This window comes from Quercus robur, chromosome 4 (genome assembly GCF_932294415.1).
Source record: "Quercus robur chromosome 4, dhQueRobu3.1, whole genome shotgun sequence".
Taxonomy (NCBI): Eukaryota; Viridiplantae; Streptophyta; class Magnoliopsida; order Fagales; family Fagaceae; genus Quercus; species Quercus robur.
In genome coordinates, this window is record NC_065537.1 from 50,486,125 (window position 1) to 50,558,213 (window position 72,089).

At 35.1% G+C, this 72,089-nt stretch overlaps 3 protein-coding genes and 2 long non-coding RNA genes across 5 annotated transcripts; 3 read left to right on the top strand and 2 right to left on the bottom strand.

Moving 5' to 3' along the window:
* Positions 1-26,451: 26,451 nt before the first annotated feature.
* On the top strand, positions 26,452-27,853 carry LOC126722117 (uncharacterized). Its single transcript, XM_050425270.1, has 3 exons — positions 26,452-26,655; positions 26,753-26,803; positions 27,008-27,853. Exons 1-3 carry the CDS (start codon positions 26,452-26,454, stop codon positions 27,851-27,853), a joined length of 1,101 nt encoding a protein of 366 aa, XP_050281227.1.
* A 3,968-nt stretch (positions 27,854-31,821) lies between these two features.
* Positions 31,822-35,280, top strand: LOC126722859 (serine/threonine-protein kinase D6PKL1-like). Its single transcript, XM_050426005.1, has 2 exons — positions 31,822-32,586; positions 34,213-35,280. The coding sequence occupies exons 1-2, from the start codon at positions 31,967-31,969 to the stop codon at positions 35,012-35,014; spliced, it is 1,422 nt and encodes a 473-aa protein (XP_050281962.1). The 5' UTR covers positions 31,822-31,966; the 3' UTR covers positions 35,015-35,280.
* A 16,454-nt stretch (positions 35,281-51,734) lies between these two features.
* Positions 51,735-54,274, top strand: LOC126722860 (60S acidic ribosomal protein P2-1-like). Its single transcript, XM_050426006.1, has 4 exons — positions 51,735-51,895; positions 51,979-52,091; positions 53,123-53,358; positions 54,063-54,274. The coding sequence occupies exons 2-4, from the start codon at positions 52,004-52,006 to the stop codon at positions 54,087-54,089; spliced, it is 351 nt and encodes a 116-aa protein (XP_050281963.1). The 5' UTR covers positions 51,735-51,895; positions 51,979-52,003; the 3' UTR covers positions 54,090-54,274.
* A 233-nt stretch (positions 54,275-54,507) lies between these two features.
* Positions 54,508-55,832, bottom strand: LOC126722861 (uncharacterized). The gene is made up of 2 exons (XR_007654048.1): positions 55,582-55,832; positions 54,508-55,510 (listed from the first exon to the last, which is right to left on the bottom strand). It is a non-coding gene; the product is annotated as an uncharacterized LOC126722861 (long non-coding RNA).
* A 2,137-nt stretch (positions 55,833-57,969) lies between these two features.
* Positions 57,970-64,428, bottom strand: LOC126722862 (uncharacterized). The gene is made up of 2 exons (XR_007654049.1): positions 64,306-64,428; positions 57,970-58,109 (listed from the first exon to the last, which is right to left on the bottom strand). It is a non-coding gene; the product is annotated as an uncharacterized LOC126722862 (long non-coding RNA).
* Between the last annotated feature and the right edge of the window lie 7,661 nt (positions 64,429-72,089).

The following is a 72,089-nucleotide window of genomic DNA, read 5'->3' on the forward strand; positions in this document are numbered from 1 at the left end:
CCTTCCTCTTCCCAAACTTTTGCTATTTATAGCTAAGGTTAGTGGGGAGATTATGATTACAGCCACCACTAGTGCTATTGAAGGTCCAATATTATTTGATTTAAGTGGGTGTTTAGGTGAGAGTGGGAGGCAACAATTATGGCCTTGGAACTTGGTTCCAACTTAGTCGATTGTGCTCGGTAATGCAGTTTCCCGAGCATTTCATGATTTTCCCGGAAACTGTTCATACGCTTGTTCGGGAAAGCTTATGCCGAACACTTCTCAGAATTCAAGGCCTAAAACTTGTTTTTACACTCAGGCAGTTTCAAGAAGGGCTTAGGGCAATAGGGCTGTTCTGTTGGGCCTGGGCCCAGGGCCCATATGGGTCTTGGGATCTCGGTGCCATACATTAGCCCCCCCTTGATTCATACCCGGTTGTCGGGAAGAATCAAGGAGCTGGCCGAGCTTTTTGACCTCGGAGATCTTATGGCCTTGGACTCGTGGTTATTGTTTCTCATTAATGCTCATCTCAAAAGATGTGCCGTTTTGCGGCGTCAGGTACAGTTGTCATTATTGCCTGACGGTTCGTGAATCGAAGCGGCGCGCGTATCGATTACGTTTGGTATTCGTAGGGCCGTTCGTAAATCGTGCCCATTTATTGCTTGATTAAACGTTTCTTTGCCCCCCTTCTTGACTCTATAAATAGTTTCCCTCAGAACGTTCTCTCATTTTTCCTCCACCTCTGATTTTTCGCGCTTACTCTCTACCGACCAACTCTCTGTGCGCTTACTCACTGGCCCAGTGTTCCTTTCCTCCTTAGAACCCAAAGTAAGTTTTCTTCCCCTTCCTATTCCTTCAGCTTTATTTCTTCAAGTTCCCTTTCATAGCATTAAGCGTTATAGATGGGTTACCCTTATCTTCTAAAGTCCCCGGCTGCCTTGGCCACCTTTAGGAGCACATTTAGTATTCCCGATGACGTGGAAGTGGCTTACTGCCATGAGAGTGATCTTGCTCTGCACCGAGGATTAGGTACAGTCTTCTTTCCTCTGATGTCAATTTTAGAAGGCGAGGTTAGGTTCCCCGTGGATCCCCTTTTGATAGATACACTTAGGTACTACGGGCTGTGTCCCGACCAGCTTCCCCCCAACTTTTACCGGGTAGTTAGCTGCGTCAGTAGGTTGAACCATACCTTTGATTTACAATTAAATTACCATGACATTAACCATATGTATAGCCTCTGTGGGAACAAAGCTACCAACTATTACCTAAAGACAAGAGATAATCGGGTACTGTTGATATCATGCCTACCCGATTCGAACAGGAACTCCGTCGGGGAGTTCGTTAGGGTGCACGGCAATTGGTTTGCCGGGGACGTCCCTTGCCCCCATTCACAGCATGAAGTGGGTTTGTACCAATCCCTTGATCTAATTGTTTTCCTCCACTTTTCCTTTTCTTTTTATTAAAGTAAATCTTTATTATCAGATATTGATATGACACTTGCTCTTTTGCAGACAGCAAAGTGTTTGTTCCGAACATCAGAATCGTTCATGCCAAGGATTTGAACTTCATCCTTCGTTTCGAGATATACGTGCATTAGGACGGACAACTCTGGGCTTCGCACCTGATCCTCGGAGTAGAGCCAGTTTACTCCACCTGGAAGAACTTTAAGCAGGCACTTCTAGTTGATAGCCCCCTGCTGTCATACATAGACGTCCGGTACGCAAACTTCTTACCGCCGAAACTTACAACCGGGGAGGCGAGGGAGTTTGGACGGCGTTTCACCTGCTCGGACGAGCTAGCCCCTTTGTGAGACGAGTCCGCGGAACGTGTGTCTCGGCGCCTTAGAGAGTTAGCCCACGAAGCTATCCAACTAGAGGACCCTGTTCAAGAGCAGCCACAGCCCGAGAATCTGCCTGCCGAGCCCCAGCAACCAGTGATTGAAGCGGCTGCCTTGTCGGCTGAAGTTATCCAACCCGGCGGAAGGATGGTGTCAAGGAAGGTCATGACCATTGACCGCTTCGTGCCTGGTGCACGGCAGCCCAACCAGCCCCCACCTTCTCAGGGTCGGAGCCAGGTGCCTCAGCCTCCACCCTCTTCTCAAGCTGGACGGGCCCGTAAGAAACAAAAGGTCACCGATCAACCATCCACGGGCCCGGGAGATGCTGCCGTCCAGACTCCTCCCCAGCCAACAGAGGGGATCGTTATCCGTGAGCCGCAGACCAAGGTTGGTACGGGGGTTGCGTCCTCCTCCCAAATGGCTCCAACGTGGAAGCCCAAGTTCTTATTGGACGGCAAGCCTTTGCCTTCGACCGCCTATGTGCGGATGTGGGAGAAAGGCGAGGGTGGCCGTATTGCCCAAACCCTGGCCGAGGGTTTTCTTCTTCCCGAGGATGTGCACGCCTTTGAGGGGGGATCTGAGGAGTCTATGGGGTGCCGGTTAGAGTGGCACGCTATCGCGGTAATTCTTTAGTTATCTATTTCTTCCCATACATTCACTTCTGCTTCCTTACTAACTTTTGTGCTTGCTAGGCTGCTTAACTGGCTCACATAATGGCTAGCCGGGCACAGGATCTTGCCGAGGAAGTTGAGCGCGAAAAGGGGGCGCGGGAGTCAGCGGCCAAAACAGCGAAGAAAAAACTAAAGACAGTTGAGTTCGCCAAGAAGAAGGCCGCTGCCGCGGAGAAAAACAAGGCGTTGGCAGAAAAGAGGTGTGTGGAGCTCTTGACTAAGTAGAACGAAACGGAAGTCAAGCTAGCTGAAGCCATCAGCCTCAATACTTCCAATGCCGAGGAACTGGCCGACCTTAGGGCAGCCCTGGCGGCCTGCGAGCAGAAGTGGTACAACGAAGGCTTTGCTGATGCCGAGAAATCTGCAGAGCTGGTAGTGGCCCAGGCTCGAAACCTGGGTTTTAAGGCCGGGTGGTTCGCCGCTCTCCAAGCACTGAGAGTTCCCGAGGATTCCCACCTGAGAGACCCCGGCCAAATTCCCTTTCCGAGCCCCGTTGCTGCCGTGCAAGATCCCCCGGCTGCTGTTGAGGAGGAGGAAACGGCAAGCATGAGGGAGCTGGTTGAACAAATTGACGCTCATGCCGAGCTGGAGGACATGGAAGCCACCAGCATCCCGACTGTACAGGACCTTCTCGGCGAAGACTCACGCTGCCCCCTGACCGACCAGCCAGAAGTGACGGATCCGACCCGACCCTCCAGCTGATTTTCTGCAGCCTCTCACTTTATTTATTTTTATCGTATTTTCAGTTTTCTTAATGGTTTATTTGCCTATGTCATCGGGATGTGGTGAACGAACAATTTCCTTTACTTGTTTGATCGGTAAACAGCTTCCCTTTTTTTTTCTTTTTTTTTTTTAACTTTGGTTTTAATTTGTTGAATGAATTTCTATTTATTTGCATGTTTCGCTTGGACTATGCCAGTGTTTTGGCCGTAAATGGAATGATACCCCAAAACCTATTGCGCGGTGCTTTGGAGAATCCGAGAGTGTCAATGAATTTAACGTTTGTAAAGGGTTAGGGTTCCCGTATGTTCGGCGATTTTGATCCTACCGAGGATGATTTTTTTGTCCTTTATCCTTTTATTCCTTTGTGACAATAAGGCTTCCACCCGCTCGGCGAATTTAGCCTAACTGAGGGCCAGGTTTCTGTCATTTAGTGTTTTTAGTGATAAGGTTTCCACCTGCTCGGCGATTTTAAACGAGCCGAGGGCCAAGTTTCTGTCCTTAGAGTTTTTAGTGATAAAGTTTCCACCTGCTCGGCGATTTTAATCGAGCCAAGGGCCAGGTTTCTGTCCTTAGAGATTTTAATGATAAGGTTTCCACCTGCTCGGCGACTTTAATCGAGTCGAGGGCCAGGTTTCTATCCTTAGAGATTTTAATGATAAGGTTTCCACTTGCTCGGCGATTTTAATCGAGCCAAGGGCCAGGTTTCCGTCCTTAGAGATTTTATTTGCAATTCTATTGGTGTGCAGTTATGGAATCAAAAACAGCATATACAAGCAACTTCATTATAATCTTGATTTTAACAAAATACAAGTTCTGGCTTACACGGATGGTCACGCGTAGAACTTCTTTAAGTTGTTGGCGTTCCACGGCCGGGGAAGCGGCCTCTCGTCAAGGTCTTCCAAGTAGTAGGCCCCTGCATCGGCGATGGCGGTAACTCTGTACGGTCCTTCCCAGGTTTGAGCAAGCTTCCCTGTAGCTATGTCTCACATGTTTCCCACGACCTTTCTTAGTACCAATTCTCCGGCACTGAATTTCCTCCCCTTTACATCTCGGTTGTATCTTTGGGCTAGTTTCTGCTGATACTCGGCGAGCCGTATGGTTGCGGCCTCCCTGCATTCTTCTAGCCAGTCCAAACGCTCCATCATCAGGTCGGCGTTCTGGGCGGGGTCAAACCCCGCGACTCGTGCACTGCATAAGCTCACCTCGGTTGGTATCACAGCCTCCGCCCCGTATGTCAAAGAGAAAGGGGTCTCACCCGTGGATCTTCTAGGGGACATACGGTAAGCCCATAATACATTGGGTAGCTCTTCTGCTCATCTTCCTTTTGCCCCGTCCAACCTCCTCTTGAGCCTGTTCAAAATAGTCTTGTTCACTGCCTCAGCTTGGCCGTTGCTTTGTGGATAAGCCGGGGTTGAATACTTGTTCCTGATGCTGAGTTCGCTGCAGAAGGCCCGAAAAGCTTTGCTATCGAACTGTAGCCCATTGTCTGTTACTAGCGAATTTGGCACCCCAAACCTTGTGACTATGTTTTTCCATACAAACTTTTTCACGTCAGTATCCCGGATGTTTGCCAAGGCCTTGGCTTCAGCCCATTTTGTGAAGTAATCTATAGCCACTAATACAAAACGGTGGTTTCCTGTTGCTCGGGAAAATGGTCCAAGGATGTCAAGCCCCCATTGCGCGAACGGCCACGGGCTGTTGACGGGGTTCAGACGACCTGCTGGCTGATGGATCAAAGGGGCGTGCTTTTGACACTGTTCGCACCTCCGAACATATTCGGCGGCATCCTTATGCATCTGTGGCCACTAAAACCCCTGGGTCATCGCTCTGTGCGCTAAAGATCGTCCCCCAACATGGCCGCCACACACTCCCTCATGTAGCTCAGTTAGAAGCTCGCAAACTTTCTCGAGATGTAAGCATAAAAGGTAAGGGCCTACGAAGGACCTTCGGTACAACTTGTGATCCGAAGACAGCCAGTACCGGGGAGTTACCCGACGAATCTTTTTGGCCTTGTCTTTATCATCCGGAACTTTATCCTCGGCAAGGAAATCTATGATTGAGTTCATCCAGCAGGGATTGGCCACCGCTACCTTGGCAACCTCCACTCTGGCTAGGTTGTGAATACTCTTCACACTGATGCTTGGCTCCCTTATAAGCTCTATTGTGACTAGCCGTGGCGTATCCTCGGTAGCCGATGAGGCTAACGTGGCAAGTGAGTCGGCGTGTTTGTTTTGTGACCGACCTACCTAGGACACCTTTACCGTTCTGAATTGAACGATAATTTGCTTGGCCGCACTTAGATAAGCTTTCATTCGAGAGTCCCGAGCCTCGAAGTCTCCTGTGATTTGATAAACAACTAGTTGAGAGTCCGAATAAATCTCAACATCTTTTGCACCTAGATGCAATACGGCCCTCAAACCGGCCAATAGGGCCTCATATTCGGCTTCGTTGTTTGAGGCTTTGAATCCCAATTTGAAGGAGTGTTCCAATCATATGCCCTCAGGGGTGATTATGACAACACCAGCCCCGGCCCCCATAGCATTTGAAGCACCGTCCACAAATACCTTCTACGGACGAATTTCTGCATTACAGATTACCTTGCCGTCATTCTTGGGTGTGAATTCTGCGATGAAATCTGCAAGAACCTGTCCTTTCACTGAGCTTCTCGGTCGGTACCTTATGTCAAACGATCCCAACCGAGTCCCCCATTTGGCAATTCGGCCCGTGAAGTCTGATCCCTTTAACAGTGACTGTAATGGATACTCGGTGAGGACGAACACCGTATGAGCCTAGAAGTAGTGTGGCAACTTCCTAGTGTCGTGCACTAGGGCTAAAACCAACTTCTCTAGGGGCAGGTACCTCATCTCGACATCTACTAAGGTTTTGCTTATGTAATACACTGAAATCTGTACTCCTTGGTCCCTTAGTAACACAGCACTTACTGCATGGTCGGTGACTGAGAGGTACATAAACAAATCCTCCTCGGGCTCCGGGGCCGTCAACCTCGGCGCCTTTGCCAAGTATTCCTTCAGCTCTCAAAAAGCCTCATCACATCCCTCGTCCCAATGAAAGCCCTTCCACTTCTTCAGAAGTTGATAAAACGACCGGCAACAATCAGCGAATTTGGAGATGAATCGGTTTAGGGTGGCTAACATCCCGGTAAACACTTGCACTTCCTTGGGATTGCTTGGTGGTTTGAGACGGTTCACGGCCTCTATTTGGTCGGGGTTAGCCTCTATTCCTCGAGTTGAGATCAGATAACCCAGGAACTTGCCAGCCCCCACACCGAAAGTGCACTTCTTGGCATTCAGGCGCAATTTATGCCGCCGTAGTATCTCGAATACTCCCCAGAGGTGTTCCGTATGCTGTGACTCTTTTCTGCTTTTTACCACCATGTCGTCAATATATACTTCAACCATGCATCCAATTTTTTCTCGGAACATTCTCGTCATCATCCGTTGGTACATGGCTCCGGCGTTCTTCAATCCAAACGGCATGACCTCGTAGTGATAGTTTGCATTCGGGGATATAAATGCTGTCTTTTCTCGATCCTTGGGCGCCAAGGCAATCTGGTGGTAACCCTGGAAAGCATCCAGGAAGCTCATCCTTGGGTGCCTATACGTGGCCTCTACTAGTTGGTCAATCTTGGGCATTGGGAATGGGTCCTTGGGACACGCCCTGTTCAAGTCTGTGAAGTCCACACAAACTCTCCATTTATCGTTCTTCTTCTTCACTACAACTGTATTTGCTAGCCACCTCGGGAAAAATATTTCTCTTATCACTCCGGCTTCCTTCAGCCGCTGGACCTCCAGGTTTACTACGTCGACATGTTCCTTTGACGCTCTTCTCGGTTTTTGCTTCTTCGGGGGAAATGATGGGTCCACGTTGAGTTTGTGGACAATGAACTCGGGATCTACGCCGGGTACTTCATACGGGTTCCAGGCAAAAACGTCTACGTTCTGCAAAAGGAACAACAACATCTCTACCTTTTCTCGGTCATTCATGCTTGTACCTATCTGGAAATACCTGTCAGTATCTGGAAGAATTCTAACCTTCAATACCTCATCGGCCACGTCCGCCCCCGTTTCCCCTCGGGGCTTCTATAATTGCTATGAAGTTTCTTTCTCAGTCTGTTTAGCTTGTCCGAGCTGTTCACTTTTCCACCTGACCGCGGCGACAAGACACTGCCTCGCCACTTGTTGGTTCCCCCTCACCTCGGCAACTCCATATTCAGTGGGAAATTTTACTTTCATGTGGAGGGTGGACAGAACAGCCTTCATTGCGTGAATCCACGGCCTCCCCAGGATTGCGATATACGGTAAGAATGATCGGACTACTATAAAGGTAACTATAACTCCCTTGCCTTCCATGTCCACTGGGAGAGAGATTTGTCCCTCGGGAATTACGACTCTCTTGTCAAATGAGACCAATAGCGTGTCATATTTCGCCAAATCCTGGGTCTTCAATCCAAGCCCTTTGAATAGGTCCAGGTACATGACGTTAGCCCCGCTTCCTTGGTCGATCATCACCCTCTTCACCAGGAACCCGCCTATCTAGGCTGTCACCACCAATGCATCGTCATGAGGTTGGACCGTCCCTTCCAAATCATCTTCTCCGAACGAGATGGTCAGCCGTTCAACTCTCTTCTTCTTCTCGGCTGAATCTCTTTCCGTGCAAGCCACTGTCAATACCCTTTTTGTTGCTGCCGTTTCTCTTGGTGCAGCGTGGATGACTTCGATCACCTCCAGTGGAGGCGGGAGGGGGTTCCTTTTCTGTTGGACGCCTTGGCCGGCTTCTCGGTCAGTGGAGTCTACTACAAACTCTTTCAGGTACCCTGCCTTTACTAGCTACCCGAGGTGATATTTTAGTACCCGACACTGCTCGATGGTGTGTCCTTTGTCTCTGTGGTATGTGCAGTATAGGTTTTGGTTCCTCCGAGATGGGTCGCCCCCCATTTTGTTTGGCCACCTGAAGAACGACTCGTTCTTGATCCGATCTAAGATTTTGTGCACGAGCTCTTTGAACGCCACATTAACTCCTTTGATTTGCACCTCTGGTTCCTACATTCTGAAGTCTTTTTTGGGTCTTGTCGGCATAACGCCTTGCCGAGATCTCCTGAGTAACAGAGCTTTCCCTCTGCTCTACAGCCGATCATCCTCCAAGCGTTTGTACTCCTCTATGCGTCTCATAAGTTGCCTCATATCCTCGGGAGGTCTTTTCGTCAATGACTCCTGTAATTCAGAGTCTTCTGGGAGCCCCATCCTGAAGATGCTTGCCACAATTTTCTCATTTTCTCCACCAATCTCGTTGTAGAGTTCTCAGTACCGGCTGGCATAACTCCGAAGGGTTTCTCCGACCCTCATCTTTATGGAAAGTAGCGCGTCTACCGGCTGCTACACTCGGCTGCATGTCACGAATCTACTGCTGAACTCTTGAATCAGCTCGACGAAACTACGTATGGAGCCTTTCCGTAACCCATTGAACCATTTCAGGGCCGTTGAGCCGAGACTGGAGGGGAATACTTTACACATCAATGCATCATTGTGTGCATGCAAGGACATCATGTGGATGTAATGACTGACATGCTCCACGGGGTCTATCTTCCCTTCGTAGGAATGGAATGGCAGTCGTGTAAATCTGCTCGGCATAGGGGCCCGTTCAATCTCATCGGAGAACGGCGACCGGGCAGCCATTCGTAAGGCTCGGCTCATGGCGTCCATGGCAGCATTGTGGGGCTGCCGTTCCCCCGGTGATTCCAACCCTCGGTCATCGTATCCATGCGACCGTGAACGGTCCCGCTGATGACGTGTCTCTAGGGAGTGCCGGTGTGACTCTTGAGAGCGTGATCGATTTTGGAATCGTTGCGTACCAGACCGGCTGGAGCCCTCCTCGCCCCAATTTCTCCTTTGCCGGGGGTTGGGATTCCTTTCTTGGCGTCGACCCCTTGCTTCCAGCTCTAGATCCATTACCAGTCTGCGCAACCGCTCCAGTTCTTGGTCTCTATCATCATATTTCCTATGCGCCGAGACACCCGAAACCGTTCGGTAGGTCTGATCCGACCCCTCTCCCAATCCGGACCTTTCCTCTCCTCTGGGTTGCTCCCTATCCTCCCGCCGTTTCTGCCTTCTCTCCCTCCATGTCGATCCCCGAGAAGATCCTATGGAACTACTCAGCCCACGTCCTCCTGAACGCTCCTCGGACATTTCCCTTGTTTGAGTCTCAGTTGAACCACAACTTCGTAGGAGAGCCCCACGGTGGGCGCCAATTGTGGGAACCAAAGATGAGACTATTGGGCTTTAACTCACTTGGGCTCACAATTTATTTGTAGTGGGCTTCAAGATTTCCTATTCTGGGTCGTTCTCGGCAGATAGACTCAAAGCAACACTGAATCTCTCTTCTTCCTTGACTGTTTTCTCTCTATTTTTCTGAACCCCTTCCTCTTCCCAAACTTCTGCTATTTATAGCTAAGGTTAGTGGGGAGATTATGATTATAGCCACCGCTAGTGCTATTGAAGGTCCAATATTATCTTATTTAAGTGGGTGTTTAGGTGAGAGTGGGAGGCAACAATTATGGCCTTAGAACTTGGTTCCAGCTTAGTCGATTGTGCTCGGTAATGCAGTTTCCCGAGCATTTCATGATTTTCCCGGACACTGTTCATACGCTTGTTCGGGAAAGCTTATGCCGAACACTTCTCAGAATTCAAGGCCTAAAACTTGTTTTTACACTCAGGCAGTTTCAAGAAGGGCTTAGGGCAATGGGGCTGTTCCGTTGGGCCTGGGCCCAGGGCCCATATGGGTCTTAGGATCTCGGTGCCGTACAAACCCACTTAATGGACTATCCGTTTGGGCCTATTCATTCTTTAGAAACTCCTTATCTCACCATTAATTGAGTAACTCCAGCCCATCAGATTAATATCTAACAATTAATCTTGTAACACCTACTACATCAAAATAATGGACCTAATTAATCAGAATAAATTGGGTAGTAATTTCGTGAGGCCCATTTAGCCTATAAATAGACTCATTCAAACCCAATTCAAGTTATTGCAATATACAATACACACTCAAAAAAATAGAGAAATTATTGGCAAGGAAGGTTGTTCTTTCTGGTGGAGTTTTAGGCTTGAACACTTTGTGCAGAAGTTGTTCTAATTATACGACACTTGTTGGGCTGTTGTATCCTGGGGGAGACAAGTCAGAGAAGATCTGCACCGGTTACAAAGTTTAGCCAACCAAGAGCTTGAATCTTCTTAAAGAGAGCGAGTGTCGCGCCTCAGTCCAAATAGTATTGTGTACTTCCTTTCTTTACATCAATAATATTCAAAAGTATTATTCAGTTTCTTTTTGTGTGTTATTTCCATTATTATTGTGTTTGCACCAACAGTAAGGATTCAGACCTTGCACCCTATATGAGTGATATGATTTGTGGTGGCACCTTAAGCTTCCATATTCCCTTCCATAAACCTTCATCATATCGGGATTGGACACACTTGGCATATCTGTTCCTTCATCTTCAAGAAGTAACTTGTATCCGGATTTGACCGAATAAACTCCATCCCGATTTCTTGTCCAGAAAAAATCATCAATCCTCCTTGTAAAACTCAGCAGAATGGCTTTGATAATTCAAGCTTCAAAAGACAGAAACAGCCTATCAATTTCCGTGTTCATCCAGCATCAAAGTTCTTGATCAATTAGAATATCTATTGTGGCATTTGGTGTTATGTCCACAATAGGAGAGATAACTTTCCCATGGCTTGATTCGGGAAGCCAACGGTCTTGATAAATCTTGACAGATGAGCCATCACCAATCCTCCACCTCATTCCCTTTCTGATAACCTCACAACCCTTAAGAATGCTTTTCCATGCATAGGAGCCCTTATTCTCCTTAGCATAAAAAATTGTCCTATGTGGAAAGAATTTAGATTTAAAAAATTGAAAAAATAGGGAATCTTGATTAACTAGTAACCTCAATACTTGTTTAGCCAACAAAGTATCATTAAACTTTTGAAGTTCTTAGAAACCCATACCTCCTTCACGCTTTAGTCTACACAATTTACTCTACTTCATCCAATGAATTTTCCTCCTCTCACCTCGTTGGCCCCACCAAAACTTTCGTATCATAATCTCAATTTCATGGCAAAGTGATTGAGTTAGTTTGAAGCAACTCATCAAATATGCTGGAATGGCCTGAACTACAACTTTCAAGAGAACCTCCCTTCCAGCTTGTGACAGGAGCTTTTTCTTTCTATCCCTTGATTTTTGACCATACTCTCTCTTTAAAAGCAAACTGGCTTTTTTGCTCCACCCTACAAATGAAGGTAGATCTAAGTACTTTTCATACTGCTTGATCTCTGGAACTCCAAGCATATTTATAATGCTGGATTGAACATCTTGGAGGGTGGCCTTGCTGAAAACAAAGTTGTTTTGTCTCTATTAAGCTTTTGTCTCGAAGCTTCCTCATAGATTCTAATTAAGTAAACCTTGAATATGATGGCATTCTTGTGTAGTTGTCTTGCAAAACAAAAGACTATCGTTTGCAAAGAACAAATGTGTTAGCCCCATTGCAGAATAAATAAACATATATATAATATAATATTTTAAAATCAATCTATTGGGCCCTAACGGCATAAAATTCAGCCATATGGTCCATTCCCACTTTGCCGGCCCATTCCTTCCTTTCCAATTCCCACCCTTCAAAAACCTCTCCCTCTCATTCTCTCTTTTTCAGTTTTCCCCATCAGCCATTTGCTCTTCTTACACAAGGTGGCTCTCACCTCTCTTCTTCATCACCACCACCAACACCATCATGCAACCATGTGTCAACAACCTCGCCAGCCATTTCGACAACCTCAACACCAACTTCACAGCCACCACTACTATAAAAACAAAGCGTAGCACATGCTCAGGTTCTGAGATGTTAGGGTCATATTTTATTGTAATTGGCTAATCCTTTGACAAAATGCACTTTACTTGTAATTGAGTAGATCTAAGATGGGTTTAGTACTTTAAGAAACATGTGGTTTAAGTCAAATATTAAAGACATGAAGATTGGTCCAAGAAACAAGTGAAGAAAAGCTGTCCATTAAGTCTCGACAAATAGCTCGACAGATGCCTGCTATTGAGACTTAATGTGAAGCTCGATAAATAACTCGACAGCAGCTCGATCTATCGAGAATCAAAATTTCAGAATTTCTAGATCTGAAATTCGACCCAATCTTTTGTATTTGTTTGGGATTTTTTTTTCTCATAACTCTAAACATATATAAGGCTTATTTTAAGAGCTGTCACACACAGATACAAAGATCAAGAGACTTATTTTCTCTGTGTGAACCTACTGCGTTTGTACACCATAGGGTTTTATAACCGAGTGCTTCCAAATCTTCATTGTTGATGAAGTGAAGAACTTTGCAGCCAACAATATTTGTTCAAGCTGCTGGAGTTAGTCACGTATTTGGGATTCGTGCAAATGGTTAGTCACAAATTGGAGGTTTATGCATCAAATGGAAAGAAGGCTACCACAAGATCAAGTTCAATTAGGTATTGGAGCAAAGGTTCAATTGTAGGTTGGTATTTCGTGATAGGCTAGGGTAGTTGGTAAAATTCCTTATACTTGTAACCACTTGATTGTTGCTTAGTAGATTCTTGGGAGTGGTGACCTTAAAATCACTCGGTGGGGTTTTTGCTTTGCGAGGTTTTCCCCATTTGTCAACAAATCACCGTGTCTAATTTATTTTCTACTACACTTAGTATTTTTGTGATTTGTTGGTGCTTGCACATTTTGCATGCAAATTGAATCTAATTAATCAACTTGGGTAATTGAATAATTAACTAGAGTCAAGAAATCTTAACCCAACATGAAACAACAACATTGATAGCCATAACCATCACCAGCAGCATCGCTTCATCCTCCTCCAAGCCCCATGCTCCCTCCCACGACCCATGTTGGGACGCAATCCAACACGGGTTATCCAAAAATGCCACACTCGGCATCGGCAGTGGTGACATAGGGAGCGTGTACCTGTGGAGGTAGTGGTGGTGGTGATGGACAAGAAAGACTTGGTGAGCAGGAATAAAGATATATGGCAGGGCTAAGATTGAGAAAGACATATTGGACCACCCGTTTTTTGCCAACACTCCAAGGTGGTCTTTACCTTTTGACTGAGTTCTATCCCAAACTCCCAGTGGTGACTTCGCGAACGCTTTTGGTATATATCTACTACATTAACAACTTTATTGTTTAGATAGTTATGAAATATGTTGCAAAAGATATTGTTGCTCTAGATTTGTGATTAACAAATAAATCCTTCGTATAGTTGGTTGCTTGTAGAATACAAATTAAGTTGTTTTACTTTAATTGAGGATTTCATTTATTCCATTAATCAATTAAGCCAATAAGATGTTAGCGAACTTTTAATTAAATTTCTAAGCAATTTACTAATGCAAATTGATGATGCAAAAAATCATCAATTGGGTCACTCATCCAAATCCAAAGTTTTGGAAGGTCTTCTCGAATTTGCACGAAAAAGAAAGCTTATCAAAGTGACCTCCAAGTGTTCCCTCTTAGAGAAGCCTCATGTTCTTAAGTTAGTCTCAATTTATGTATTTTATATAAAAAGTACTATTTTAAGTCCAAGAACAGCCCGTGCAGTAAAATGGAGGCCTCCCTCTGCGCCATGTGTGAAGGTGAACTTTGACGGTGCTATCTTCTCCCAAGATGGACTAGCTGGCGCCGGAGTGATAATCCGAGATGAGCAAGGATTGGTTATGGCTGCTTTATCACAACAAATTCCATCACCTGCTTCAGTGGAGATGGTGGAGGTGTTAGTGGCTCGTCGAGCTCTGGTTTTTGCTAAGGAACTTGGGTTTGACAGGATGATCTTGGAGGGTGACTCTGAGACAGTTATCAAGGCTATTCTTGGTAACTATATGGACTGCTCTTATATGGGTCATGTACTGCAGGATATTAAGTTCTTGTTTTCTAGTTTTTCTTTTATTTCAGTCAAGCATATTCATAGGGAAGGGAATTGTGTTGCCCACAAACTTGCTAGACGGGCTATTAGAGATCCTTTTCTTGTCTGGATGGAGGCTGTTCCTCCAGATATTTTTGATGTTTATCAACTTGATCTTTTGAGGATGCATTAATAAATTATTAACCCAAGGGGGTTGTTTCTCAAAAAAAAAAAGTTCTTTTCTCATACCTTATCAAATGAGAAGGAATATCCTTTTTACAGTGGTCTGGTAGCTATTGTGTTCATAACTGTTTTTATTTAATTGTTGGTGTTTATTACTTTGAGTGTAACGGTCACTGTCTTGATAAGAGTTTAAGGCATTTGAGTAATGTTCGCCATTTTTCTTCGATGTGCTTGAACAGTTACATCTTTTTAGTTTGCGTTTACGTAGCAGCAAGTGTGCGTTTGTGTCTTTGGCTGGCCGGGTCTCACGGCAATTCATGACCCAGCCAAACACAGCAAAACGCAAATTTCTAGGTAAATTTGGGTCCTACGGTATTATTCACATATTTAAAAATTATTTTGCAACAGTGTTTTCAGTAATAAGTTTTCAATTTTCAGCAAATAAACGATATCTAAATAGACCCTTACTTGATGTCTTGCTGGCCGTCATTTTCCACTTATTATTTTTTCCTTACTCATCACAAACACATGGTTCATAGATATTTTTCACTGAATATTTTAAACACCAATTACAGTTAGTTTGAAGCGCAGCATACAGAAACAGAAGGATAGAAGAAAACACCATGATCAAGAACAGGTGAAGAAAGAGGGAGAGAAGGGAAAAAAGGGTTTACAATATGTTCAGAAAGGAAGCCTAGTTGAAGTTGTATTCATGTGAATAGAAATCCTTACTAAGAAGTACGTAAGAAGTCTCTAATAAAAAAGCAATCAAAATTTAAATAAGCATTCGTTATTTTACAATAAAAAAATGGTATAACCCAATTAAATGATTTATTGTGTTTGGCCATTCATCTCATTAAAGTTGCTAACTCAATACCATTACTCTCGCCCCCATAAATATGAAGAGAAATAGACTTCAAGATCGATACCGCAGACTTTTTTTTTTTTTTTTTTTTTTTTTTGAGAGAGTTTCAACTTATGGCGTCTACTCCTGATGATAGCTCTTTGTAATTAGACGAAGACACCAATCAGTTTTTGGTGTAGGCGGGGATTAAACCCTAGATTTCTTATTCAATTATCAGAGATTTTACCAGTTGAGCTAACTGGAACCCACAGATATTGCAGACTCTTTGTATGAATGGTTGGGTTTTGAGCCATGTAGTACAAGTGTAGTCCAAGGAGGTCGACATCACATATAATTTTCAAGCTTTCATTGAAATAAATTAATTTCACTTATATATGATACAAACATTTTCTAGAGTTTGGGATGAAAAAGGTAAGCCTGGCTCATTAAATTTTGGGGTTTTAAACGAAAACTTTAAAAGGATATTTTCTTACATTTAGACATTAATTAAATAATACAATTAATTTTTTTCATTTTTTTTACTTAAAATCTATTTTTCTTGTTTTTTTAAATGCAAAATTACTAATTAAGTTTTTAAATTCAAGTTCTACTAACATTTCATTTTCAATTGATATTATGACTAATCCACTTAATCATTCTTATGACATAATCGATCTTAAATACGATTATTAATTTTAATTTTGAAAAACTTTTCTAAGCAAATGCAACTATAACAAGTATTGTTACCCAAAATATAAAAAATTAAATTACCTACATAGAATAAAAGGGACCGGTACTATTTTATTATTAAAATAAAATAAAAATGACAAGTACAATGGGAAAAGTTCAAACTAATTCAAAAATTATTGTTTTTTAAAAAATAATTAAATTATTAAACAATTGTAACAAATAACCAAAATGGATTGATATAAGTAAAAAGGTGTTGTAAAACTATTGGTTTATAAAATATTTTAAAAAAATTATGAAAAAAGAAAAAGAAAAAAATAGCTGATTTTTTTATCAGCTTTTTATATTTATTTTAATAACTAAAACTGGCTATGACCCAATATAAATAAATCCAATTAAAAATCATGTTATTGGGCCCTAATGGCACAAAATCCAGCCATACGGTCCATTTCCACTTTGCCTCCTTTCCAATTCCCACCCTTCAAAAACCTCTTCCTCTCGTTCTCTCTTTTCAGTTTTCCCCATTTAACCATTTGCTTTCCCAATCCCAACAAGGTGGCTCTCACCTCTCCTCTTCAATCTTCACCTCCACCACCAACACCAGGCAACCTCAGAACCAACTCCACAGCCCCACGTGCCCTCCCACGACCCATGTTGAGACGCAATCCAACACGTGAAATCCAAAAACGCCAAGCTCGGCCTTGACTACCTCCGCTTTGTTCGCCGCGAAGGCAGCGGCAACATGAGGAGCATGTATCTCATGGAGCTCAAGGGTGATAGTGGTGGTGGTGGTGGTGGTGGTGTTGGTGTTGGTGACAGTACTAAATATATGTTTGCTGCAAAGGTGATGGACAAGAAAGAGTTGGTGAGTAGGAATAAAGATGGTAGGGCTAAGACTGAAAGAGACATATTGGAAATATTGGACCACCCTTTTTTGCCAGCACTCTGTGCTACATTAGACACACCTATACCAGTCTCACTCAAGCTTGGTAGAAAATATGCATATGTCGATATGGATCATGTATGTTTTCTTTTGAAATTTGATGTATAACATGTGATAAGTATGTTAGTTATGTCTTCTCTCGTGTTGTGAATGTCTGTAAATTATTTTTGTGGAAATAAATAGCATGGTAGAAACATAAGTAGTGTGCCTTTTTTTTTGCCTTATAAAAAGTTAATTCTCAAATTATATTTGAGATGATCACTGTATTATAAAAATAATTTTTTTATATCTATTTTCAAACTTTATTTTGAACTAGAATAATTGATCTTCATTTGTTTTTAACTCATATAGCATTACAGTATCTAAATAAACAAGTAATATCATAAGGTCATTAATGATATCCGCTCCTGCAATTGAATCATGTTGTAGTGATGTGTGAGAGACCGTGCTCCTGGCTCACATGGGCGGCTCCACTTGGAGCCAAGAGGGTTCAAATGAACCCCTGAATTGGCAATAATATATATATATATATATATATATATATATATAATTTAAAAAAATTGACATCCATAAAATAAAATTTTAAACACATTGACCTTAGATTTTTTTTTTTTGATCCCAGTTGAAATAAGTTTGAATATGATCCCCTTTTATCAATATCCAGGCATTTTTAAACACACACACACACCAAAAAAAAAAAAAAAAAAACCCAATTTGATCTAAAATCTTGAAAAAAATTAATAAGCCCAACAACAAAAGTAAAAATTTGTTAATCTTAAACCTTAGAAGAAAAAAAAAAGCTCATTTAGATCTTAACAAATTTGAAATCAATCAATCAAATAGGGAATCAATGGACGAATGATTTCTTGGCTGTGTATATTAAAAGAGATGTAGCTCATAGGATTAACAATGAAGATATCATGCAACGATTTTAAAATATGATATATCATAGAAAGCAATTGTAAAAATTTATATATTTCAGTTTTTTTTTTTTTTTTTTTTTTGTAATGTGGATATATTCAAGTTCTCTTTTATTTTAAATTTTGTATAATTTATGTTTTTTATTGATCCCCTAAAAAATAATTCTAGAGCTACCACTACTAGCTCGCCAAACCAGTGTTTTGCCAAACTTGCATGAATGAGTGGAGTCGCGTTGGTGTTTTTCAAAAGTGGAGGCCTTACTGATTATATTTTCCCCTAGATTGAAAGTTTTACAAAGCAGTCGCCATCTATTTAATTAATGGGAAAAAAATCATATGAAAAATACATCACTTTTATTGATTATAATTCTTTACGTTGATTCAAAAAACAACTAAAACGTTATATGGCTTTAGTCCTACATACAATCCAAGAAAAGTATATGACTTGGGTCCTAGTTACAATTTAGAAATTCAAAATAAATTGGAAAAACTTTAATAAATGAACCCTTGATTGAAGTTCAATGGCTAAGTTAATAGGTGGGAAAGTGTTAGATAACCATCTTGCACCTGTCTTTTAGACTATGGTGGTCAATGTTCATATTACATCTTCCAAATAATATGTCATAACATTCATCATCCAAGATTGAAACAAGCATTTGTGTGTGCATGGTGAAATCCCCTAATTTAAACATTCAATCACGTTTGAATAACTTCAAAATTAAAACATGGTGATTATGTGTGTATGTGTGTGCTGGGTGGAAACCCTAATCTAAGCATGTAATCATATTATTTTAGATATAATAAAAAAAGCATGGAAACATATTTATTATTAGGTTTATTATTAGGTGAAGATCCTAATTCAAAACATATGATCATATTATTTGAATTAAAAGCATGGAAAACATGTTTAGTATCAAAATTAATAACATCCTAAGATCTAACATCCTTGCATACAAGAACGTACAAAGAACATAACTTGAACATTCAATAACATAAGCATGGAGATTCAAAAATCTTAAATATAAAATCATAGTTGAATCTAAGTTTCATAATTAAAGATAGGGTTTAAGGAACCATACCTGCATGCATTAGCATGCCAAAGGGAGGGAGGTTCCTTTTAGAGGTTGTTAAGGAGTGAGGCAACAAATGTGAAGGTTGTTAAACTCAAGACCAATAGAATTTGATGTTTATCCCAAGAGGGTACCTTACTTTATTACTTCCTCTAGAAACCTAAAGAGAATAGAGGTACTTCAAGAGAACCATAGAGGAGTGAGCCAACAAGTTGAAGTTGTAAACCCAAGATCTAAAGGACCGATATCAACACTTCTAATGATTTGAGATTAAGAGGACCACAACACTAAGGGAACCTTTCTTGTTACTTCCTCTACAACTTTAGGGGAGTAAGGTGCTTTTGAATGTTGTTGGAGGAGTTCATTTATACTGGATACGTGGAGGGTTTTAAGATGAGAGTTAATCGATGTGGGACAAGCAAAATTATGAATTTGTGACATTAAATGAGAGCTGACATGTGTTTGTGCATGTCTGTGTGGGAAGGGGGGGTGGGGACTGGTGCATTAGTTTCATGGTTTGAGGGAGTGGATAACAAGCAAAAGGATTGGAACTTTTGGTCATTCCTAAACCTTCCCATAACATCTAGTAGGGCCAACTTAAAAAAGTTATATCTCACTCATTTCTGATTGGAATGACCTCATTCTCATTCTCAAATTTTGAAGCATTGGATATCTATTGTCCATCAAAAATTCCAAATTGTTTGGAAGATATTCATGAAATAGTGAGTAGATGTCATTTCTTGAAAAATAGTTTCAGTACAATTATCATTAATAGTCCTCAGGTTAATTCTTTTTTAGCATTAATAAACCCTAATTAGCTCAGTTTCAAAATGCACCTAACTCAAATATCATTAATCATCTCTTTAAAAGTGTAATTTCACCAAAATAAAAAGATCATTAATGTTTTGACAATCAGATTAATTAAGTACATGCAATCCTACCATTACTTTTAGTCTTAACCAATAGGATCATGACACATCATTGGGACCAATCAAAATCAATTATTTATAATTACATGTGATCAAACTAAATTATGTGGATGCATCATGACCATTAAAATTTTATTTCATGATATCTCTTAATTCTATAGTCCAATTAGAGCTCATGACATGTTGTTTTGATCATTATGACTTCAAGATTTATTTTATGTGAAGCCTTAATTAGGAAATCAAATATTCAAAATTATAGTTTTACCCTTGGGATGTGATATGACCATTATACCCTTAGATAAGATCAAATGTGAGTTGCAAAATGGGATGTCTACAACTTGTTTTAAAAATTGAACTACATACCGGCTAGTTCAACCAGGAATTGGACATTGAAGCAGTTTGGTAAAAACTGGGATAACTGGCAATTGATCTGAATACCAGACCCATTTTCAGTTTTTTGACCGTTCCAATTTTGAAGACCATGTGTCTACGTGATGCAATTATGTCGAGTGTAGAAAAATGTATAATTATGAAAAATAAATGTTTAAACATAAACAATATTACAAACACAAGAAAATATTAAAATGAAAATAAACATAAAAATAAATAAATATATCAATAAAATAATTAATGAGAAAACTATGATCAATCATGATGATTTTATTAATCTCCTCAATGTCAAATAAAATATACTTTTTTTCATTTTATCTTGTATTAAGAATAGTATAATAGAAAATAATTATATAAATGACTTAATTTAAGTTATAACAATGAATAAATATAAGCACATTTGGTATTAAATATAGATATTATCCACAATTAATTGTACATGAATTATCTAACATTTGCATGTCTAGAATTTTAAAATTAATTTGAAATGGTTGGTTTAATGGCAAGGGATAGGAACTTGAGAGTGGTACACATGACAAATGTCATGAGGGCCATGAAAACCTAATTCCTTAGAGGAAAACCATTTATGAACAAAAAAATGACACATAAAGATGTAGTGAAAGAGACAGTATTGCAAATTATGATGTTTTTGGTTACTGTGAATATGCATGTATGTGTTACGTTATAACATTGAGGTTTCAGATTTACATGGAAAAATCAAATTTGTGTTTGGAACTTTGAGTACTATGTATTCCTTTGAAATGATTACCGTGGCCACCACCATTAATATACCACACATATCTTCAAACGTTGGTATCTTAACTAATCTAACCATTTTTTGCTTGACCACTTTGGTTTGGTTAGTTCTCAATGATGACATTTTTCAAGTCTTTTGAATGGTGATCTTAGACTTCTAGGGCCGTAAAACCCATCTAGTTCAAGGTATCTACCCCTTTCACATTAGACACTAAAAGCAAGTTTTGTACTCTCTACCTAATATCATATAAAAATAAAATAATACAAAGGCCCAAAAGATCCCCCCCCTAAGTCAAACAGTGTGAACATTATGATTTTTTTTTTTCTCACCAATTGATTTAGCATAAAAATATTCTCATTATTCTCTAATAAGCTCAAAGACACGTCTCATTATTAGGCTACTTATTGATTTAATTGTATTTGATGAACCTGCCAAAGACACGTCTATAGGTTTGCGATAAATTAAAATTTGAAACCTAGGAAACTTTTGAGTTTTATTTTTTTTTGTACAATTGAATGATGCTGTAGGGATTGAAACCATGTGAAGAGTAGAAAAGTATAGTCATGCAAAATATATGAGCAAACGTAAACACTATTACAAACAAACATTAATGTAAAAATAAACAATTATAAATAAATACATTTAATATTGAATGAGAAAATTAGGCCAAAAATATTTGCATTACTATGATTTTATCAATCATCTTAATCTTGGATAAAATAGTCTGCGGTTATTGTCAATTGTGTTAGGAATAGTATACTGGGAAACAATTATGTAAAAACTTAATAAAATAAAACTATTCAATTCATGAGAACACCATATAAAAAATATTTCCAGCTTAACATTTTAATTATTATAACCAAATTATAATGAAAAAAGAAAAGAAAAAGATAACTCCCTTTTTTTTTGTTCAATTACTCTTAGAAGAAATAACTCTAATTTTTTAATTATTTTTCTCAAATCTATTCAAAAAAAAAAAAAAAAAAACAAATGAGATCTAGTGATACACATAAACCAAAAATGCTAGGAATGGAAATGGCACCAAGATTTGGAGCTATCATGTACTATAGGCCCATTCTAAGACTACGAAAAAAAAACAAGCTATCAATGTTGCAACTCCCATTAGTATGGAGCTAGCAAAAATGACTAAACACAATTTAACAAGTGAATCTATCTTCTTTCTTTTGGTTCAATAACATAATTGTCGTAGAGCTGATCATTAGGGTCGCTACACAAGGTTTTAATCAGGGTTCACCTCTTATAGAAAGTCTAAACATGGTCCCAAAAATAAGAGGTATTATATATACTAATGTTTTCGACCTCATGCAAAAGTAGAAAGCAGAAAATACAACTTTATGAAGGTGTAATAAAAGAGATTTTCATGTGCGATTTTATTCATTTAGAAATTGATTTACTTTTAAATAAATGGACATGTATGTGCACTAACTTTCGATTTTATGTACACGTCAAATCTTTCATGTCTAGTGTTAATTACAATTTTTGGTAATTACAGTATCACATTTAGAAGCAAATAATGCCAATCTTTTGAATTCATTTACAACTCATGAATTTCATTAATATTATTAAACAAAGGTAATTGTTCATTAGCCTCAAGATATCATTAGTTTAAGTTAAGAAAATAAATATTAAATGATGATTCTCATTAAAAGGAGGGGAATAGTTTTATTTACCTTCAAATTTTTTTTTTTTTCCTGGTGTATAACAGACATCCATTTTTCTAAGTTCATAAATGAAGATCACAAAGCATCAAAAGTTTTTAAAAGCCCAAATATGATTAGTAAAATCTTAGAATTGCACTAGTAATGCTCATTTTCTCTCATGTTTATCACCATATTGATCTAGAAAATAGGAATACCAAAAAAGATAATTTTCATCCACATTCATCTTCCTGGCCGAACAAGCATTGACATTATTTTCTTCAATTGAATGATGTAAAGGGCAAAAGGTAAAGAGTATGCAAACCAAGACAACACTTGGTGTGTTATTGAAGAGGAAAATTGGAGTACTAGACGTAAAAACCTCTCCACAATCTTCCTAGCTAGAAACTATCCACTAGTGAATCTATTGTAGCACAAGAATACACAAATGCACTCCAAGGGTATGATACCCAATGTACTCGAGCCCTCCAAGCCCTAACTACCAATGGACTTCTCAAGACTCTTATCTTCAACTATCTTTCCAGATCTCGCAACACCACCCAATTGCACCACCAAGCATCCATGACTGAAGATGGTTAAGTCCCAATGGTTCCCAAAGTTCCAAAAAACACTCACGACACTAAGGTGAAGATGAGTGTGAAGGAACTAATCTCCTCCCCAAGATTTGGCAATGGTGAAAGGGAAGAATGTATAGAAACTAAGGTGTTTGGCTCTCACAATGGAATGCTCAATTCTCACACTCTCAAGCTGGGTGTATTTGATCTCCTAAGGGTACGTGGGAATGAGATGTATATGTAGTGGGAATGGGAAAGGTACTGCAAGTGATTCAAATAACTGAATTTCCTACAATACTAAATTTCCAAAGAACAAAGTAAGGGAAAAAGAATTGTTAATATTTGGATATTCAACCCACATATAAGGTCTTTCCCTTTACAACAACTAGGTGATGTGGGATTCCATGAATTGCAAACCCTTACCTTATCGCACCTCACACCCATGCCCATCCATATGGCCTACGTCTCTAGGCCTTTTGATACCAATTGTAATGCTTCAATCCTCATGTCAACAATATTGTCTATTTTAGGGTCCATGCCCCTCATGGCTTTATTTTTTTTCGAAGCACAAAGGTGGATTTTCAACCCATATACAAGGTCTTCCCTTTTACCACACCCAGGTGATGTGGGATTCCATAGATTGCAAGCCCTTACGTCATCGCACCCACGCCTATCCACATGGCCTACGTCTCTTGGCCTTTGTCACTCTAGTTAGATAGTATGTCTTGCAAACCATTTCGCAAGTTGCTCTCTCAATAGATTTTTGAACTCTCACGTGCAGGCAAGTTGTCTTGGTACAGTTAGACAATATGTCTTGGTCCAGCGCAAGTTGTCTTACGAGTTGCATTGATCTAGTAGCTCTTTATGAATTTCTAAGGTCAACCAAATTACAAATAAAGCCCACAAATTATACAGAAAAACATGCATGAAAATACAAATAAATCAACACAGAATAAAGCCAAAATAGAACAAGTAAGAAACAAAACTTAACATATTCCATTAATAAAAAGCTTTGATATTGATCCCATGAATAGTTGGGTTTTGAGCCAACTTTTATCACAAAATCAATATAAAATTCCTATATACAATTCCTAGAAGAATAGGGATGGTAATCATGTTTATTTAGTGCAAGCAGGTTCTTTTCATATATAATATATAAGATAGTAATTTAGTCACTCTAACAAGCTCTCATATAAAAAATTCATTAAGAAGCTTGAAAATCATAATAACACAAAAACCTATTTAGTCATCAAGAGGAGAAATCGAGTTTGTGTGGGAAGTTGGCGATGAGGAGGGTTACTTTCATCCCTACGCCAAGAAACTAAGAAAAGAGTGAGCTCATAAGTCAAAGCATTGAGCTTCAAGGACTTCTCATGGTGGGGCCTATCATGGAGGAGGGGACTTTGATGGTTTTCAATTTGGGAGAGTAGGACTTGGATTTCAAAATTTTCAAAAAAAAAAAAAAAATAGTATATATATAATATATTATTTTTAGCAATTTGTTTCAATAAAATTGCATTTTGCCCCCCTTACCATATTATTGATATTTTTAAATGCTATAAAAAAAAAATATTAGTCCAACAACAAAAATTAAGCCCAAACAACACCCCAAAACAAACACAAGCACCAAAAAAAAAAAAAAAAAAAATCAAAGCCGGTTCTAATTAGATATCTACTTAGCCTAGGAGTAGGAAACACCCAACTTACCTCACACATATAATAAAAGGGGAAAAAAGAAGAGGATTTCTAAGCCATTCAAAAAAATAAATAAATAAAAGGAAGGAAACCTAACTTACAGCAAAACACAAAGAAGAGGAATTCGGCAGCCAGCGGTAGAAGCAAAGGTATCCCTCTCTCAAGTCTCATCTCATATTGAATCCTTGTTTGGGATGACTAACTTTTAATGATGTGTTGACACTTGACACTGTGACTTGTAAAGAAAACTTAAAAGAGAGCGCAGAGCAACTAAGCAACTAGCGTAGGGAGTCAACTAGTCAGGGACGCTGGGGCCTGGGAGCTTGGGGGCTAGGACGGAGAGACCTGAGACTCAAAGACAGAATATACTAGAGAGAAAGATTTAAAAGAGAGGTATAAATTTGATCCAAGACCCATCTTTGTCTTTAGCATTCTTTTATAAATGAAAAAGTTGCATCTAACAAACACAACACCACACGCAACTTCTTGCCATTGATGTTTTGTAATTTTTTTTTGGTAGTTTTGTCTTTAGCAATAGTGAATAGCCTGTGATGTTTTGTGATATTTTTTTTTTTTTGTAGTTTTGTCTTTAGTGTTTTTGTCTATCAGTTAGTGTCTTTTAAAACATAAAAATTGGATAAATAATTAAAGAAATTTATTGGTTAGTTGTTGAATGTTTGTGTGCATAGTATTTGTCTATTGTGTGTAATGATTGTAGGTTATTGACCATATAATAACATAATAATTTCAAATTATATTGTATTTGTAGATTATGAAAAAGTCAAATACCACATTTGATTTTTTCAAAGAAAAGTTTCAAATGATTTAGAAGCTAATACTAGTGGTGCAACATTACCAACCACTAATGTTAAGGAAAATCTTGATATCCCAATTGAGGAAAATCTCAACGTCCCAATTGAGGAAAATCTTGATGAACCTATTGAGGAAAATCATGATGTCCCTATTGAACAAAATTCTCAAACAAAATTTCAAAAGGTTGATATGAGTTTGTTGCAATTAGAACTTGATCCTGGATTGCGTAGACAACTATATACTTATCATGTTGATCAACGAGATGAGATCTGGCGACGTTACATTTAGTTGGGTCCATACCAGCCTCGTTTTAAAAAATTTTAAAAATCTGAGAAGGGTCAAAGCTTTCAAGGTTCTTGGTATGAAGATGATCACTTTAAGTCATGGCTTGAATATTCTCCTAAAAAAGATTCCGCTTTTTGTCTACCATGCTTTCTCTTTCATAAGCCAACTGTGCATGCCGAACAAAATGCATTCACAGTTAACGGATTTAAGAGTTGGAAGAAAGTTAGAAATGGTGAAAGTTGTTCTTTTAGTCTTCATATGGGGAAAGATCTTAACTCCACTCATAGAATTGCCCATAAAGCGTGTCTAGATTTGATGAACCAGTCTCAACACATAGACAGGGTAGTGAGCAATTTTACTTCAGAACAAATTGCAAATAATCAAGTACGATTGAAGGCTTCAATTGATGTTGTTCAACATCTTACCTTGCAAGCTATTGCTTTTAGAGGTTGAGATGAAAGCTTTACTTCAACCAATCGGGGAAACTTTCTTATGACATTGGATTTGATGGTGGGCTATAATAATAATAATATTGTTGAAATAATGGTAAAAGCTCCAAAAAATGCCACCTACACATCACCTCAGATTCAAAAAGAAATTCTACATGTTATTTCAACCAAAGTGAAGAAGGCAATTAGGGAAGAAATTGGTGATGCAAAGTTTTGCTTATTGGTTGATGAAGCTCGTGATGAGTCCATGAAAGAGCAAATGGCTGTGGTTTTAAGATATGTTGATATAAATGGCTTTGTACGAGAATGATTTTATGGGATTGTTCATGTTGATGACATTGCAACAGTAACCCTTAAAAAGGAGATATATTATTTGTTCTCTAATTATTGTTTAGATATCCAAAACATTCGGGGGCAAGGATATGATAGTGCAAGTAACATGCGGGGTGAGTGGAATGGATTACAAGCCTTGATTTTGAATGATTGTCCATATGCTTACTACATTCATTGTTTTGCACATCGCTTACAATTGGCATTAGTAGGAGCATCAAAAGCAGTTGTCCCTCTTAATAGATTTTTCACTAAATTGATTTTGGTTATCAATATATTCGTGCTTCATGCAAATGTATTGAGCAATTAAAAATTGCTAGAGCTTTTGGATTGCATATTTGATTGATATTGAAGAGCTTGAGACTGGGAAAGGACTTAATCAGATGGTCACTTTACAGCGACTTGGAGATACTCGTTGGGGTTCGCATTATAAATCGGTTTCTAACTTGATAAAGTTGTTTACTCCAACATATGAAGTTCTACTGAAAATTATGGATGAAGGAAATTCTTCACAAAAAGTAGAAGCAAAGTTCGCTTATGAGGTATTAATTTCATTTGAATTTGTCTTCATCTTGCATTTTGTTAATAAAACTATGGGGATCATGGATAAACTTTGTCAAGCTGTGCAAAACCAATCGCAAGACATTTTAAATGCTACGCATTTAGTTTCATCCATTAAAAAACTTATTCAACAATTTAGAGATGAGAAATGGGACGACTTACTAGCTACTGTGATATCATTTTGTAAGGAACGTGGTTTAGATGTCCCTGATATAAATGCTCATTATGTTGCAAGATTTGGTCTATCTCATCATCAACAAGAGGACTTTAGAAATGAGCATTATTATAAAGTAGATATTTTTAATGTAGGAATAGATTCTCAATTACAGGAACTAAATCATCGATTTAGTGAGCATGCCATGGAGTTACTTACGCTTAGCTCAGCTCTAGACCCTCGAGAGGCATATGAATCTTTTCGAGTCAGTGATATTTGTTCATTGGTAGATAATTTTTATCCAATAGACTTCACAGATGATGAAAATAATGATTTGAAAAAGAAACTTGATCTTTATAAGTATGATGTAGTTCAGCATTCAGGGTTCAAGAATTTGAAAAATATTTCTGAATTGTGCCAATGGATGATGAGAACTAGAAAATCAAAATAATATCCGCTTATTTATAGAGTGGTCAAGCTTCTGCTTACTCTTCCTGTTTCTACTGCAACTACATAGCGAACATTTTCAACTATGAATGTCATCAAAACTGACCTTCGCAACAAAATGGAAGATGAGTGTTTTTGTCAGATGCTATGATGTTATTCATTGAAATGGACATTGCTGCGACAATTAGTACGAATTCATCAAAGATGATTTCGAAGATTTAAAAAGACAACAAGTTCCATTTTCATAAATAACTGCATTGTAATATCTTAAAAAAACAATAATTTTGTGTATTTTTCTTTATTGATGGTTTATTAAATGAATGTTTATTTGGAGTTTCAAATTTTTTTTTTTTTTGTTTATACTTTTGCCCCCCTAATTCCAAGTCTTAACTTCGTTCCTACATTTACTGATGGTGGTGGTTGGAAGTTTTAACTGAACATGTATAATCTCTCCTCTATCTCAATGTTTCCTTTTCATGACCAAGGTTTACAAACCCGGACCGTTCATTGAATTGTAAAAGGGAGAGGTTCAAGATTTTTGAGGTCGAACCGAGGTCGAACCGTGATGACGTCATAATTAATTAAAGCCTAAATATAGATATTAAATTTATAAAACTAGCAAAATTGACAATATATCTATATATGTGAAGGAAATTTAATGATTTTCAAGCATATATTTAATAATTAAATAAGAAAATTAATAAAATAAAATAATAACCATAAAAACATTAAAATTTATGATTAATTTTTAAAGTAAAGTTCAATATCTTTGAAGGATTTTAATTATAATTTTTTTTTTATTCCTTGTAAGAGATGGATAATTTAATTAAGTAAAATAAAATTGTGTTAAGCTGTTTTTATAAAAAAAAAATGCTAAGCGGTTCACAGTTCTTGCCATCGGTTCGTGCGGTCCAACCCCGGTTTTAGGGGTTCACAAAATTAACAAAAAATCCGGTTCTTTATGCTTAAAAAACCGATTTTCATCCTGATTCTCGGTTTTCACGGTCCGACCTCTCGGTCCAGTCCGGGTCTGAAAACCTTGTTCATGACGAAAATCCATTCAACCCAATCAATGCTCTCTCTCTCTCTCTCTCTCTCTCTCTCTCTCTCTCTCTCTCTCTCTCTCTCTCTCTCTCTCTCTCTCTCTCTCTCTCTCTCTCTCTCTCTCTCTTAAAACTAAATCTGCTACAAATACCTTCTAACTCATTCAAATTGGGTTTCAAAAATATCAATTGATGCCACTTTGAATATATTGTGTGAGGGAGGCAGGGCAAGAGCTAGATCTAACCTCCCATAATGGTGGGTTTGTGGGGTTGGTTTGAATTGATTATGGTTGGATTGACTGGTTGCTGAATAAATTTTTGTGGTTGAATGAATTAAAAAAAAAATGAAAAACAAAAAATCAATAATTATTTTTTTAAAATAAAATTTTGTCTCTTTTTATTTTCAAAAATTTTAATTTTAAAAATTCTTACAAAACTACGTCGTTTAGGGATACTTGATGGCAATCTCACTATTAGAAATGAATGGAATGACGTTTTTGAAAAGAGTTAAAAGTTAAAGTACTTAATTGAATAAAATTAAAGCTACAAGTTTGAATTGAATTTTATGTAAAGATAAAGAAATGAAATTTGCAATTCATCCAATTTAATAAATTATAGATTTATATAACTTCTTAAATTAGTAGTTTCAATTTTATCTATGCACGACATGGATTTAATGTTAAAAGACTACATAATTCCCCAAAAAGATGGAGCCTACCAACTCACTTGGAGAGAGAGAGAGAGAGAGATTTAGGTAGAGTATCTTCTCTAGGGTTTTTAAAATCAAAATAATCAAATAACCAAAAAAAGGTCTAGTTCTTGATTTTTACCAGTTGAACCTGGGGTTTTTATGGTTTTATTGAACTGGTTAAGGGTCCGATTCTCCTTGAACTAGCCAATTCAATCTTGTATTTAAAACCATGATCTTCTCCCTCTCATGAGGATGGCCTCACATGTAGGATCCATGAGTAGAATTTATCCATAATATGACAGGAAAGAGTATACTCGATGGACCTAATAATTTCACAACTATTTTTTTCATCAATAATTCAATAGTTACAACAATAGGAAATGAGAGATTTGGATTGTAGACGTCTTCGTTGGAAACACCACTAATTGCTAGTTGAACTATAAGAATCTTGGAAAATTTTCAACTACTTTTATATATATATATATATATATATATATGATAATTAGGGGTGGGGAAATTTAACCCTACATGTCTTGAAGATATCAAGATGTGTCAATTAATTGAGCTACAAGATTCTTGGCGAACTTATATGCATATTATGGTAATAAAATAAACAACAATCTATAGGGTGTAACTGTCTCTTTTCACGAATTGAAGAATAGTGTTTTCCATGCTTTTGATGTGTAGTGCAACCCAAAATTGCTAATTAACATGAATATTTCTAAGGTCAATGAAATATTACATCAACATAGCATAAAATGGCTAACACTTACACCCTCCTAGTCTCGAGCTGCCCCCTGCACCACCCCCTTCCACCTTATTTCCCATGTTGCTTTCATTATCTCCCTCAATTCCTTCATATTAATTTCCACCACCGTCACCTCCCTCTTCTCCAACCATTACTACCATTACGTGACAATTACTACTATCAATGTTTTCGTTTATTTATTTATTTTTATTTATTTTTTATTTTTTTTTAAGTGTAATTAGGCATTATAAAATAAAATAAAATTAAGGACTTAACCAAACAACTGTATTTTTTTTCCCTTGACATGTTTCTACAATGTGCTTTTATTTAGATTTTATTGAACAATCAATTAAATTTTGAACCGCTCCAGAAAAAAGATCTATTTTCAAAATGAAAAATTGATAGGACATGATAAATAATGCTCACAATTAATAAACAACAATGATGAAAGATTCAGGACTATATATAACGCTTGGAGCCTAATCAAAAGGCGTGTTCGTTTGAACATCATGATAAAAGATACAAGTATAACCTTTTCCTTACAAGCCAATGCTTAAAATTATGAGTTTCCTGCTCTTATTTGCTAGTTAAATCCCCTGGCTATGCAAATTTTTCATGCAGTTCTTTCTTGTTAAGGACTGAATCATATACTTTTATTAAAACCTATTGTTCTAAACGGCAGGGTTGTTTTAGCCAAATGTTTTCGAAATTGCTAAAATAATCCTTTTAATCTTGGCTGGATGATATCCTCATGCCATGCCATATAATAGAGTAAGAGAAATAAAGTCAACAATTTCCAAAACGAAGATGATATGATAGTGACTTTTCCCTTATTCTTTTTCTGTTACTTGATGGTATGAATCATATGATAGTGATTTAATATAAATAAATATTGGAATAGAATTATTTATTGTCTACTTTTTATACTTCCAAAAAAAAATTCTATTATTTAATTCAAAATGAGTTCCAATAATACAAAATAAGGATAAAAAGGTAAATTGAAACTTGAAAATTCTATAAAATTAGGATAGAAAGATAAATTAAGGATATAAAGATAAATGGTGAAATTTAAAATCTAAAAATTATGACACATATTTGTACTTATATTACTAGCTGTTGTAACTTATAACTTAAAATAAATATATAAACATATAAGAAAAATAATATGTTTATAATATTTTTACAACATTTTCACAACGGATTCTAAATTGTATGTTGCTATTAGTTTTTTTTTTTTTTTTTAATATAAGTTATTAGTTGTTACAAGTAAGAAAAAAAAATAATGTAAATTGTAAATTTAAATTAAAATTAATAATAACTTATCATATATAATTTATTATGAAAATATTGTGAATATATAAAAGTTAGCCAATTTTACAATTAATTATTATCATTTCAAAAAAAAAAAAAAAAAAAACTTTATATGGAAAAATCCAATTAAAAATCATGCTATTGGGCCCTAATGGCACAAAATCCAGCCATGTGGTCCATTCCCTCCTTTCCAATTCCCACCCTTCAAAAACCGCTCCCTCTCATTCTCTCTTTTCAGTTTTCCCCCATTAACCATTTGCTCTCCTTACAAGGTGGCTCTCACCTCTCTTCTTCACCACCACCACCACCAACACCAACACCATCATGCAACCAAGCGTCGACGACCTCGCAGACGATTTCGACAACCTCAGCATCAACTCCACAGCCACCACTGCTATAGAAACAAAGCGTAGCACAAGCTCAGGTTCCGAAACAACCACATGGACAACCACAACCACAACCACCACCACCACCACCACCAGCATCGCTTCATCCTCCTCCAAGCCCCACGCGCCCTCCCACGACCCATGTTGGGACGCAATCAGACAAGTCAAATCCAAAAACGCCACCCTCTGCCTTGAAGACCTCCGCTTCGTCCGCCGCCTTGGCAGCGGCGACATAGGGAGCGTGTACCTCGTGGAGCTCAAGGGTGGTAGTGGCGGCGGCGGCGGCGGCGGTGGTGGTGAGTCCGGTGACAGAACTAAATGTATGTTTGCTGCAAAGGTGATGGACAAGAAAGAGTTGGTGGGAAGGAATAAAGATGGTAGGGCAAAGATTGAGAGAGACATATTGGAAATATTGGACCACCCTTTTTTGCCAACACTCTATGCTACGTTGGACACTCCTAGGTGGTCTTGCCTTTTGACTGAGTTCTGTCCTGGTGGTGACCTCCACGTGCTCCGTCAAAACCAACCGGACAAACGCTTCGGTGAGCCTGCTGTACGGTGCGTAAAGTTACTTAATATTCATATTATTTAAAATAATTAGTCTTATAGCTTAATTATACATTTTAGTATTTTTAATAAAAACGTTCAAGGTTCAAATTCTCTCTTCTAATTTTAACTATTGAATTCAAATAATTAAGAACTGTTATGTCTAGTGAGTTGTAACTCTAAAATTGAAGTTGGAAAGATTAAAAGTGTCATATATTATGCATGTAGGGTGGGATTGTGGCACTGCATTATGGTGAATGATGCAACTTTATATATAAGTGGGGGTCACCACCACTTTTTACAACTATTCATTGCTTATGGGCTCCATGAGTTTAATCTATGTCGTCTTGGACAGTGTTTGATTACGATCTCTTGTGGGTCTATCGTGCACTATATCATAATTTGATGGCACTTTCACGTATTGAATTTTATGCTTCAAAATATATGGCTTGGTTTACGCCAAGTTTTGGGGCTCCAGAAACATTTTATTGTGGATTGGAATGTGGGTTTGGATTTTCTAAGCTTTTTAGAGTAATTCAATTAATTTTTTGCTATCGAATTTACAAAAATGATTGACTATCATCATTTTTTAAATAAATAGGTTACAATTTATTGTCGAAATTCAAAACCTTCAAAATGAGAATTATTTTAAGAATTTTAAAGAATCTTAATCCACTATCATCAATCACCTCTTTTTAAGTGAGTGGATTAGCAAGCAGTTTCTTTAGGATCGAGAAGTCTAGAAATTCAGACAACATAATTGGCAATCTTCTTTTTTTTTGGTTAAAATAATTGGCAATCTTCACCAACTAATTTATGTTTCTTCTTTCAAGCCTCCCACTTTCTTGGAAATTCCTAATGATCAGCTTGAGTGACATTATTCAATTTTTTTGACACTTCCAAATTTATCATTATTGATTAGAGTGTTCTGTAATTTCCAGATCAAACAAACAAAAGATTTTTATAAGAAGTAATGATTATTACACATATTCTAGTATATATATATATATATATATATAATACACACAAGTTATAATTTTACAAATTAAGAAACTTGTGACTTTAATTCATTGTATTGAACTAACTTAAGTTGTATGTATTGTATACACTTTTTTCTTTCTTTTTATTTTTTATTTTTTTTTAGAAGATACTATTTATACATTTAACTGTGAGCATTAGTCCTTCTCAAAAAAAAAAAAAAATTATAAAAAAAAAAAAATCTGTGAGCATTAGTGGTTTTCCCTGAATAAAGTTTATTAAACTTGTTTAGATACAGTAGCAAAGATTTTCTCATTGTCCTTTGTCCCTAATTGATAATTCAACTTAATGACAGTAGTGACACAGTAATCCGGTGGACCCCCTCGTGCAAGATTCTAGTTATTCTGCTTCTTCTATTGCTCTCTAATTAGGAAAAATTCCACGCGATTTTGTCTCGCGTGTACCACTATCCCATCTTTTTTTGGTCAAACTATTCATATCTTGTGGACCACGCGTTACTTTGTAAGCATAGCTCAATTATGAGGTGGACTATATATTGTACTTTTATCTTTTTTTTTTTTTTTGGAGAGTGTAATTCACGCACTAATGTTGTGTATTGGAATGAGGTTTTGATGCGAGAGTTTCTATTGGGTGTTACAGGTTCTATGCCTCAGAAGTTGTGGTTGCTCTAGAATATCTACACATGATGGGGATTGTCTACCGGGATCTCAAGCCTGAAAATGTACTTGTAAGATCCGACGGTCACATAATGCTAACAGATTTTGATCTATCACTAAAAGGAGATAATTCAACATCATCAGCTCAAGTTGTGTCGGATCAAAATCCACCAATCACCACAAGTCCATCTAATGAATACCATAATGACCCGCCTCAATTTGCCAACTCATCATGCATTCTACCCAACTGTATGGTACCAGCTGTCTCGTGCTTTCACCCGAAACGAAAGAGAAGGAAGCGATCCAGCCATCGTGGAACCCTTGAGATTGTGGCGGAGCCAATCGACGTCCGATCGATGTCGTTTGTTGGGACCCACGAGTACTTGGCACCGGAGATTGTATCAGGAGAAGGCCATGGCAATGCAGTGGATTGGTGGACACTAGGTGTTTTCATATTTGAAATGTTCTATGGTGTGACACCCTTTAAGGGTCTTGACCATGAGGTAACCCTAGCAAATATTGTGGCTCGAGCCTTAGAATTCCCCAAGGAACCAACTGTTCCAAGCCCAGCTAAGGACTTGATGACCCAACTTTTGATCAAGGATCCCACAAGACGAATGGGGTCCACAATGGGTGCAACAGCAATTAAGCACCATCAATTTTTTGATGGGGTTAATTGGGCATTACTAAGATGTACAAAGCCACCCTACATTCCACGTCCGGTCAATTACCGGGACACTGTCCGAGCTGATAAGGGTGCAGACAATTCGGTAGAGTATTACTAGCAAGGATGGGACTTCAATGACAAAGTTGCAAAGTTTCATACACAAACTATTGATTCACATGATTCTCAATTCAAAGCTTTTCAAGGAAAGCATGCCTTGGATACCATATTTGAGAGTAAGACCCACCTGTTTCTCTTCGTTTTATATACTTACTTTTTATTTGGTATATTTTTTGAACATATTTTTGGACCTGTGGGCCTGCCAAGTTAGTTGCCCAGATAAATTAAGTTATCAAATATAATACACAAATTTCCTTGTTTAGGGTACATGATACACGCGTCCATTCTCTATACAACACAATCTTCTGTTCATGTAGAGAAAAACTCCAATTTTACATGCATTGTCCATTTGATATATAAACTATTAGTCTTGATCTTGTATAATTTTACAATTATTGAAATGTATGTTTGTATATTTTTATATACACATATGTATAGAAATATATATGTGAAAATCAACGAACACAATAATAGATGTTGTAGGCTTGTAGCCATTACAAACTACTTTATGAAAAATAAATAAATAAATAAAATAATTTATTCTCATAGATTCCTATTAAACTACACCAACATGGTGTAAACTTAATCGATTTCTCATATATTCCTGTTTGGGGGAAATATACTTTCCACCCTAGCTAATCTATGAGATCAATTCTAAGTTAAAATCTCTAAACTATGAGGTTAGTTGTATTGTTATAGCCTGTCCAATTCCTATTATAATTAAATTAAAAATTCATATTCTTGTCATATGAAAACAATAGGAAAATATTAAATTAATATTTTAATAGGTTTATGTCTCTAATTTAAAATTTATGGAGACAATATTTATGACTCTATAGTTTATATAGTTTAAATGGTATCATACAATGATACAATTACCTTTGTTTTCTTTACTTTTATTCACAAAACCTTTTACAAAATATAAATTGTCATTCTTGATTACAAAAGTCGACTATCAGTTCCACGTTATGATGAGAAAATAGCATGTTATCAACTACACTCCCAAACCGTGGTGGAGCTAGAAAATTGTCTTTGAGGCATCACAGTTAACCTTATTCTTTTAGATATAATTTTATACATTATATATTAAAAATTATTATATATCTAAAAAGAATAATCATTACAAAACTATACGCATAACAAAATTTTGTAAGTCATTGACGTCATTTATATTTAAAATCTTATGTTTTCAAATATATTAAAATCTTATAAAAGTAAGCAAGCATGTATTTACAAATCACATTTCTAATACTCAATGATTTATAAGTTCCATGAATATGATATGAAACAATAGTCAATAGACTATTAGACTGAGGTTATGATTAAATCAATTATAAATGAAAACACATAATCAAAACAATTGAAAACTAAATGAAAAACTAAATTTCATAATAGGAATGGAACCAAGGTTGGAGAGATATTATTATATTTTATACACACAAAATACATTTATACTAAATTTATAACATGCGTTTATCATCACTTAACATATATATTGGAGGATTATATCTTAATTTTTTTGGGGTTATTATCTATAAATATGTTAACACTTCTAAGAATATAAACATTTAAAATATTTTGATGGGGCCAAGCGGAATTTTTCTTATGGATTATATCTAAATATAATTATATATATATATATATATATTATAATATAAAATTGATAATTTTTAAAACTTGGGGGGAGGAGGGGGGGGACTTCGGTCTCTAGTGAGAGAAATTATTAAGTCCACTGGAAGGATTGCTGAAGTGGTCCTCCTAGTCTTTTTAACCAATAAAATGCTGTTATTTATGCAAATGTGACATCACATAATATTTTTTATTTTTAATTCGTGTGTTGATTAGGAATCTGACTAACACATTTGCATGAGTGTTAGTATTTCATTGGTTGGGAAGACCACTTTAGCAGTCCTCCTGATAGATCTAATAATTTCTCTTCTAGTGGCTCCACCAATACTCCAAAAATTATGTAATTACCTAAGTTATTGTCAATCTGTCATCGGTCATTAACTACACATGAAAAATGCATGGTAATGAAATCACCATGACAAATCACACTATTTTTGTTATTACATTATTATTTTTTCATTACATAATTAAGTTGGTAAATGGGAAAATTTTATTATGACTATGAAGTTGAGGCTTTGAGATATTAGAAACATGTTTTGAGATATTGGAGAAAACTATTAGACTCTGAATTTGATAAATATGAGATCTAAAAGATATAGGGTTTGTTTGATAACGTTGTTCTAATAACGTTATTTAAGTGTTGTGAAAATATGTGTGAGTGAAAAAGTGTTATGGAAATACGTGATGTGTTGTTTAAAGAACGAAAACTGTTGTTTAAACAATACTAACAAACAAGCCCTATAATTTACATCATCCAATAAAAAGTTTCCATGTTAGCACTTTACTTAAAAGTCAATACATCTTCTAATAAATAATCTAAAATCCCAAAATCTCATATACATCTTCTCATAAATAATCTAAAGTCCCAAAGTCGCATTATCTTCTTAGAGTAAAGAAGCACCCAACCTCCAATCCTTCACACACGCCACTATTAAAATTTCTATCAAAGGATCCCCATTCAAGAGATCTATATGCCAATAACACCTCATGATTAAATCCCATTAAAACCGTCTATTCATGGCCAAAAACAACATTAAAGGATCTACATCAACATGCCCATAAAGCACAACAATTCACAATAGCTTCGTCCAAACACTAAATTCCATTATTACCATTAATAACCACTTTACTCCTCTCATCTCATTTACTTTTGAATCTAGAAATCCCGCAAACCCAGGTCCTTCCACCACACCACAATTTGTTTCTACCTCACATATTACACAAACTTTAACCTTTCTCAATTCTTAACATCCACGTGCGAACTGTTGTTGGTCGGTAAAGAACTTTCAACTTTGTCTAGATTGACAGTGAACACATAGAACAGTGGTAGAGTTAGAAATTTATTTTTGGGAGTCCAAACATAAAATTAGACAACTAATTTTTTTTTTTTTTTTTTACCTACATATTACAAAATTTCTAATTTTTCTCAATTCTTAACATCCACATGTGTATCAGTTTCATAAAATAAAAAATGGAGTTATCCGTGTTTGTGTGTTAATGTTATTGGTCGGTAAGGAACTTTCAAACCCAGTTAGGTTGGTAGTGAACGCATAGAGCAGTGGCAGAGGCTTGAACCCCAATTATTGCTCCCACTCTGACAAGAACATATACTTGTGAAGTGACCATCACGTCAAAATTGCGTAGTAATTACGCTATTCATTTTGATTGCAACTCCTTTGTAAGAATTCTTTACTTTTTTTATTTATAAAAAATTATATATATATATATATATATATTACGTTTAGTTACTGAATTTTAAATTTGCAAATGTGGTTAACAATAGATATAACTAGGGGTGTTCACCAAACCGCATAAACCACACAAACCGCACCAAAACCGCTCGCAAAATGGTATAACCGCACCGCACTGCACCCTTTTTATATATTAATATATTTTATTTATTTATAATATTAAATATATTATTAATAGTTTAATAACCTTAGTTTTCAATATATATATATATATATATATATATATTGTTTGATAATCCTATCAAGTGTTGACTAGGAAAGCCAACTCAAAATAAAGAAAAACTAGCTCAATAGTTTAAAATTTGGCCAAAAACAAAGGGAAAAAAATTAGTTTTGGACTGGGTAGGAAAAGCCCAAAATTTGAAAAATATACTAACTTCATACTGTTCAAACCACATCTTATACATAGCACCGCACATATGACAACAAAAATGAAGTGCGGTGCGATTATGGTTTTCGTTAAACTCTAAACTGCACCACACCGCACATGTGACTGCAAAAATAAGATGCGGTGCAGTTATGATTTTAGTTAAACCGCACCGCAAAGTGCGGTGCTAAAAATGGCCAAAAACCGCACCGCACCGCACCTCAAACACCCCTAGATATAACAAATCTCAACCATATAGCCATACAAAATAAAAAAATTCTCGACTGATTTAAATTACCACCAAATGTTTTCTATTTTTTTAATATTTTAAGAATTAATTGTTTTCTAATTCTAATGAAAAGATTCAATTTTTTTTTTTTTAAATATTGACATGGCAGAATGTGAACCATATGTATTACATCATCGATAAAAGTGGACTAATTCTTAGAATTTAATGTTCATATTTATTAAAAAAAAAAAACCTAATTATTCTATTAATAACAATCACTTCTTTTGATACATTAGATAATTTTAAAATTTTTTTTTAAAAAAAAAGTGTGTGAACTTTTACCCTTGAACGTGTAACATAGTACAAAGTTTTTTCTTTCTTTCTTTCTTTTTTTTTTTTTTTTTTTTTTAATATAAATTTTCTCTTTAGCATTTCCCTTTAAAAATTAAATATTGTGTTGTATAGAGAATAGACGTGCATTTACTACACTTAAATGTTGTGGTCATATTGTTGGACACAATTCTTAATCACCATTGCCTAAACTAATCTCCATCGCTGTCCATCGCTGTCTTGTAACGATTATAGTCGACAAATATTGTTGTCAAAGTTGTTACACTCATATCTTACTCATGAGTCATGACACATTGGATGAGTAATTTGTTGATAAAAGATGGTACAACTCAAGCGTTGCCTGAATTGGGTGTTATTTTGGGGGTATTTTCTTAAAATCACACAATCTGAGAGCTATTGATAAAATCTTACGTGTTATTAAGGAATCTTGTGGTATTTTTGAAGTAATCCATAAATTTTATAAGAGATGAAACCAAGGTTCAGCTTTATGATTCCTTTGATGCTATTTGTTTTGACCAAGGAAATTTATTTCTACATTCTAAACAATAAATTTCAAAGTCCATAGATCCATATTCAATTATTCATCTTCATTTTCATTATGAAAACCCTTTATTTCTCTTTCCATCATGGAGTGTTGAAATATTTCGTTTTTTGTTTTCACGAAATACATTCACACCTTATATGAAGCATCATCAACAAAAATAACAAAATGTCTATTAGACTATTATCACCTAAGGGTCTCAACGTTAATCGAATTGCACACATCATAATAAACCAAATTTAAACCATTGTGCTTTTTAGTAAAGGATTTATGAGATGACGCTTGATGCTGTTTGTAGGAATAATTATATCTAGCAAATAAGTTTTTCAACAAAAAATTAATCTAAATACGCATTTAGTCTAAATCAAGATAGGGCAAATAGTGAAAATTAGGAACTGTTCTTTAACTTGAACATGAAAAATACATTCTTTGTGTTATATAACTCCCCAAAATTGCAGGTTTGGCAAGAGCAGATGAAGTTCAACTACTTGTTAAAGCTAAAGTAAAATGGTGCGCAAGTGAATATTTATCCATCCTATACCTACTTTTAAGTGCTATGTTTTAATGGGGTATAAAGGTGATGTTCTTTGAATTTTTTTGTAGGAATTAAGTGGACAATAGGGATCACTTATTCTTTAAATGTGGTTTTTCAACTATGGTGAAAAACCATAGGATGGATAAATATTCACCTGCGCACCATTCAGATTTTATTTTTTATTTTTTCTGTTGTAATTTTTTTTCCTGTGCTTTGTGGAGTACAAAGATGTTGGTATATGTTATTTTTCGAGTTTGTGTGCTCTCTCTCAATTTTTGTTTATGCTATCTACTTCATAGTAATGAATTTATGAGGGTTGTGATTATTTTTTTAGCTACTGAATTCTTAGGTTTTTGATACATTGCTGTAATGCTTGGTATAGTCCTGTCCTGTGTTGGGTTTTTAAATAATAATAAATATCTCATTCATTAAAAAATAAAAAATAAAATAACATGGTGAGAAGATGGCAATTCTTAAAGTCAAAATTTTTTTTCTTCTTATAGGTAGAAAATCAAATATATTCAAAGATAAGTTTATATAAACAGGATAAGTAGGGTTTTGTCATGAATTATATTGATGGACAAAAAAAATATTGATGGACAAAACCTGGGATGCACGGACGCGGCATCCAGCCCAGCGCACCCGCGTCCGACGCGGCGGGACGCGGCAACGCGGGAGGGACGCCGCAGACCGCGCGTCCGTGCCGCGTCCCGCCACGTGTCAGCCCCGAATCGGGCCGACGCGGGCCGACGCGGCTGAAATCGGCACCGACGCGACCCAAATCGGGCCGACTCGGTCCGTATCGGCCGTATCGGTAAATATCGGCCGGCGACCGATACGGCCGAAACATGCCGGAATCGGTAGAAACAGGCCAAAATCGGCCGTGAAAATTGCCGGAGAGGCCGAAATTTCGGCCTCAGATGCGTTTCTTGCCTTATTCTTTCTTTGTTTTGTGAATCAAGTATATTAATGTGTTTTTTAAGAATATTTTAATAGTAAAAATATATAGAAAATATAAATAAAATTATTTTTAATAATTTTTTAATCGCCGAGTCCCGCCGCACCCACACCCTACTTTTTCAAAAATTGCCGAGTCCCGCACCCGCACCCACACCCGCACTTGAGTCCCGAAACGCACCCGCGCTTCATAGGACAAAACTTAGTACAATTTTATATGTGTAGGATATTACATTTCTCAATTATATTCAAACACATATATGCAACTTACCAATAACACATACAATATTATCTTTATCAATGAAAATTAAATCTGGTCTAGTTATGTGTGTTCAACTATTCATTGATAAAGCCGTTTGAAATTTTGGGTGTGCTTCTTGAAATTGCTATAACGAGTAGAGAGAGTGAATCACATTGATGATTTAGAAGCAGTTAAGAACAACCTTTGAAACACATATTGCATATCATAGATGTTCTGGGTGAGTTTGGTTCAGCTATTGAAACTGAGCCTTTTCCAAAAAGTGGAGTTTTCAAAAAGTGTATAATGAAAAAGTGTTTTTTCAAAAAACTGAGTGTTTAGTAAAATCTGTTAAAAATTACTTTTTGAAAAAGCTGAGTGCTTGGCTAGCATTTATAAAAGTAGCGGTTTGAGTGATAAATTATCAAAAATGACAATGTATATGTAAAGTATTGTGAAAATACTTTCTAATTTTTTTTTTTAATAAAACTTTCTAAAAAATTATTTTAAAAAGAACTTTCAAAGTTTTTTAAAAAATTATTTTTTTTCACCAATATTAACTAATACTGACCTATCACTTAGGCTCCGCTTGGGAGTTCATAAGGGAAGGGAATAGAATGATCATAAGAGAATGGAAAAGAATGGAATGGAATGGAATGTATTTAAGTAAGGGAAAGGAATGTAAAAGAATGGAATGGAATGGAATGTATTTAAGTAACCTTGATTGGATGTTTTAGAATAAAGGAATAGAAAAGAATGAAAATGAATGAAATGTAAGTAATCTTGTTTGGAAGTAACATGGAAGGAATAGAATGGAATCATTTTATGACAATATTACTATTAGACCCCTATTTTAAAATAAAGAATTGAATATACAGGGGTATTTTGGGAGTTTTAGTAAAAAAATCATTAAATCTAATTTCATTTCCTCCCATTCCTCCCAATTTCGGGGGGAATGAAAATTTGAGGTTTTAAGGGAATAGAGAGGAATGAGTGTTTCCTCCTACGCATTCCATTCCCTCTTACTTAAACTCCCAAACAAGGGAATGATCTTTCCATTCCTTCCATTAAAACTCCCAAACAAGGGAAGGGAAGAATATTCTAAAATGATTCTTTTCATTCCTTTCCATTCCATTCCATTCTCTCCTCCCAAGCGGAGCCTTAGGCTCCGTTTGGGAGTTCATAAGGGAAGGGAATGGAATGGAATAAAATGATCATAAGGGAATGGAAAGGAACGGAATGGAATGGAATGTATTTAAGCAAGAGAAAGGAATGGAAAAGAATGGAATGGAATGGAATTAAGTAACCTTGATTGGATGTTTTAAAATGAAGGAATGGAAAGGAATGGAATATAAGTAATTTTGTTTGGGAGCAACATGGAGGGAATGGAATGGATTCATTTTATAACAATATTACTATTAGACCCTTATTTTAAAATAAATAATTGAATATTCAGGGGTATTTTGGGAGTTTTAGTAAAAAAATCATTAAACCTAATTCCATTCCCTTCTATTCCTCCCAATTTCGGGGGGAATGAAAATTTGAGGTTTTAAGGGAATAGAGAGGAATGAGTGTTCCCTCCTACTCATTCCATTCCCTTCTACTTAAACTCCCAAACAAGGAAATGGACTTTCCATTCCCTCCATTAAAACTCCCAAACAAGGGGAATGGAAGAATATTCTAAAATTATTCTTTTTATTCCTTTCCATTCCATTCCATTCCCTCCTCTCAAACGAGGCCTTAAGATTTATTGTGAAAATATTGTTATAGCATTTCTCAATTTTAATTTCTCATTCTTTATTTTATTTTCCCTTATTTCTTTATTTTTTTTTCATCCATATTTCCTTCTTCTTTTTTCTTTTTTTTCCCTTTTTTTTTCTCCTCCACACACATACCCTTCTCTCTCTTTTTTTTTTTTTTTCCTTTCTTTCCCCTTTTTTCCCTACCACTTCCTCCAGAACATTCCACTTTTTTTTTTTTTCTTTTTTCCTTTTTCCCCTTTTTCCCTTACCACTTCCTCCAAAACATTCCCCTTTTTTTCCCCCCTTTTTCCCTACCACCTCCAGAACGTTCCCACTTTTCTTTTTCTTTTCTTTTTCCTTATTTCCCCTTTTTCCCAACCACTTCTTCCAGAACGTTCCAGTTGCCGCAGAGCTCTCTTTTTTCTTTTTCTTTTTAACAGTTCGAAAGCTACAAGGAAGAGAGAAGATGATGATGATGATGAAGAAGATGATTGAAACATAAGGAAATCCCTCATCTCTCTCCTTAATTCTCAGATCTCTTAAGTTTCTACCACCATTGGGTTTGTATTTGATTTTGATTTTGGGTTTGGGTTATGGGTTTTTAGTTGATGGTTTAATTTTGAGTTGATTTTCTGTGGATTTTGGGTTTGATTTTGAGTTGGGTTTGGGATGAGTTTTCCAATGGGTTTTAAGTTGATTGTAAGTTGTTTTGTGTTGATTTTGAGTTATTTTTGGTTTGGTTTTGTTGATTTTGTGTTTGGATTATCAAATGTTGAAATGGGTTTTGTTGATTGTGGTGGTAGACTAGTAATAGTTGGGTGGTGCTGTGTTAATGGCGGCTTCAGGAATTTTGTTTAGGGGGTTCATTAAATTATTTTAATTAAAAAAAAAATTAGAATATATCGAGTTACCAACAAAAAAAAAAATTAGTACATGAAGTTTTACAATTTCCTTCTACAAGTATTCAAATTTTGAATTATGAGTATCTATTGCTAATGTGAGTAGGTATGAGCCTACAATCATTTTATTTTGTTAAGTTTATCTAACATTTTATTTTTATATAGTTTTTATTATCTATTTGGTATTGTTTTTATAAAAATATTTTAAACTAAACTCATTGATTTTGTATTAATTATTGACGCACACAACCACACTCATTCATACATAAAATTATACACTAATGTCTACTTAACTAATCAAATGCTTGGACAATCTCTAATTTTAAGATTTTTTTTTCTTAAATTTTACTAACTTTATAACAAAGAGTTATTATAACATGATAACAATAGACACACATGTAACAAACCATCTCTATTTCCTAATTATTAAATTATATAAATTTATATTATATTTATATTGTACACACAAACATCCATACACATCATAATTCACACAAATAACATTATAACAAAAAGTAGTGCACACAATCAATATTAGACATACTCGTACATATAATATAAATTTATAAAAAATAGTGACACTTACAATTTACAAACACTTGCTCTTTATTCTTAGAGTTGAAAATACTTATAATAAAGGTGCGCAAAATTTAAGTCAGGGTATGCAAAAATATTTTTTTTTTAAATTATAGTATTAAACTAAAATATATATATAATTTTTTTTTTTTGTGAACCCCCTGAGAATAATGTAGCATCGCCCCTGTGCTGTGTTTGTAGTAGCACGGAGAGGGTAGAGCAGAGAGAAGAGATGAGATGAATGAGGAACATGCATGAGAACTGAGGACATGAGTATGATTTATTGAAGGATAATTTGGTAATTTCTCGAAAAGTCCAACGGATAGTTGATCAATGCACATGGATGTTTTCTAAAATGGACCTCAAAGCTCCTTTATGGTTTGCGCGTTCTCAGCCTTGGCCCAAAACGTAACTTTTTATTAAAAAGGTGCATTTTATAACTCACCAAATGGGCTTTGGATATTTGTTTTTTTTTTTTAAACAGACTTTTTGGGTTGAAAATGTTGAAACAAACAGGCACAGAGAGTCACTTTGAGTTTGATCTCCTCTGTCTAAACTGCCCTTTTGCAAAAGCTCTATGGGTGGGGTCAGACCTGAGTGTCAAAACAGAAGCTTTGCAACTTTGCAACATACTCCATTGGATAGCCACTTGGCTGAAGCAAATGAAGTTGTCAACCTATGCTTTGAAACAACCATGGTAGTGACCTCGTGGACCATATGGACCAGCAAGAACCAGCTGCTCTCTCCATTGGATAGCCACTTGGCTGAAGCAAGTGAAATCATTAAGTGAAGTCAACCCATGCTTTGAAACAATCATGGTAGTGACCTCATAGACCATATGGACCTGCAAGAACCAGATGCTCTTTGAAGGTAAAGTCACTCATCTTACAGAAGCTCTAATGTCTAATGTCTACTGAACATTTAATTAACATGAATAGCAGAGCTTGTAATCAAGAGAACTACTCACTACTCTACAACAAAGGAAGGGATAAGTTCTGCAGCGTATCCATTAAAAAAAAAAAAAAAAAAACCAGATTCCTACAAACTAGGAAGTCTTTATCCTTGCAGCAGGACAGAGGAGAAGGGGAATGAAATGAGGCAGCATAGCATTCCAGTTGAAGAACAAAGAAGTCAGAAAAATCATGGAAGACTGCCAAACCAGACGAGTCCACAGCAAAATCTAGGCCACACTCTTAAGCTAGAAATACAAAAAGGTATCTTCCAAGCAAAGGGACAAGGCTATCAAAGAGCAGTGATCCTAACAAAGCAAAAACAAGTCCAAACTCGCTTGGACAAGGATACAATGCTAAATGAAGTTTTGAAACAAAGGAAGGAAGAAGGATACAAATTTGTAAGCTTTGTTGTAGAACCTTAGATCGTGGGACATCCAAATCTATCTCCGTGAAATATTTCTATTGAGGTATTAAAAAAATATAACGATTAGGAATTGAAACCACAACCAAAAGTATTGCATGGGATTATAAAATTGTGACAAGCAATTTCTCTGGAACAGTTTTCCTCCAAACTATCTCGCAGGTGAACTTTATCCAGGTCTGTCCATTATTAAGCAAAACATATGACAATCATGAGACTAAAAGTGCAGCTTTGGGAATCTGACTATGGCATCCCACAACAAACACAGAGTTTTGCACGGTATCATCCTCATTTGGAAACAATATCATATCTGACCTCACTAAGCTCTGCACCTTCACTTATACCACTTCATGGTCAGTGTGTGTCACCACCAGCACCTCCCTATAGCCACTGTCAGCAGCACTTTCTAGAACAGTGGCCACCGCATACCTTTATAGCACCATTTACCACAATGGTACACTAAATTCCTGTCGCAACTGCCAGCTTGTAGTTTGCAATTGCTGCCCCCAACAACCCATCTACTGGCAGCCCTTCAAATTGTATACTATTACTTATTTTTAAGTATCAGCAGTTATTGGCATGGTTTCATTGTAACATAAGTGTATGGTGGATTTCATTGGCATTTTATTGCTCAAAAATTTAAGCACTGTTTCACTCATTAGTTAAGTATTAATTCATGTCTCAGAAATACTTCTCTGGGCTAAATTATCAAAATAATCAGTACTCAAAACTTCAGCCATCCAAGATCAGCAGTCTCAAGTATCAACATCCAACGAGTATGGCAAATTAGCAGACCATGCCAGCATCTCAAGAACATCGCAAATTGAAAAGACAAAATCCATACAAAAAATTTTAACACAGAATACCAAGTTAATCCGTAAGATTTTAGCATGGTTATCAATCTCCGTGTCTTAAATGGGAAACACCCAAAAATGACAGCCTGTGGAGACAAACTCTTAAGTTCTACAAAGTCCTGAACTGGAGAAATCTTGAAACAAAAGTAACTTGATATCCTAATTCCTCAATCAAAGAGACTGAAGCCCATATCCTGCAAAAAGTAAAAAAAGAAAAGAAGTCAGATTAAAATGGGATTAATTATATACGCCGGCTTGCTTTTTTTTTTGGTAAGTACCCAAAAAAAAAAAGGCCATTAGGGTAAAGGTAACATCTCTAAAGAAACAAAGTTCATGCCCTTATGTGAAATAGTCTAGTCTAAAGAGAGGACATGGATTTGTCACCCATCCACTTTGAATTTTGTCTCATTTGGCCACACAATCTAATTTCAACCATATTCTTGATGCTCTGATTTGACCAATTTTAGCCCTTGAATTTGAATTTAGCATGTTGTCTAATGTTAATACCTAAATGTGGCACCACAGCTACACATGGCTCCTAAAATTGATACACATGTACATGTAAGGAAACACTTGAACAAAAAATGATAAGCACAAAAATAAATATCATAATTGGAATATATGTAATCCCCTAGTCCCTAAAAGAAAATACTTGCAAAATAATTATATGAATTGAGAGGTTTGGAAAATTTATTTGGATGGAAGGGGGGAAGAAGAAACCAAATCCGACAAGTAAATTTAGAAGGTTATGTTAATTAATCAAGGTTATTAAATTTTGTTGTAGAATGCTTACATCATCTGATTCCTCTTTCTCTTCCACCTTTTCCTCTTTCTTTGCCTCAGCTGCAGCAGGAGCAGCAGCTGCACCAACACCACCCCCGGTTACGACAACTGCAACAGCACCGCCACCACCAGAAGGCACAGATGCCAATTTCTCTCTTCCAGATGCAATAAGCTCAGTTATATAAATTTTGTAAGTCATTGACGTCATTTATATTTAAAATAATTTTTATAAATCTTTTTATATCTTATGTTTTCAGATAAATTAAAATCTTAAAAAAGTAAGCAAGCGTGTATTTACAAATCACATTTCTAATACTCAATGATTCATAAGTTACATGAATATGACATGAAACAATATTCAATAGACCATTAGACTGAGATTACAATTAAATCAATTATAAATGAAAACACATGATCAAAACAATTGAAAACTAAATAAAAAATTAAATTTCATTATAGGAATGGAACCAAGGTTGGAGAGATACTATTATATTTTATACACACAAAATACATTTATACTAAATTTATAACATGTGTTTATCATCACTTAACATATATATTGGAGGATTATATCTTAATTTTTTTGGGGTATTATCTATAAATATGCTAACACTTTTAACAATATAAACATTTAAAATATTTTGATGGGGGCCAAGCGGGAATTTTTCTTATGGATTATATCTAAATATAATTATATATATTATAATATAAAATTGATAATTTTGAAAACTTGGGTGGGGGGGGGGGGGGTCATACTCCTGTCTCTAGTGGGAGAAATTATTAAGTCTACCGGAAGGATTGCCGAAGTGATCCACTGGTTTTTTAACCAATAAAATGCTACTATTTATGCAAATGTGACATCATATAGTGATTTTTTATTTTTAATTCATGTGTTGATTAGGAATCTGACTAACACATTTGCATGAGTATTAGTATCTTATTGGTTGGGAAGACCACTTCGACAGTCCTCCTGATGGATCTAATAATTTCTCCTCTAGTGACTCCACCACTGCTCCCAAAATTATGTAATTACCTAAGTTATTATCAATCAGTCATCGGTCATTAACTATACATGAAAAATGCATGGTAATGAAATCACCATGACAAATCATACTATTTTTGTTTCTTTGTCATTACATTAATATTTTGTCATTAGATAATTAAGTTGGTAAATGGAAAATTTTTATTATGACTATGAAGTTGAGGCTTTGAGATATTAGAAACATGTTTTGAGATATTGGAGAAAACTAATAAGTATTAGAGTCTGAATTTGATAAATATGAGATGTAAAAGATTTAGTTTACATCATCTAATAAAAAGTTTCCATGTTAGCACTTTATTTAAGAGTCAATACATCTTCTCATAAATAATTAAACCACAATAAAATTCTAATTTCACAAATATCTTTAGACGTCCTAAAATCCCAAAATCTCATTGTGTTCTTAGAGTAAGTGTGCGTTTGGATATCGCTTATTTTACTGAAAACTGAAAATTGAAAACAATAAAAAAATCATTTTCCGATTACTATTCACTTTTAAAATTACTGTTCACATGCCTATATGCACTGTTCATGTCCCATGAACAATGCAATAGGCGCCGGTTAAAAAAAAAAAAAAAACTCTTGAATAAGCCAGACGCAGACGTGGGAAGCGTAAAACGCACTTCCCAAAAGCACCTTAAGGAAGCACCCAACCTCTACTCCGTCACACACGCCACTATTAAAATGAAATCATGCCAATAACTTCCATTCATTATAATTTGGGATTATTATATTTTCCATTCACAAAAAGATCTAGGGGTGTGATGAAAAAATTATTTCACCTACAAATGCATAATACTCATCACACCCCTAGATTTTTTTTTTTTTTTTTTTTTTTTTTGTGATTAGAAAATATAATAATCCCAAATTATAATGAATGCAAATTATTAAATTTTACCCAAAAAATAGAAGAGCTTCTGAGCACGCCCGTGAGCATGTGCTCAGAGTCTAGTATTTTTTTAACAAAATATCACATCAAATATCACAAATAACTTAACATGAATTTATGAAATTAGTCAAAATTAATGCTACTAAAACTATCCAACCACTTTATTTGAAAACTCCTATGCGTGACCATAATGAAAGGAAAATACAAATTCAATGGAAAAATATTGGTGATTCAAAAAGAGCCTATTCTTACTTGTGTACAATGAGGCCTTTTTTTTTTTTTTTTTTTTTTTTGGTTTAGTGTCATAATTTTTCTTTCATCCCAATTTTAGGTTTACGCATTTGTCCAATAATATTACGCATTGCAAGCTATTCTTACTTGTGTACAATGAGGCCTTTTTTTTTTTTTTTTTTTTGGTTTAGTGTCATAATTTTTCTTTCATCCCAATTTTAGGTTTACGCATTTGTCCAATAATATTACGCATTGCAAGCTACTGATACAACCATAAGTGTCATGAGGAAAGCTCCAAAAAACGAACACAAAATTTGTTAATTGATTAATTTTTGAAACATTAATATAATTAGAATTAAAATTAAAATTTGTAGGACATAAGTCAAATTGAATGGTTCTACATTATGGGTGTGGTTAATCTTCTATTTTTATTGGTTAAATTTCTAGTTACTTTTTTTTAAGTCACATTTGAAACTTATCTTTTTTTCAATGTCATGACCACAACATATAAGGATCTCATAAGTAAACAATGCCTGGATAATAAAAATGTTTTCTAAAAATTTCATCCATATATATATATATATATATATATATGATAGTGTATGACAAAGAAGATTATGATTCAACATCTTTTATTAAGCCTTCCAAATGTTTTACAACAACATTTGCAGTTATCCTGTTATGTTTAAAGACTTTTCTATTTTTTGTTAATTATTTATTTATTTTTTGCTAATAAATTTTGTAAGGTTATATGTAATGAATAAATAAGAAAAGAGGAAAATTATCTTATGAGAGATTCTCATGAAACCTCTCTCCTACAATATGTGTGGATCTCCCACAAACCCACCTAAAATGTTTTTCCTTTTGATATGTTTGTAGTCATTTTGTTTGGAATATTTTTTTTTTAAAAAAAGCTTCATAAAATTTATTTGTTACTAAAATTTTGATCTGCCTTATATTTTTTTTTTCATGATCTCCCTACTAAAATGTTTGGATAATCAAATTTAATGGTTACTAAAATATACTTAGAATTATCTATATCACTCCTATTTAACTTGCACTATCAAATGACAAAAAATAAAAAATAAAAAATCAAGAATATAATGCAACATAAAAAAGGCCTTTGGAGCTAGGTTTTTTTTTTTTTTTTTTTTTTTTTTTTTTTTTGGGAGAGAATTATGCTTGGGTTCTTGATCAGAGTCTCACACACTTTTTTTTTTTTTTTTGAGAGTCGCACCATTTTAAACTTAGTGTTACCTAGTGGGTTCCAGTTAGTTCAACTGGTAAAATCTCTGATGGTTGAATAAGAGATCTGAGATTCAATCCTTACCTACACTAAAAACTGATTGGTATTTTGGTCTGATGATAAAGAACTATCATCAGGAGCAGACGCCGGTTGAAACTTGAAATTCTCTCCAAAAAAAAAATTAGTGTTACCTAAAAGTAAAACTCGTTAAAGTAGTATTAAAATGATAATAATAAACCTAGAATGAAAAACATGATTAATTGCCAGTTGTGATTATTCTCAAAAAAAAAAAAAAAAAAAAAAATTGCCAGTTGTGATTAAGTAAAGGAAGTGACTCTAAAAACGATTCCTTTATTGGTTAATTTGTTTAGCAGCCCAATAACATGATGTAATAGATCCTATCCCAAAAAAAAAAAAAAAAAACCATGATGGAATAGACGTTTTGTACCTTGTTGGGCTTTGAAGCCCAATACCCATTTAGTTCTATTCAGTATTCCCACTGGGCTTAAAGCCCATACATCAAATTATTAATTAAAAAAAGAAAAACCATTAACCCTAGCACTATAAAAGTCTGTAAAACCCTAACAACCCTGCAGCTCTAGCTTGGTGACGCGCGTTTCCTCGTTGTTTCAGATTCACAGCACCTCAAAGGTTCTCTCTCTCTCTCTTTCTCTGCATCTAAAGCTTAAAGTTTAAGCCTAATCCAAATGGGTTTGTTATTGGTCTTTTTGCAGGAAGAAGAAGAAAGAAGAAGAAAAAATGAAGGTTATAGCAGCATATTTGTTGGCTGTTTTGGGAGGGAACACCAGCCCTTCAGCTGAGAACTTGAAGGACATTCTTGGATCCGGTACCATTCTTTCCTCCTTTCAAATGGGTTAATCTGATTTCACCCAGTTACATTTCTGAAATTTCAAATTCTTCACTTTTGTATTTGTTTTTTGGTTAAATGTTTTGTCTTTCTTTCAAATGGGTTTTAAATGATTGTATCATTTGCTTCCTTATAAGTTGGATGAAAAATTGGTCAGACAAGTTTCATGTATTGCAACCAATGTATAGCCTTCATAAGTTTTTTATTTTTCCTATAGAAATGTTTCGTCAGACATGGGATTTGTGTTTGGTTTTGGCTAGATTTGAATAGGTTCCCTTCTATGTTGGCTGCAATTTAGCTTTTGGGGCAGTTGTTATTATGTTTTAATATGGGAGATGGGTTAGATGATTTACAGTTCATTTGTGAGCATCATAATATAATGAGAAAAATGGTAAAGAGTGATTGCAAGTGGGTTGAGTCTATAAGGCTTGTTCTTAAGTTGATTGTATATCTTATAATTTTTTTTTACTTAAGAGGGGTCTGTCTGAAATCTCTTTCAGACTGGTGCTTGTGGCCTAATGTTTTGGGCAACAAGTGGAAGAATTTAAATAATTTGGGGGGTGGTTGTATTAGTTCCTCTATATGTGGACAAATGAAGACTTGCGCATATGTTGTATTTTGTATGGAAAGAACATTAAAGGAGAGACTCGCTGCCCCTACATTTGATTAGAAGATGGATATGTTATTTTTGTTTCAACAATTTCTGTTGTTTAATGCATTAAGATTGACTTGCTGCAATTCATATCAGAATAAAAATTCTCATAATTATCTGAATGTTATGCTTTTTGTTTCCTTTGGTTCAAGTAGCAAATTCAATTCTAATTGTGAAAGTGGAATTGTTCATGCTTTTGTTTGCTTTTCCCTTTTTAAAATATGAAATCATCTGGATTCTTGGTTGATGCTATCATGCCATCATTTTAACTAATATATTTTTGGAAATAAAACCAAACTAAAGTTTTCTGGTAATAATGATTAGTATATTATTGATATATTTTTTTCTTAATCTGCAGTTGGAGCTGAAGTTGATGATGATAAAATTGAGCTTCTCTTGTCTGAAGTCAAGGGTAAAGATATAACTGAGCTTATTGCATCTGGAAGAGAGAAATTGGCATCTGTGCCTTCTGGTGGTGGTGGTGGTGCTGTTGCAGTTGCCGCAACAGGGGGTGGTGGTGGTGCAGCTGCTGCTCCTGCTGCAGCTGAGGCAAAGAAAGAGGAAAAGGTGGAAGAGAAAGAGGAATCAGATGATGTAAGCATTCTACAACAAAATTTAATAACCTTGATTAATTAACATAACCTTCTAAATTTACTTGTCGGATTTGGTTTCTTCTTCCCTTCCATCCAAATAAATTTTCCAAACCTCTCAATTCATATAATTATTTTGCAAGTATTTTCTTTTAGGGACTAGGGCCAGGGGATTACATATATTCCAATTATGATATTTATTTTTGTGCTTAGCATTTTTTGTTCAAGTGTATCCTTACATATACATGATATCAATTTTAGGAGCCATGTGTAGCTGTGGTGCCACATTTAGGTATTAACATTAGACAACATGCTAAATTCAAATTCAAGGGCTAAAATTGGTCAAATCAGAGCATCAAGAATATGATTGAAATTAGATTGTGTGGCCAAATGAGACAAAATTCAAAGTGGTAACTTTAGGTAGTGGGGCAACACCAGTCTGGCCCTTTTCTTTCTTGCTTTTGCACCATGGGATCCCAGTAGACTCTATGGGGACCAGTGGGAATGGGTGACAAATCCATGTCCTCTCTTTAGACTAGACTATTTCACATAGGAGCATGAACTTTGTTTCTTTAGAGATGTTACCTTTACCCTAATGGCTTTTTTTTTTTTTTTTTGGGTACTTACCAAAGAAAAAAAAGCAAGCAGGCGTATATAATTTAATCCCATTTTAATCTGACTTCTTTTCTTTTGTTCTACTTTTTGCAGGATATGGGCTTCAGTCTCTTTGATTGAGGAATTAGGATATCAAGTTACTTTTGTTTCAAGATTTCTCCAATTCAGGACTTTGTAGAACTTAAGAGTTTGTCTCTACAGGCTGTCATTTTTGGTTGTTTCCCATTTAAGACACGGAGATTGATAACCATGCTGTGTTAAAAAATTGTCTGGATTTTGTCTTTTCAATTTGCGATGTTCCTTGAGATGCTGGCATGGTCTACTAATTTCCCATACTCGTTGGATGTTGATACTTGAGACTTCTGATCTTGGATGGCTGAAGTTTTGAGTATTGATTATTTTGAAATTTTAGCCCAGAGAAGTATTTCTGAGACATGAGTTAATACTTAAGTTAACTAATGAGTGAAACGATGCTTAAATTTTTGCAGCAATAAAATGCCAATGAAATCCACCATACGCTTATGTCACAATAAAATCATGCCAATAACTGTTGATACTTAAAAATAAGTAATAGTATACAATTTGAAGGGCTGCCAGTAGATGGGTTGTTGGGGGCAGCAATTGCAAACTACAAGCTGGCAGTGGCAACAGGAATTTAGTGAACCATTGTGGTAAATGGTGCTATAAATGTATGCGGTGGCCACTGTTCTTGAGAGTGCTGCTGACAGTGGCCGTAGGGAGGTGTTGGTGGTGACACACTGACCATGAAGTGGTATAAGTGAAGGTGCAGAGCTTAGTAAAGTCAGATTTGATATTGTTTCCAAATTAGGATGATATCATGCAAAACTCTATGTTTGTTGTGGGATGCCATAGTCAGATTCCCAAAGAAACTGCACTTTTAGTCTCATGATTGTCATATGTTTTGCTTAATAATGGACACAGCTGGATAAGGTTCACCTTCGAGATGGTTTGGAGGAAAACTGTTCCAGAGAAATTGCTTGTCACAATTTCATATTCCCATGCAATACTTTTGGTTGTGGTTTTAATTCCTAATCGTTAAATTTTTTTAATACCTCAATAGAAATATTTCAGGGAGATAGATTTGAATGTCCCACGATCTAAGGTTCTACAACAAAGCTTACAAATTTGTATCCTTCTTCCCTCCATTGTTTCAAAACTTCATTTAGCATTGTATCCTTGTCCAAGCGAGTTTGGACTGGTTTTTGCTTTGTTAGGATCACTGCTCTTTGATAGCCTTGTCCCTTTGCTTGGAAGATACCTTTTTGTATTGCTAGCTTAAGAGTGTGGCCTAGATTTTGCTGTGGACTCGTCTGGTTTGGCAGCCTTCCATGATTTTTCTGACTTCTTTGTTCTTCAACTGGAATGCTATGCTGCCTCATTTCATTCCCCTTCTCCTCTGTCCTGCTGCGAGAATAAAGACTTCCTAGTTTGTAGGAATCTGGTTTTTTTTTATGGATACGCTGCAGAACTTATCCCTTCCTTTGTTGTGGAGTAGTGAGTAGTCCTCTTGATTCCAAGCTCTGCTATTCATGTTAATTAAATGTTTAGTAGACATTAGACATTAAAGCTTCTGTAAGACGAGTGACTTTACCTTCAAGGAGCATCTGGTTCTTGCAGGTCCATATGGTCTATGGGGTCACTACCATGATTGTTTCAAAGCATGGGTTGACTTCGCTTAATGACTTCACTTGCTTCAGCCAAGTGGCTATCCAATGGAGAGAGCAGCTGGTTCCTGCTGGTCCATATGGTCCACGAGGTCACTACCATGGTTGTTTCAAAGCATGGCTTGACAACTTCATTTGCTTCAGCCAAGTGGCTATCCAATGGAGTATGTTGCAAGGGGCCAAAATGGCCAACTGGCCCTAAAATCGTAAGTATATAGTTAGTAGGTTCCATTTACAAACATTTTAACTTACTAGCATCTCGAGTCTTAAAGTCTCGATTTTGGGACTATAAATCGAGTCTTTGATGCTCGATTTGTATGCTTGGACCACTTCTGATGTGGCAGTTTTTCCACGTGGGTGTCCACCTGGAAATCTAAGACTCGATTTCAAACCCAAATTTTTTTTTTTTTAAATTCAAAGTCTGTACATGCCAAAATACCCCAAACAAATTTAAGAAATTTCACTACGCAAATCAGAGGGAGAGAAAGAGAAACACACAGCTACTCAGATCAGATCAGAGGGAGAGAAACAGAGAACCTTATCGCTAAACCTCACCAGCGCAGCCTGGGGCTCGCGCCGGCCAGCGTCGCGTGCGACCAGGGGCTTGCGTGAGCCTCAGGCCGCACGCGAGCCCCAGGCCGCGAGCGACCTAGGGTCGCGCGAGCCCCAGGCCGCGCGCGACCTAGGGTCGCGCGAGCCCCTGGCAGTACGCGAGCCCCAGGCCGGCACGAGCCCTAGGCCGCGCGCGACCCAGGGTCGCGCGAGCCCCTAGCAGCGCGCGAGCCCCAGGCCGGCACGAGCCCTAGGCCGCGCGCGACCCAGGGTCGCGCGAGCCCCTGGCAGCGCGCGAGCCCCAGGCCGGCGCGAGCTCCTGGCCGCGCGCGACGCTGGTCGGCGCGCCCCAGGCCACCTGGGTCTCGCGCGAGCCTGGGTCTCCGATCTCGATCTTCTCTCCCTTTCTGTTTCTGGTTTTCTTTTCTTTTTTTCTCTGGGTTTTTCCTCTGATGCTCTGGTGTTTGGTCTGAGTGTTATTAATAAGGGTTAGAAATCGAGTCTTAGAGACTCGATTTCCATGTGAATGCCAAGTGGCAACTCTGCCACATCAAAGCTGATCCAAACTACAAATCGAGTCCCAAAGACTCGATTTTGAAGGCCAAAATCGAGTCTTTAAGACTCGAGATGCTAGTAAGTTGCATACATGTGTTTGAATATAATTGGGAAACGTAATATACTACACATATAATTGTACTAAGTTTTGTCCATCAATATAATTCATGACAAAACCCAACTTATCCTGTTTATATTAATTTATCTTTGAATATATTTGATTTTCTACATGTAAGAAAAAAAAAATTTTTGACTTTAAGAATTGCCATCTTCTCACCATGTTATTTTATTTTTTATTTTTTAATGAATGAGATATTTATTATTATTAAAGAACCCAACACAGGACAGGACTATACCAAGCATTATTGCAATGTATCAAAAACCCAAGAATTCAAGCCTTATTATGCGGTAGTTAAAAAAATAATCACAATACCCTCATAAATTCATTACTATGAAGTAGATAGCATAAACAAAAATTGAGAGAGAGCACACAAACTTGAAAAATAGCATATACCAACATCTTGGTACTCCACAAAGCACAAGAAAAAAAATTATAACAGAAAAAATAAAAAATAAAATCTGAATGGTGCGCAGGTGAATATTTATCCATCCTATGGTTTTTCACTATAGTTGAAAAACCACATTTAAAGAATAAGTGATCCCTATTGTCCACTAAATTCCTACAAAAAAAATTCAAAGAACATCACCTTTATACCCCATTAAAACATAGCACTTAAACCTAGGTATAGGATGGATAAATATTCACTTGCGCACCATTTTAGTTTAGCTTTAACAAATAGCTTTCTTTGAACTTCATATGCTCTTGCCAAACCCACAATTTTGGTGAGTTATATAACACAAAGAATGTATTTTTCATGTTCAGTCAAAGCACAGTTCCTAATTTTCATTATTTGCCCTATCTTGATTTAGACTAAATGCGTATTTAGATTAATTTTTTGTTGAAAAACTTATTTGCTAGATAATTATTCCTACAAACAGCATCAAGCGTCATCTCATAAATCCATTTCTACAAAGCACTGTGGGTTAAATTTAGTTTATTATGATTTGTACGATTCGATTAACACCGAGATTTAGGTTATAATAGTCTAATAGACATTTTGTTACTTTTGTTAATGATGCTTCATAAAAGGTGTGAGTGTATTTGATGAAAAAAAAAAAAAAAAAAACCAAATATTTCAACACCATGATGAAGAGAAAAATAATGTGTTTTCATATTGAAAATGAAGATGAATATGGATGCTATGGACTTTGAAATTTATTGTTTAGAATGTAGAAATAAATTTCCTTGGTCAAAACAATTAGCATCAAAAGAATCATAGAGCTGAACCTTAGTTTCATCTTTTATAAAATTTATGGATTACTTCAAAAATGCCACAAGATTCCTTAATTACATGTAAGATTTTATCAATAGCTCATATTGTGTGATTTTAAGAAAATACCCCCAAAATAACAATAAAAAAAGGACGTAAAAAAACCTTTGTACTATGTTACACGTTCAAGGGTAAAAGTTCACACAATATATATATATATATATATATTTTTTTTTATTTTAAAATTATCTAATGTATTAAAAGAAGTGATTGTTAATCATGGAATAATTAGGTTTAAAAAAAAATATGAACATTAAAATCTAAGAATTAGTCCACTTTTATCGATGATGTAATACATATGGTTCACATTCTGCAATGTCAAAAATTTTTTTTTTTTAATTGAATCTTTTCATTAGAATTAGAAAACAATTAATTCTTAAAACATTTGGTAATTTAAATCGGTCGAGAAATTTTTGATTTGGAAACTTGGAAATAGTAATACAGCACCGTTTTTGCATTTTAGCTTTGGAAACTATAGGGATATAGAAGTAATTCAGTTACCCAAAACCCTAAAATCCCTAGAGCCATTCCTCAGTGCGGTCCACATTCCAAAATTCTGCTCTCCTTTGTTTTTTCCGTTCATTGTTCACCGTGACCGTTGCTGTTGAGAGGTAAGAGGTAACTGTATTCCACTCTCATTTTTGCAATGTTTTATTGTTCCTCTAATTATTAAAGTCTATGGACACAATAAAATCTCACAATTTTTATGCTCTAGATGTTTTGAAAATGTTGTTATGAAAATGTTAGTAAGATTTTATTGTCAATCCTACAAATTTTACTGCTTATTATAGAGTCTTATAAATTGTGCGTCAGTATTTAAAACACACAACATTAAATCTAATTAAGAAATTAATTTACTGTATTGTTGTCGTAACATTAATGAACCAATCAAATTCATTGCTATATCTGCTAAAATTAATATGTTTAGCATTTTCCAATTTCTGTTCATTAGTTGTTAGGAAACTAGTCATTCCCCTGTTTATGTATATATATGTATCTTTATGTATATGTATACATATGTATATATGTATGTATATGTATATGCATACATAGGTATATGTATATGCATACATATGTATATGTATATGTATACATATAGATACATATAGATATATATAGATACATATATGTATATACATATATTTGTATATATATATATATATATGTATATATATATATATGCATATATGTATATATAAATACATACATATATATATATATATATATGCATATAGATACATAGATACATATATACATATAAATACATACATACATATACATATATGTATATATTACATATAGATACATATATGCATATAGATACATATATAAATATACATATAGATACATATATATATGTATATGTATACATATAGATACATATATATATGTAATGTATATATATATATATATATATATGTATACATACATATATATATATATGTATACATATGTATATATGTATCTATATACATATACATATACATACATATATACATATACATATAGATACATACATATATGTATATGTGTACATATAGATACATACATATACATATACATATATATATATATATATATACATATAGATTCATACATATACATACATATATATATACATATACATATAGATACATACATATACATACAGATATACATACATTTGGTGTAGTTAAAAACATCACTACATTGCAACCTTTTCTAACTTCTTCGCATTAACCAATATTGAAAATATATTTGATCGTCGAAAATGAGCAAAAAGTGGTAGATATGTTTCTAGTTTGATTTTTGTATCAAGTGTCATCTCATAAATCCATTTCTACAAAGCACAGTGGGTTAAATTTGGTTTATTATGATTTGTACGATTCGATTAACGCCGAGGTTTAGGTTATAATAGTCTAATAGACATTTTGTTACTTTTGTTGATGATGCTTCATAAAAGGTGTGAGTGTATTTGATGGAAAAAAAAAAAAAACCAAATATTTCAACACCATGATGAAGAGAAAAATAATGTGTTTTCATATTGAAAATGAAGATGAATATGGAAGCTATGGACTTTGAAATTTATTGTTTAGAATGTAGAAATAAATTTCCTTGGTCAAAACAATTAGCATCAAAAGAATCATAGAGCTGAACCTTAGTTTCATCTCTTATAAAATTTATGGATTACTTCAAAAATGCCACAAGATTCCTTAATTACATGTAAGATTTTATCAATAGCTCATATTGTGTGATTTTAAGAAAATACCTCCAAAATAACAAAAAAAAAGGATGTAAAAAAACCTTTGTACTATGTTACACGTTTAAGGGTAAAAGTTCAAACAATATATATATATATATATATATATTTTTAATTTTAAAATTATCTAATGTATTAGAAGTAGTGATTGTTAATCATGGAATAATTAGGTTTTAAAAAAATAAGAACATTAAAATCTAAGAATTAGTCCACTTTTATCGATGATGTAATATATATGGTTCACATTCTGCCTTGTCATTTTTTTTTTTTAATTGAATCTTTTCATTAGAATTAGAAAACAATTAATTCTTAAAACATTTGGTAATTTAAATCGGTCGAGAAGTTTTTGATTTGGAAACTTGGAAATAGTAATATGGCACCGTTTTTGCATTTTAGCTTTGGAAACTATAGGGGTATAGAAGTAATTCAGTTAGCCAAAACCCTAAAATCCCTAAAGCCATTCCTCAGTGCGGTCCACATTCCAAAGTTCTGCTCTCCTTTGTTTTTTTCCGTTCATTGTTCACTGTGACCGTTGCTGTTGAGAGGTAAGAGGTAACAGTATTCCACCCTCATTTTTGTAATATTTTATTGTTCCTTTAATTATTAAAGTCTATGGATATAATAAAATCTCACAACTTTTATGCTCTAGATGTTTGGAAAATTTTGTTATGAAAATGTTAGTAAGATTTTATTGTCAATCCTACAAATTTTACTGCTTATTACAGAGTCTTATAAATTGTGCATCAGTATTTAAAACACACAACAATAAATCTAATTAAGAAATTAATTTACTGTATTGTTGTCGTAGCATTAATGAACCAATCAAATTCGTTGCTATATCTGCTAAAATTAATATGTTTAGCATTTTCCAATTTCTCTTCATTAGTTGTTAGGAAACTAGTCATTCCTCTGTTTATGTATATATATGTATCTTTATGTATATGTATACATATGTATATATGTATGTATATGTATATGCATACATATGTATATGTATATGTATGTATATGTATATGCATACATATGTATATGTATATGTATACATATAGATACATATAGATACATATATGTATATACATATATTTGTATATGTATATATATATGTATATATATAGATATGTATGTATCTATATGTATATATGTATCTATATGTATGTAATGCATATGTATGTATCTATATGTATATGTATGTAGATACATATAGATACATATATTTGTATATGTATATATATACATATACATATATATATATATATATATATATGTATATATGTATCTATATGTATATGCATACATATGTATATGTATATGTATATGTATATGTATATGTATACATATAAATGCATATATGTATATGCATACATATATACATATATGTATATATTACATATAGCTACATATATGCATATAGATACATATAGATACATATATATACATATAGATACATACATACATATACATATATGTATATATTTCATATAGATACATATATGCATATATATATATAAATATACATATAGATACATACATATATGTATATGTGTATATATAGATACATACATATATATATATACATATATATATATATATATACATATAGATTCATACATATTTATACATACATATATATATATATATATATACATATACATATAGATACATACATATACATACAGATATACATACATTTGGTGTAGTTAAAAACATAACTACATTGCAGCCTTCTCTAACTTCTTCGCATTAACCAATATTGAAAATATATTTGATCGTCGAAAATGAGCAGAAAGTGGTAGATATGTTTCTAGTTGAATTTTTGTATTAAGCGTCATCTCATAAATCTATTTCTACAAAGCATAGTGGGTTAAATTTGTTTTATTATGATTTGTACGATTCGATTAACGCCGAGGTTTAGGTTATAATAGTCTAATAGACGTTTTGTTACTTTTGTTGATGATGCTTCATAAAAGGTGTGAGTGTATTTGGTGAAAAAAAAAAAAAAACAAATATTTCAACACCATGATGAAGATAAAATAATGTGTTTTCATATTGAAAATGAAGATGAATATGGAAGCTATGGACTTTGAAATTTATTGTTTAGAATTTAGAAATAAATTTCCTTGGTCAAAACAATTAGCATCAAAAGAACCATAGAGCTGAACCTTAGTTTCATCTCTTATAAAATTTATGGATTACTTCAAAAATGCCACAAGATTCCTTAATTACATGTAAGATTTTATTAATAGGTCATATTGTATGATTTTAAGAAAATAGCTCCAAAATAACAAAAAAAAAAAGGACGTAAAAAAACCTTTGTACTATGTTACACGTTCAAGGGTATAAGTTCAAACAATATATATATATATATATATATTTTAATTTTAAAATTATCTAATGTATTAGAAGAAGTGATTGTTAAATGGAATAATTAGGTTTTAAAAAAAATATGAACATTAAAATCTAAGAATTAGTCCACTTTTATCGATGATGTAATACATATGGTTCATATTCTGCCATGTCAAAATTTTTTTTTTAATTGATTCTTTTCATTAGAATTAGAAAACAATTAATTCTTAAAACATTTGGTAATTTAAATCGGTTGAGAAGTTTTTGATTTGGAAACTTGGAAATAGTAATACGGCACCGTTTTTGCATTTTAGCTTTGGAAACTATAGGGGTATAGAAGTAATTCAGTTACCCAAAACCCTAAAATCCCTAAAGCCATTCCTCAGTGCGGTCCACATTCCAAAGTTTTGCTCTCCTTTGTTTTTTTCCGTTCATTGTTTACTGTGACCGTTGCTGTTAAGAGGTAAGAGGTAACTGTATTCCACTCTCATTTTTGCAATGTTTTATTGTTCCTCTAATTGTTAAAGTCTATGGACACAATAAAATCTCACAATTTTTATGCTCTAGATGTTTTGAAAATGTTGTTATGAAAATGTTAGTAAGATTTTATTGTCAATCCTACAAATTTTACTGCTTATTACAGAGTCTTATAGCTTGTGCGTCAGTATTTAAAACACACAACAATAAATCTAATTAAGAAATTAATTTACTGTATTGTTGTCGTAGCATTAATGAACCAATCAAATTCATTGCTATATCTGCTAAAATTAATATATTTAGCATTTTCCAATTTCTGTTCATTAGTTGTTAGGAAACTATTCATTCTTTTGTTTATGTATATATATGTATCTTTATGTATATGTATACATATGTATATATGTATGTATTTGTATATGCATACATATGTATACATATGTATATATACATATAGATTCATACATATACATACATATATATATACATAAAGATACATACATATACATATATATATATATACATATAGATTCATACATATACATACATATATATATACATATACATATATATATATATATATATACATATATATACATATATATACGTACAGATATACATACATTTGGTCTAGTTAAAAACATCACTACATTGCAGTCTTCTCTAACTTCTTCGCATTAACCAATATTGAAAGTATATTTGATCGTCGAAAATGAGCAAAAAGTGGTAGATATGTTTCTAGTTGGATTTTTGTATCAAGCGTCATCTCATAAATCCATTTCTACAAAGCATAGTGGGTTAAATTTGGTTTATTATGATTTGTACGATTCGATTAACGCCGAGGTTTAGGTTATAATAGTCTAATAGACATTTTGTTACTTTTGTTGATGATGCTTCATAAAAGGTGTGAGTGTATTTGATAAAAAAAAAAAAAAACCAAATATTTCAACACCATGATGAAGAGAAAAATAATGTGTTTTCATATTGAAAATGAAGATGAATATGGAAGCTATGGACTTTGAAATTTATTGTTTAGAATGTAGAAATAAATTTCCTTGGTCAAAACAATTAACATCAAAAGAATCATAGAGCTGAACCTTAGTTTCATCTCTTATAAAATTTATGGATTACTTCAAAAATGCCACAAGATTCCTTAATTACATGTAAGATTTTATCAATAGCTCATATTGTGTGATTTTAAGAAAATACCTCCAAAATAACAAAAAGAAGGACGTAAAAAAACCTTTGTATTATGTTACACGTTCAAGGGTAAAAGTTCAAACAATATATATATATTTTAATTTTAAAATTATCTAATGTATTAGAAGAAGTGATTGTTAATCATGGAATAATTAGGTTTTAAAAAAAATATGAACATTAAAATCTAAGAATTAGTCCACTTTTATCGATGATGTAATACATATGGTTCACATTCTGCCATGTCAAAATTTTTTTTTTTAATTGAATCTTTTCATTAGAATTAGAAAACAATTAATTTTTAAAACATTTGGTAATTTAAATCGGTCGAGAAGTTTTTGATTTGGAAACTTGGAAATAGTAATACGGCACCGTTTTTGCATTTTAGCTTTGGAAACTATAAGGGTATAGAAGTAATTCAGTTAGCCAAAACCCTAAAATCCCTATAGCCATTCCTCAGTGCGGTCCACATTCCAAAGTTCTGCTCTCCTTTGTTTTTTTCCGTTCATTGTTCACTGTGACCGTTGCTGTTGAGAGGTAAGAGGTAACTGTATTTCACTCTCATTTTTGCAATGTTTTATTGTTCCTCTAATTATTAAAGTCTATGGACACAATAAAATCTCACAATTTTTATGTTTTAGATGTTTTGAAAATGTTGTTATGAAAATGTTAGTAAGATTTTATTGTCAATCCTACAAATTTTACTGCTTATTATAGAGTCTTATAAATTGTGCGTCAGTATTTAAAACACACAACAATAAATCTAATTAAGAAATTAATTTACTGTATTGTTGTCGTAGCATTAATGAACCAATCAAATTCATTGCTATATCTGCTAAAATTAATATGTTTAGCATTTTCCAATTTCTGTTCATTAATTGTTAGGAAACTAGTCATTCCCCTGTTTATGTATATATATGTATCTTAATGTATATGTATACATATGTATATATATATGTATATGTATATGCATACATACATATATGTATATGTATACATATAGATACATATATGTATATACATATATTTGTATATGTATATATATATATATATATGTATATACATATAGATACATATATATACATATAGATACATGTATATACATATATACATATATTTGTATATGTGTGTATATATATATATATATATATATATATGCATATAGATACATAGATACATATATACATATAGATACATATATAAATATACATATAGATACATATATATATATATATATATATGCATATAGATACATATATATATACATATATGCATATAGATACATACATACACATATAGATACATATATACATATACATATAGATACATACATATATGTATATCTGTACATATAGATACATACATATACATATAGATTCATACATATACATACATATATATATATATATATATACATATACATATAGATACATACATATACATACAGATATACATACATTTGGTGTAGTTAAAAACATCATTACATTGCAGCCTTATCTAACTTCTTCGCATTAACCAATATTGAAAATATATTTAATCGTCGAAAATGAGCAAAAAGTGGTAAATATGTTTCTAGTTGGATTTTTGTATTCCCTCAGCTTGTCTAAGGGGATTATGATAGAATAAATAATAATTTGAGGATAAATATGAGCAAGACTTTATTGCAAACGCTTCTAAGAAAAATGTTACATGAGCATATACTGTACAAAATCAGAAAGTTGATTGGAGTGGCTTTTACAGAAAAGGTGGGTGAAGCTGTGTTGAAAAGGATTAAAAAAACCAAGAATCTGGCAGTATCTTTAATGGAATCAGGTCGTCGTCAAGGTGGCTCCAATCTGTTTATATGTTTGAACAAACTGGGATGGTTGGTATGGTTAGGTTTGCTTTAAAAAAAAAAAAAAATTGTATGTTAGTTGGTTTCTACTGTTTCAATTGATAACCAAGGTATTTGGCAATATCTTCGTTGTAATCAGTTAGGTGTCCGGCTAAACAATTATCATTTAATGAACCAGATTCATATGTATTTTGAACTTAAATTTGGTTAATTGGGTTGTTTGTTTATTAACAATGCAGCATTTCCTTATCTTCCCATTTTTCTTAGGATTAATACGTCACTTTAGAATTTCTGCATCGTATGTTGAAGTCACATTATTACAATCCTTAAGCTCCTTTGAAGCTTGAGGGAAAATAGGCATGAGAGCATTATTTAGTCTCATGTGTATCGCATGTCCTTCAAATATTCTTCTCTTCACTGTTGTATGATCTCTCCAGATGTATCCTTGAGGGTTTTCAATGTAATTTGAGTGCTTCACACCTGTATTTGGTTAATTTTTCTACTTCAAAACTTAGTTCAAGTAATCCTTTTCCTGCTTCTCTGTGTTTTAACAGTGACAGGGCTAATGATGGATTTGATCTGGATTCTGCTAATGCTGGTTTGCTTGGAAAAGATGCTTATCGGTTTTATCATATTAAAAATGCCTCTCAGGCATTAAACATGCAAGGCTCTTTTAGATCCAAGTCTTTCTTTTTTCCTTTTTCTTTTTGAGCTGACTTTGGACTGACACCTTTATTTTCCATACATGTAGGTATTAGAAGCTTTATTTAAGTAAGTTTTTTTTGGATGAAATAAAAAAAAGCATTGAATGCCTATTCAAACGTTCCCCACGATCAATATGCATATAGAAAGTAAATATATGATTATTCATGTCATTAAGAGCTTAGTGTATTAATTTATATTTGGTTATGCATGGTCAATATTTGACTTTCTAACAAACAAAACTTAAAAAATTTAAATTTAGATGTATAATTCTTGCTTTTGAATGGAGGAATATGCCTCAAATATACATTCCATTTTACTTTTTAATCAGATATATTGTGGACCCTCCCTGTGGTGTGTTTGGTTTGTCAAATTAAATCATCATTCTAGTATTGAGATGCCTGGACCCATTACCATCATTTGGATTTGTGGAGGAACTTCTTAGACCATTTCCAATTCAGTGTTTAATAGGAATGTAGATGACCCTAGCCAATTATAAGTGGTTTAAGATTTGCTTAGCAAGTTTAGAGCCATCAAAGGAGAGACATTAGAGAGAAGTTCTGCAAAATAAGAAACAAATGATTTGGTGGAGAGAGAGAGAGGGTAACTGGTATTGTTTTTTTTATAGGTAAGAAAAATTTGTATTAAAAAGAAACTACTCCATCAAAGAGATGAAGTAAACGAAGGAAATATGTACAAGTAACAAAGGAAAACAAAACAACTTATGTACAAAGGATTGATAGAGCTTTGATCACTCATGATTGGGAGGAACACTATCCAGATGTTATTCAAAGGATTTTACCTCGTCCCATTTTAGATCATAGTCTAATTCTTTTGGAGGCGAGGGGAAGAGTCCTTTTAGGTTTGAAAACATGTGGTTGAAGACAGATGGGTTTGTGGATAGAGTTCAATCCTGGTGGAATTGGCATTCATTTGTAGGTACACCTAGTTTTGTGCTTGCCAAGAAACTAAAGGCATTGAAGGAGGACATTATTCAGTGGAATCGTTGAGAGTTTGGTAATGTAGATTGTCAAAAGAAACAACTGCTAGAGGAGTTAAAGATTTTAGATGCTAAGGAAGAGGAGCTTGGACTCGTTAATGGGGAGAAATGTTATAGGGTAGATTTGAGGTCCAAGGTGGAGCATCTTCTTTCTTTGGAAGAAATTTGTTGGAGACAAAAATCTAGGATGTTATGTATTAAGGAAGGGGATAACAACACCAAGTTCTTATACAAGATGGCAAACTCCCATAGAAGGCATAATAATCTGAGGATTTTGGAGGTGGATGGGGTGGTCTGTGAGGAGGAATTCGAGGAAACTGCTTAGGTAATACAGTTTTATAAAAACTTGTATAAGGAGTCTGAGGGGTGGAGGCCTTTTGTGGAAGGCTTGGAGTTTGATTGTATTAGGGATATGGAGAGGGTTTGGCTTGAAAGAAAGTTTGAGAGAGAGGAGATTTTTCTAGTTGTAAGAGACTTGGAAGGGGACAAAGCTCTAGGTCCGAATGGGTTTACTATGACTTTTTATTATCATTGTTGGAGAGTAGTGGAAAAAGACGTCATAGCGGTCTTGGATGAGTTTTTTCAATATTGTAAGTTTGAAAAATCTCTTAATGCTACTTTCATTGCTTTAATTCCAAAAAAAAAAAATGATGCCTCTAATATTAGTGATTTCCGGCCTATTAGCTTGGCGGGGAGTGTGTATAAAATTTTGGCTAAGGTTTTGGGAAATCGTATGAGAATGGTTTTAGATTAGTTGATCTCTGAAACTCAAAATAGCTTTGTGGGTGGGAGACAAATCCTTGATTCGGTTCTTATTGTGAATGAATGTTTTGATAGCCGAGTAAAGAGTCGAGTTCCTGGGGTCATATGTAAACTTGATGTTGAGAAAGTCTACGATCATGTGAATTGGGAGGCTTTTCTGGATTTGTTGAATAGGGTGGGCTTTGGGGTGAAGTGGTGTAAGTGGATTCGTATTTGTATATCCATAGTTCAGTTCTTTGTCTTGATTAATGTGTCTCTAGTTGATTTTTTTGGTAGCTCAAAGGGCTTAAGACAAGGGGATCCGCTGCTATCTCTTATACTATTTTTGATTATGATGAAGGTTTTAGTAGGATGTTGAGAAAAGTGGAGGGAGTTGGCTTAATCCGTGGTTTTAAAGCTAAGGGTAGGAGGGGTGGTGAGGAATGTGTTTCACATCTATTGTTTGCAGATGATACTATTCTTTTTTGTAATGCAGATGTGGAGCAAATTCTTCACATTCGGTTGTTGTTACTTTGTTTTCAGATTGTGACAGGTTTGAAGGTTAATGTACAAAAGAGTGAAATGGTTCCAATCGGGGAGGTAGATGATGTGCATGCCTTGGCTGAAATTTTGGGCTGCAGAGTTGGAATTTTACCCATGTCTTATCTTGGCATGCCATTGGGGGCTTCACATAACTCTCCTTCAATTTGGAATCCTGTGAGTGGAAGTTGGCTGCGTGGAAGAAGTTGTATTTGTTTAAGGGGGGTAGATTGACATTACTTAAGAGTACGTTATTTAGTCTTCCTACCTATTTTCTATTGCTATTCACCATTCCTACTTATGTGGCTAATAGAATTGAAAAATTACAAAGGGATTTTCTATGGAGTGATAGCAAGACTCATCTGGTAGGATGGGATAAAGTTTGTGCGCCCATAGCCAACAGTGGTTTAGGTATAAGGAAACTTACTACTTTCAATAAGGCATTATTGGGAAAATGGTTGTGTTGGTTTGGGAGGAGGAGAATTGGTTGTGGAGGAAGGTGGTAGCTTCAAAGTTTGGGGAAGAGTGGGGGGGATGGACTTCTAAGTTATGTAGGGGAGTTTATGGGTGTGGTTCGTGGAGAGGTATTCGTATGGGCTGGGAGGATTTTAGCAAAAATGCTCAAATTGTTGTTGGGTTATGTTGGGGAATAGAGTGAGATTTTGGCAGGATGGGTGGTATGGAGATCAACCTTTCCAAGTGGCTTTCCTTAGGCTGTATGGTATTGCTATTGACAGGGAGGCCTCTGTAGAAGCTTCTTTGTCAAGGCAAGGGGCGGAGAATAGAAGAATTTGGGATGTTCGTTTTATTCGGGAATTTAATGATTGGGAGATGGATGAAGGGCTGCATTTTCTTCGTATCTTCGGAGCCAATATTCCTTCAATGGATGTTGGAGACCGGTTGAGATGGAAGTTGAAGCCTAATGGGGATTTTGACATTCGATCATATTATAACAAGTTGCGGAATTCTCCCTCAGTTGTCTTTCCTTGGAAAGGTATATGGAGAGTTAAGGTCCCTAGACGTGTTTCTTTCTTTGTTTGGTATGTAGCTTGGAATAAGATCCTAACTGGTGATAACCTGAGATTGAGAGGCTTGGATTTTGTGACCTGGTGCATTATGTGTCGACACTCTGGGGAGACGGTGGACCACTTACTTCTTCATTGTGAAATGACTTATCGGTTATGGAGCTTTGTTTTTATAACTTTTGGAGTGTCGTGGGTCATACCTAGATCGATTCCAGATTTTTTTTTTGGCTGGTGGAATTGGTTGGGGAAGCATTCATCTTAAATCTGGAATTTAGTTCCGTTGTGCATACTATGATGTCTTTGGAAGGAACGGAATCCACAGACTTTTGAGGATTTGGATAGTTCCGGTAATCAAATGCTTGCTTCTTTTAGTGGAACTCTTTTTAATTGGTCTCGGGCTTGGGGACTCACGACTAGTGATTCTCTCCCTTCTTTTCTTAGCTCTCTTTCTCTTTTGTAATTAATCTGTTGTTTGGTTTTTTATGTATTTTCTCTGTTTTCGTTTTTCCTTCTTATAATTTTCTGGTTTGCTTTGTGCTTTTCTTGCATAGAGTAGCCTTTCATATATATATATATATATATCATTCTTACTTATCAAAAAAAAAAAAAAAAAAAGTACAAGAAGAAAGTGAATCTAAAAAAAGCAGAATGGATTTTGAAGGAGTAAATCTCCACGCACGAGACCAATCAAACCAAAAAACGTGGTTGCAAACAAAGCTAAGAGCTTATCCTTAAAAAGCACCGAATATTCAAATATGCAATTATTTCTCTCCCTCCAAATAATTCACATCACATAATGTGGTACCAAATTCCAAACATTTGAAAAATGCTTCCCCAAACAATTCGTCCAACTAGCCAGTAAGTCGATAACCCTCACAAGCCAGTAAGTCGATAACCCTCACAGGTAGAAACCAAGAAACACCAAAAGATCTAAGGGCAAAGCTCCATAACTGAGATACCTCACCACAATGTAGGAGTAGATGATCCACTTTCTCCCCATTACATCTACAAAGGCAACACCAATCCATAATAGTAAAGCATCTTTTCCTCAAGTAGTCCATTGTGAGAACCTTCCCCCAGGCAGCTGTCCAAACAAAAAAAGACACACGACGTGGAGCCTTCACACCCCAAATACTCTTCCAAGGAAAATTAATAGAGCTAGATCCCCTCAATGCACCATAAAAGGATTTTATATCAAAATCCCCATTCAACCCCAAACACCACCTCATCTTATATCCACCCTCAATAGGAGGACTCAGCGACCGATTGGAATGGGGATCCAGGAACCACCTTCGATCTAATGTACACATGCCCAAGGTATTCAATTAATGGACTCATTGTTTAACATGTAGCATTGTTTATTTTCTATTATATTCCTAAGCACATAATAATTTTTGGAAATCTATGTAGAGTAGGTAGTTTGAATGATCCATTGGAGTAGTATTTTACTATTATTAGATGGGATACCACTAATTGACAGAAGTTAATTTGGTCAATCATGTTTCTCTAGAAACTGTTATAATTAACAATGCACATTTTTCAGCCATTCAAAGGAGTTCATGGATACTCAACGCTTGGTAACACATGCCTTCATGTCTCACAAGGTTGGGCTGAGATCACAGCACTTGGGTCATCACAAAGCAATATGTGTTTTGTTAGGATGGAATACTGTTGTCCCACATGACCCAATAACATGGTCTCCTGAGGTCTTGCCCAATGCAGAAGCCTTGGCTTAGAAAGAGGATTTGATACTCTGGCCTCCTCTCATTGTCGTCCACAACATTTCTATGTCAGACAGTAATCCGTGAAAATGGAAGTTTGTTAAAGTCGAAGAGGTTGAGG

What these genes read in the sequence shown, in the direction of transcription:
- LOC126722117 (XM_050425270.1), top strand. Translation starts at nt 26,452, where the DNA reads ATGGTAAAAGCTCCAAAAAATGCCACCTACACATCACCTCAGATTCAA. An exon ending in ATGTTGATATAAATGGCTTT is followed by an intron (nt 26,656 to 26,752) that starts GTACGAGAATGA and finishes ATTATTGTTTAG; the next exon opens with ATATCCAAAACATTCGGGGG. An exon ending in TAGTGCAAGTAACATGCGGG is followed by an intron (nt 26,804 to 27,007) that starts GTGAGTGGAATG and finishes AAAAATTGCTAG; the next exon opens with AGCTTTTGGATTGCATATTT.
- LOC126722859 (XM_050426005.1), top strand. Translation starts at nt 31,967, where the DNA reads ATGCAACCAAGCGTCGACGACCTCGCAGACGATTTCGACAACCTCAGC. An exon ending in TTCGGTGAGCCTGCTGTACG is followed by an intron (nt 32,587 to 34,212) that starts GTGCGTAAAGTT and finishes TGGGTGTTACAG; the next exon opens with GTTCTATGCCTCAGAAGTTG.
- LOC126722860 (XM_050426006.1), top strand. Translation starts at nt 52,004, where the DNA reads ATGAAGGTTATAGCAGCATATTTGTTGGCTGTTTTGGGAGGGAACACC. An exon ending in GAAGGACATTCTTGGATCCG is followed by an intron (nt 52,092 to 53,122) that starts GTACCATTCTTT and finishes CTTAATCTGCAG; the next exon opens with TTGGAGCTGAAGTTGATGAT. An exon ending in AGAAAGAGGAATCAGATGAT is followed by an intron (nt 53,359 to 54,062) that starts GTAAGCATTCTA and finishes TACTTTTTGCAG; the next exon opens with GATATGGGCTTCAGTCTCTT.